At 44.2% G+C, this 72089-nt stretch overlaps 1 protein-coding gene across 1 annotated transcript; it reads right to left on the bottom strand.

Annotated features, from left to right (window-relative positions):
• Nucleotides 1–15937: 15937 nt before the first annotated feature.
• Nucleotides 15938–52382, bottom strand: LOC144148693 (uncharacterized). The gene is made up of 10 exons (XM_077680212.1): nt 52270–52382; nt 51592–51650; nt 47610–47807; nt 44751–44816; nt 38577–38845; nt 36822–36931; nt 30335–30428; nt 22153–22323; nt 17634–17753; nt 15938–17211 (listed from the first exon to the last, which is right to left on the bottom strand). Exons 1-10 carry the CDS (start codon nt 52275–52277, stop codon nt 16021–16023), a joined length of 2286 nt encoding a protein of 761 aa, XP_077536338.1. The 5' UTR covers nt 52278–52382; the 3' UTR covers nt 15938–16020.
• Between the last annotated feature and the right edge of the window lie 19707 nt (nt 52383–72089).

Below are 72089 nucleotides of genomic sequence, written 5' to 3' on the forward strand. Positions count from 1 at the left end.
ACTTCTACACTGATACATTGTAGTTAGGACTGTTTGTTTTTCGTCATTTCGTGGAGCAGGTTTTACAGACTGGGAGAGTGGCCACAGTTTACACGGGTGGTTTAGCACAGTAAGAGCTCTCCTCCGCGTTCACTTGTTAAACGCGCAGCCATGTGCGACTGCAACGAAGCCCACATAGGATACTTCTTTTCCTATCCGAACGGGGTGTTAAGGGGCTACTGACACCAATTTTCGGTGTTAATAGTATTTCGAAGATCGATCCTTTTAACTTCAGAAATACCCTTATACAGAAATGTGAGCGGCCTGAAGACGTAAGCAACATACATTACTTCGATATCTTTTATGGCGCCGACGAAACAGCACGCGTAGCTCCCAGGCAGCAAATGGACATCGGTGCGACATCACTCCACGGTAGGGAAAATAAGCGTCCTAGCCGCGCCCATCCGAAGCTCGTGAAGTCACTTCACACGCGCGGTACAGCGAGTGGAGACTGCACAATGGCGCGGTCACCAATGGATGCACGTAGCCAAAGCTACAGACTTAACGGCTGCTGAGAAATGCACTCATGCAAAACATGAATGTGAACGCATTTGGAAACTATCGGATAATATAGCGGAGAATTGCACTAGAAGTCGCCAACAAGGAAGTGTTTAGGATCTATCGTCATATTTCGGCCGTATTTAGGGGCCTAACACATACAGGCAGCTTAGCCGTTCAGCTGCGGTTGCAAGGTGGTACAAACAACGCCTGGACCCATTTCCGCATATTCTCACGTGCCAAGAAAACAACGAAGTCATACCGTCGTTATGTCATACGCACCCTCCGTGCTCGAAGAGCGGGAAGCTTCAACAGACAATTTTAAGGCCGTTAAATATACTTAAGTATCGTTCGCTAAGATACTTAAAGCGCTGTTTAGGGTTCGTTAGAAGGATAAGAACCGATTACAGAAATAAAAATCACCATGAAACTTTGGCGCCAGCACTTGTTTAAGCGCCGGGGTACCGCTTTTGGGTAAGGCTATGACGTCCCGCGTTCATATCCCACGCGAACTAAATTCATTTTATTGTCATATCTTCTGCCATTTTCGAACAATTCGTGCTGACGCCGACTACAGCCAGTGCGCTATCTTTTCGTGGTTGAAAAGACACCTGGGTTTTAATAAAGAACTCCAACCCCTCATATCCAGAATTTAAAAAAAAGGGCATGGCATTCCCATGTATTCGTTTGTTTTGGTCGGAAGCATGCTTGATTTTTGTTAGTTCGAATTTTTTTATGTACACGGTACACCTCTTCATCTTGAATATCGCGTCTCGTCTGTCATCCTTATGGTGGCGTCTACGTTTGAGGGTTCGTAAATTTCCGAGTATGTAGGACGTGCCTAGGCTTGCTGCATGAAGGACCCGTGCCCTGTTCTCATGCGTGAGCAGGTTCCTCCAACCCGAATTCAGACCATCTGCTGAGATTCAATGAGCTTGGGGAACGGCTAATCACACAGCTACAGGTACGTTTTTAATGTTATTCACAATTGGGTGACAACATTCGTTCGCCGGTCATCCTGCAGCACATAGAAGTGTTGAAAATGTCATTCGTGCGAAATAATGCGGGACTTGCAATATTTGCTCCGTTCAATGCACCCGTGATAATTTCACGCCACACCGCTTCCTGGTAAGCTCAGTGTTAAAGATCAACTACTCTAAATATTTCCACCTCTTGAAAACACTATTTCTGTATAGTTTGTTAGAAAAGAAAGCGAAATGCAAACTACAACAGCTGAAATACACGCGTGACATCCGGAAGCGGTCATCAGAAATCTGCGATTTTGAAACCAAAATAGAGAAGAACGCGGCAATGAACAAGACGTTCCAGCCAACCAGCGAGCGGCCGGACGGTCAGTAGCTTAGCAGGCCTGCGGGCAAGCCCTACGCGCGCACGGGGCAGCAAATGGGGGAAGCTTTCGCAGCAGAGCTCGACCGGTTCTCCATCTGCGTGGCTGGGCAGAGGAAGAAGACCCGGAAGGCTGGAGCGTCACAGTCACGCCATGGATGTTTACGCTGTCCGCCGGCAGGTGCAGCTTGGCCTGCCGCGGAGCTTTTTTAAACTCTTCTGAATTAATAACGTGGCCTTTCACGTCACAGCGACTCGCGTCCGAGCTGATTTGTGGTACTACAACACATTAAATATGAATTTGGTCTGGGTGCAATTTGAGTGCAGTTGGCCTTTAATGTCATTGCGTGGTTGCAAGCTTGTTGATATAGTTTTATATGTCATGCTCTTTAAAAGTACTCTACAAAACATCGCGAAATTGTTCACCTTTATGGCGACATCCGCAAAATCGAATCAATTTCTGTCTAACACCAAAAGGAATTGCTTTCTATTTTTCTTCAATTTACTATGTTAAAATATTTGCGTAAAATGACATAAGACAAATAACAAAGTTTTATGAGGCTGTTTTTACAGTCCGATTATTTTATATATTGGTTTAAATTATTTGTAAATTAGACGGCAATGTGGAAGCACTGGTTCAGCTGATGAATCATAATTTATTTTATTTTCTTTGCAGGAAAACACTTTCTCGCATTTGGACTTGTTTCTTCTTCAAAATAAACTAGTACGAAAGTGTTAGTACAAATATACGTTTATATACAAGGTGTTGTCCTGGTTGCTTGTCGTCGATACAAGCAACGGAAGTGTTTGGCTAGACTTTTTACTTTCAAATTTTTCCTGCTTCCCTGACCAAACATAATGTTATGCTTTAAATACAGCAGTTAAGTAATCAATAAAAAATTTTCCGCGTGCGCGTTTCCTTAAACAGTTTTTCGCCACTCCATCTCGTTCGTGGCAAATTTCAGGCAAAGATATGCCTGAACGGGGTGCGCTCGAATGTCCCGCTGTAAATTTGTTACAATCTCAATGGTGCCGTGACATTGCTGTATTGACCATTACACATTTACGTTTTATTGGTACTACACATTGCCTTTAATTTGGGTACGCCACTATTGAAGAGTTTCCACGAAGGAAAGCGAGGGAACGCCGCTGTATGAAAGGCTGCGGAAGTGACCACACCATTGCTTGGAAGTTGCTAAAAAAAACTAACGCTATACCACGCAGTGCGCAGCCCAAAGACGTAATAACTATGAGGGCACAGAAGGTCATTTAAAAAACTTGGGATGAAGGCAGAGACGAACAATGTAAGGCCAATTTTCGTGCAACAGCCTGCTGTTTATTGCTAAAGCGATTACAATAACTATAAGGCCATCTTACTGAGCTTATAATAACACATGTTTAATACATTCACTGTTATAACGACAAATGTCTTGCAATTTTTTTACATTTTGAGCTTAAAATTAGTTTTACTTTGTAAAACGTTAGCAAACTTAGTTACTACTCCCGTGTAGTAATAAGCATTCAATAAATATAATGCCCATTTTTCTACTCTTCTGAATTGTGGTTAAAAAATATATTGTACATAAACGCATTTAGTAACTACACAGGGCATCAGTTGATATTTACGACACCAGACCTGTTCGTGCTGTAACATTCATTGCATAATTAGAACGGCTGTTTATAAAATATCAATATGTGTAGTATAGTGAGTACTGTTTCCATACAAGTCCATCCGGATAAATGCAGCAAAATCTTACACGAAAAATGCTAACTTCTGTGTGCAAGCACGCAGAAAATATTACACGTGCACGTGAAGCGGTAAGCGCGCAAATCGTCGTGAAAGACGCGGAAAAACCAACCGCGCTCTCTTTAATTCTCCTCATTATACACCCCTGGCATGGCCTCTGCGACGTCATTCTGGCCATGGCTGTCCTGGCTGTCCTATTGGCTGTCGCTGGTCAACTTCGCGGCTAAATTCTGGCATTTCCTGTGACGATCAGCCATCGTCGTCGCTGTTTATGAACCTCTTCTGTGTCTGAACCTGTCCGCGTGCTTTTGGTGTTTCTTTGTTTTGAGTGCGCGCTGAGTTTGAGTGACGAACTAAACTTCACGGACACACAAAGACCAGAATCCTGGGACGCTCGCCGCCGAGTCTGTACACAAAGCCGCCGTGTCGGCGGAATGCCTCGAAATGCGTCATCCCTATTTCATATTTGCCGCGCTTTCGAGGCGCTTTTTCAAAGAAAGTGCTACGAGTTGTGCCGCGCCTCCGCAAGATGGCGCCACGGGTCCGGCGACCGAGAGAAGACGCAGTGAAACATCCCCCTCGCGAGTGGCACGATCAAATGCAGAGCATTTCCGGGGGCGCACGACGTTAAGTAGCTTGCGTTACGTTAATGTTGTTGCACTTGTGGCAACTGCTGACGAGAGAGCGTTCGTCAGCAGTAATTTGAATGAGTCAACGATATAAGGCGCGTTCGTAGCATTCCATTCTGCGTCGGCTTTGTGGCGCAGTGGGTAGAGCACCATGTACATTGCGTTCCGCCCGCAGGGTCGAGGGATCGAAACCGGGCGCCGGATAGTATTTTTTTTATATAGTAGGGAGGGGTGCGGTGCGGACTACGTACGTCAACGCGGTTGACATCGTGAGTTACTGAAATGCTCTGCATTTAATATTACTGGGATCTCCCCACTGAACCCTCCCCTCGGCTCCCCGGGGTTTATTGGAACCCTTTGAAAGGCAGTTATGTCTTCGTTTAAAAATAGTTCTTCTAGTAAAGGTAGAGTCACTGACTGTAAATTTGGTAACGTGATCATTCTCGAGCTGATCAAAACACGATAACACGGCCGTTTCCTCCGCTTTGGGAAACCTAGTTCAGGCGGAAGAGTTGTGATTACATGTTGCTGATCGCCTTGATGTGAATATTTAAATATCTGTTCAAGTACGGAAAATTGTAGGGTAACACTTTATAATTACCCTTCACCCCAAGTAGTCCGAGTGGCACGGGCTACAACCCCTAAGTACCTTAAAATAAATACCCAAGAAAATTTCAGTGGCAGGCCATGATTTACTGCGGAACGAAACCCTGATTACGAGAGTCTGTATAAGTTTAAGCCCAGGCAGCACAGGTCTGTTCGGCCTAAATTAAGCAGGTGTACTTTGGACGGTGACTTTCTGTCCGTGCTTTTTCCGTACTCGGCCGTATTCCCATGGCTGTCCAACGGCCAGTGTCCTTCGGCCAGTCGACCGGCTTAAGTTCATACGGCCACATTCCAGCCATACGGGTTCCTGCCATTCTGACGCCACCAGTGAACCGCCGAAGTACGGCCACCGGGGGATAGCCGAGATTCGGTCGTCGTACTCCAGCAGGACTAAAGCTGCCGTAAATACGGCCGTGCTACGGGAATTGGAGTTCAGCAAAAGTACGTTAACTGTACTGAGGCCGGTCGCTGGATTTCGCGCAAGCAGATGACTAGTTCAGCCAAAGCACGTTAACTGTACTGAGGTCGGTCACTGCATGTCGCGCAAGCAGATGACTCAGTCGCGCTGTGGAGCGGCACAAACCCAGAATTTTGGTTCCAATGCAGGCACATCAAAGTGAGCCCGCGCGCAACCACCAGCCGTCCAGCCTTCAGTGCAGCCTTGCTTAATAATCACCGTCAGTTTACACCAAAATTCATTTATTAAACAGTGTCCACAAATCATCGACAGTTTATTGCTGTGCCTCTTTTACTGTCGAATACAGAAAATATTCCGTTCTTTGTAGAGCTGGAATAGATGTATTGTCCATGTCCTTATATCATCTGCGGGGCGGCTTAGCTGCAAAAGGAGAAAGGAGGGGGGTACAGAGGCTGTTGAATGTTACGAAGAGTGAAAGTGCAACTTTTAGCCAATTTATATTAGGACAATCTTCCTGAGCACTTTCATGCTCTGACTAAATCAACTATTTTTACAACAGTTGCGTGACCAGGTTTGTTGTATATAAAACCGGCGCGAATGCTCTTACGAAGCGTTTTGGTACTCCGCAAAAACTGACAAGCATACAATATAGTTCCCTTCACACAAAAAGTATGTCCAGTATTTGCCAATTTTTTGCAAAGACTTTTTCTCGATCAACTTCTCTGATGATCTTTCACAGGGCTGATCCTAGGAGAGATCGAAGAAATGCTTTTATTTTCAATGTATTTTATGTTGTTAATTTAGGAACTTAGTTTTAGAACTTAAATTAAGAACTTATTAAGAACCTAATTTTCCTCTAATATCGTACTACGGTAAAAAAATTCCAGACGCGTTGCGAATGACGCCTTGATTCAGGTGGCGGCAGTTGTATCCCTGTGTGTTCACACAAGGAAAGGAGTAAAACTAGAGCTTTATAATTGGTTTAAGAGCAATAACATAGAATGGTAGTATTCATACAGCCAACCTTGCATACTGCAACGAATAGAACAATAAGTATTTCATTGGTCAAGTTTGAATGCGTAAGGTTCTCAATCCATCGGAGGCAAACTTGCGGCTCCGGAAGTTTATTTATTTATTTATTTATTTATTTATTTTATGCCTTGTTGCTTTGCATGCATTACAGCGAGGAGATACATAGCACTAAGCATCAAATATGAGACCAAATAACAAAATATTTCAACAAAGCGCGGTGAAAACCGTCATTATAAAGAGTTACTATAATCAAGCGTGGAAGATAATTACACTGGTATTTATCTAAAATAAAATGAATCGCGCAAGGCGTCACGCTTAAAGGAAAGTTAATATTTTACTTTGAGCTAGCGGTCCCACTTTGGGATATGTAGAATGGCGCTTGGAAATACTTCTCCCCTTCTATTCCAGTTTTCGAACGATAGATATTGCGAAAAAATTTCAACCTGAGCTTGCGTCTCTGATCTTTCCAGTCTTACCATTTAGTTTACTTTTACGTTCCCTCATGTAAAGTTGACAGTGTCAATTACCTAATACGAATCGCACTGCCCTATTCTCTATTTTTTCGAGCGTATCAACCAGCTGTTTTGGTGTAGGGATCCCAGAAAACACATGCGCCCTCGAACATTGCGCGCACATGAGTAAAATAAGGCTGTTCTTTTAAAGTAGATGCAGGTTCGCTGAAATTTTATGTCAGAAAGTCAAATACACGTGCATCCGTAACTTTTGTGTTGTGAACGCGCCTATTTAAGCTCTTACACCTATCTGTAAACAAACTCCTAGTCATGTATAGTCCCCGGCAGTTCTTAAAGCAGTGTAATTTACGGTATACGTATTTAACTGGAATAAAGATTTTGTTATAAAAGTGACGTTAACACACTTTTTAACACTCAACTACTTTTCTGGGTCAGCACAACGGGATATTAATAAATTAGAATCATGCTGCTGGTAATCGGCATCAGGTTCATTCGCTATAGTCCTGTAAACTACACAGTCATTCGCGAACATTTTGATCGAAGATTTGAGGCCAATAGTAATAACAATTATATATAACAGAAAAAAGAGGGCCAGCACCTGAACCTTGGGGAATTCCTGAGGTCACGACAACATATCCAGACGAACAACCATTGAGAGTGAGCGACTGCTATCTTAGAGAGATATACTTGGCTATCCAAGCAATAACCGATTCATTCAGTTTATATCCCGCAATGTATTAACAAGAAGCTGATATGGAACACCTCCAAATGCTTTTTTGCACTACAAGGAAATACAGCCAACTACTTTAAGCTTATGTATTGCTAGAGCAAAATCGTGCGTGAACTCAACAACCTGCCGGATTCGTGATTCACAAGGCTTCCTTGTTATGGCAGATTTCAAGTAACACGTGTTTCTAAATAAACAATCATTAAATCCCATGAAGCAGGGCACAAAGTTGAGCCTACAATGGCGCGAGCTTAGTCTCTTCAACGTTCATCACCAACAAAATAGTGCAGCATTGTTTTCCGCAGTATTGTTGTAAGAAGAATAGCCGCAAGCTTGCGCTTGTGCACGCCCTTGCCTTTCTTTGGTGGGGAGTCCTCGACATGGCGCCGGTTGAGCCCCTGCGTGGCGGCCGCTTGCTCGACGCCCTTTAAACCCGCTTATTTTGGTGAACCACCGCCACCTCACCTCGGGTCGAACTTCTCTGCCGGGTTGATGTCTCCAATGGTCTCCATTTCTTGAGGGGACGAATAGTCTCGAGCTGATGCGTCGACGAAGCTGGCGGGCGAGGTGTGGTAGCGTCTATGACTGGCAAGGCTTAGCTCACCCGTCGGTGTAGCACAGTCTTCTTGTGGCAATAAATGGCATTCCGATTGCCTCAAAGGCTCCCTGCTAATGTCCACTGAGTCCTTGCACCTTGCCCGTTCACCTAGACCACTCATTACTGTTTGACAAACGAAAGTTCGTTCATTTAAAACGTAGAAACACCGAATGAATGAAAAACGTGTCTATGTCATTGGCCTCCATAACAAATCTTTCTTCACACAGGGAAAAGCTGGTCCTACACCGGCGCATCCACTTCCATACACGTCTGTGGGCGAATTCTCGGCGCCCATACCCGTGCCGTTGTTCGGCTGTAAGCCGCTTACCGCAAGAATGACGTATAAGCTTAGACCTTACGCAGGCTGGTCTCCTTTTGAACACCGGTTGCCAAAAATTCTGCGACCATTCGCTTGCCGTAATTCGGCCGAGGAACGCTACCCGAATGAAAATTGTACATCCCGGGGCCGTGCGTCGGCCGGTCTCCTGGATAACACCGGTTGCCCGAAGAAAACAAATATTCTGCCGCCGGACGCGCGGTTCACCGTTGCAAGAGCGAATGGAAGGCCGCCGCGCTCCGGCCTGTCTCCTTTCGAGCATGGACGGCCACAAGAATACGGATATTCTGTGGCCGGTCGTTTTCTGTGCTTCTGCTGAACACCGCTTCCCGAATGAAAAAACGGATGCCTTAAAGCCGTACTTTGGCCGTTCTCTTTCCCAACATCGGCAACCGAATGTGAACTGAATATGTGGCAGCCGGGTAGCTGCCGTTTTGCGTCTGAACATGGGCGGCCGCAGAAATACCGAAGCGCTGGTAGCCGAATGTTGGCCGCTCATAGTATGATCAGTGGCTGCCAGAACCTGGATGCTGCGCGGACATGCCAGAAAGCGGCCATAGACGGGCCGGTCTTCGGACACACTTTCTGTGCCACCAGGGAATGCGCTTACTTGTAATTCAGTGTTTGCAGTATGAATGTGAAAGTTACAGAAAACCCTCTATATTTGTCTCCCTTTTGTGTTATAAAAGTGCATAATAAATGTCGAGCACTTTCGAAGCCCCGCAGGTCATTTGTCTCGTGTCGTTGGGCGCCAGGCCAGTGGAATTACACATGCTCATTTAGGGGGATTGACAAAGACTGTTTTCGTCGCAAAAATATAGGAAAGACACATTAGGGGAGATAAGAGAGAGACAGACACATAACCTTTATTCACATAAAAGAAGTGATGTCCTGTAAGGCAAACAGAGAGAAAATAGAAAGAGGAGTGGGAAAACAAAATACTACTAGCCCGGCAGATAAGCCACCTTTGCCACTACTGAGTGGACGCGTGACACACATCCCTATTGCAGTAGCCCACAATTTTTGTGTCCCTGAAAGAAAACGCAGTGTAAGATCTAATGACATTCCTAGGCGTCGCAGGTATGTATCTGCAAGTGTTCGCCGATGATTCCGGTTGTTCCTCGCTTCGCGGCGCATGCCCATGTGGAGACATTGCCAGAAATCGGGTAATCTGAAGGGATGTTGCACTCGAGCAAATTAAAACAGATAAACAAAATCCAACACTAAAGCGATAATGTAATCAGAAAAAACGAACTGCCAAACACGCGAAGAAAAGACAGAAAGGGGGAAACCAAGGAAAAAAGTAAAATACAAATATTCAAAAGATAATCACAAGGTGCCTACAATAATAGCACAATGGAAACAATGAGAAATAGTAAAGAGAAACCCGCCCTTCTGATCGATTTCCCGTCGAGTGTGACGGCATGCCTTTTCATGTTAGTTTGTATTATTCTGCATCAAAGTACAGTACAGGAAGAGTACTATGCCGCTAAATCAAGGCACCTGCGGGAGCATTGGCGAAGTCAGGATGCCTTGCATAACACAACGAAAACAACTCATGGAAACCTTGGAATTTGAAGTTGCCGTTGCTCTTGGCCCGCGCATAGGCACGGGTCACGGAACATTTCATTGCTATATACCGGGAAGAACGTTACTTTTTAATATGTTTATGCCATAATCTTGTTGAATGTATCAGTAACAGGAACGATAGGGTGGGGCTGGGGTTCGGGGCTTCTGATTTCGATCTTCTTGTTTCGATCCAACAAACATTATGAATAATGTACTTGTTCGAGCATTGCAGTGCAAGCAGCTTCCTCTGAAAGACGCCACCATTTCACCAACGTATGCGGCATCATTAATATTGTCACGAATGACACTTGTTACTTCCAACTATGAAGGCATAAATAAGATTTAGTGGGTCTAAACCCAAAGCTGCAGCCCCGAGCCCGTTTGGACATGCACTTGCCCGAGCGTTGTCGTCTTGCTTTCTCCCTCGCTGATGGTGATAGTCACGGGATCTCTTCTCTGACTTGCTGATGATGATAATGTCGGAATTACCCCACCCTCCCACCCTGAAAGGGCATCGACTCGATGCTAGGCACAACTAAAGAACATTGTTGAACGCGAACAAACTGCTGCAAGATGGAACACTGACAATTCGATACGTGGGTGCGTAGTCCGTGCCTCAACGGTCGTAGTAAGGCTTGAGACGCACGAAATGTACCACTTCGGTTGTTCGCCTTCGACAGGAGGCTGTGCACAATGTATCTTCATAATTGAGGTCGCCAATACGGGGGAGTATTATATAGGCGGCCGAAGTACCGCTTCAGAAGCTTCTCGCTCAGACAACGGCGCTGTACGGGTGTCCAAACCAAAACTCGGTCACCAAGGGTGAAATGTATATCTCGTCGACGGGGGTTGTAGCGGTTAGCATCGACGGATTGTTCATTTTGAATCCTGATTCTTGCGAGTTGTCCTGCTTCCTCAGCGCGCTGTGAAACTACTTCAGATTCTTCGCGGGTATGGTCGCGGGGCAAGTGGGGCCGCATTACGTCGAGCATGGTATATACTTGTGTGCTGTGCGCCAAATAAAATAGAGAAAATGCAGTCATTTCTTGGATCGCGGTGTTGTACGCAAAGGTCACAAATGGGAGCACTTCTTCTCTTATTCGGTGCTTGAGGTATGCGTCCATGGCGATCATATCTGTCTTTGCCTTATTGGGGCGCTCTGTAAGTGCATTCGTTTGGGGGTGGTATGGTGTTGTTAGACGGTGGCTGGTATACTCAAGCATAGTATGTCCTGCGTCAGTTTGAACGTGAACGCAAAGCCGCGGTCTCTGAAAAACTCTTTGCGAGCCCCATGCCGCAAAAAAATTTGACTCAATGAAAACTTCCGTATTTTAGAGCTTCTTCCAGGCGAAAGAGCATTAGACTCTGCGTAGCTTGTTGAAAATCCATCGCTATGACAATCCCCCGATTTTCTGAGTTTGACATGGGGGATTGGCTCAAATGATCAATGACAATTTGTTCGAAAGCTGTTAGCGGGGGCTGGATAGAATATAGAAATCCGGCCGGCTTTGTTGGCGACTTCTTCTGCCTCTGGCCTTCTCGCCATGTTTGCGTGCAGTGACGGACTGATTTCGCAAGACGCGGCCAGTAGTATTTTCCTCGTATCAGTGCTAGTGTGCGGCTATTTCCAAGATATCCGGTGGTGGGGTGGTCGTAAGAAGCTCCGATAATTTCGTCGCGAAGGCTGCCTGGGACGACGAGAAGCCACAACCTCCAATTTGAGTCGAAGCTCTTTTTGTAGAGCATGCCCTGTCGAAGACGGAAGGAGGAAATGTTACGGGAGAAATCTTTGGGAAGGTCAACTTGTTGGCCTTGAAATTATGCCATACGTTTTTGCAGCTCAAGGTACTGTCGTTGCAGTGCTGCAATATTCGAGCCGTACAGTGTTCCCAGAAAGGCGTCGTCATCATCGACCTCCGTCTTAGCGACTTCCACGTGGGCCCGAGACGGCCGGGCAGTCCGCACCACTGTGTTTGTGGCCAGCCTTGTAAATAATAGAAAAATCAAATTCTTGAAGGTGGAGCCCCCCCCGGCAAGTCGTCCGGAGGGATCCCTCAGGTTGGCAAGCCTACACAATGAATGATGATCTGTGACTACACAGAATGGACGACCATACAGGTAGACACGAAACTTTGTAACTGCCCAAATGGCTGCAAGGCACTCCGTTTCGTTAATTGCATAGTTTTGTTCCGCTTTGGCTACCCTACGGCTCGCGTAAGCGATAACTCGCTCAGGGCCATCCAGCATTCGTAAGAGCACAGCACCAAGTCCCGCGCTAGTTGCATCAGTATGGACTTGTTTCTGCCTCGTGGTCACAATGGCCTATGACAGGCGTCGTTTGCAGAATGTTTTCAGTTCCTCGAATGCGCGATATTGATCTTCCTTCCACTCGAACGGGACCCGTTCTTTTGTAAGGTAAGTCAGTGGGTGAGCTATCTGAGAGAAGTGCGTCATGTAGAGGCGATAGTAAGCTCACAGACCCAGGAACCTTCTCACTGCCGACTTGTCAGATGGTGTTGGGAAGGTGGGAACCGCGGCAGTTTTCGCTGGGTCAGCACGTACACCTGCGCTGCTAACAATGTGGCCTAGGTACTTCTGCTCATTGTACGCGAACCGGTATTTTTTGGATTGAGCGTAAGGCCGGCGGTTTCGAGATACTTCAGTACTTCTGTAAGTCGTTGTAAGTGTTCATCGAACGTAGTTGCAAAGATGACGACGTCATCGAGATAAATGAGGCAAGTCTGCCATTTAAGGTCGGCGAGAGCGGTGTCGAGTACACGCTGCAAAGTCGCTGGGGCTGTATATAGCCTGAAAGGCATTACTTTTAGCTCAAGGAGCCCATCTGGGGTAGTACAGCCCGTCTTTTCTTGATCCCGCTCGTCGACCTCAATCTGCCAGTACCCAATCTTTGGGTATATTGACAAGAAGAAGCGGGCTTGGCGGAGCCGATCGAGAGTGTCATCAATGTGTGGAAGCGGGTACGGTTCCTTCTTTGTTGTTTTGTTTTGCCGCCGATAATCTACGCGAAACCGCAGTGTGCCATCCTTTTTGATCAAACGCATCATTGGTGCAGCCCAGGGACTGTTAGATGGTTGGACCAAATCGTTCTTCAGCATGCATTTCACCTGGGTTTGTATTACTTCTCGTTGTTTGGGTGAAACTCCGTACGGAGGTTGGCGAGTTGGATGCGTGACGTCATCAGTCAAAATCCGGTGCTTAGCAATGGTGGTTCCGCCGACTCCGGACGGGGTAGCAAAACTGTGACGAAATTTGTCGAGCAGTGAAAGCAACTCACTTCTTTGTTGACCCGAAAGTTTTGAGTTCACGTCGAGTTCCAGAATTGCTGGCGTTTCCGGCCGGTACGATGTACCGGCGTCGGGCACTACGTCAACAGCTGAGATTTCGGCGATGCATTCCACCTTGGCTACTAACAAGCTCTTGGTCAGGTGCTGCGACTCGTTTTGAAAATTGGTCACGACAGCATCTGCACATCGATTTTGAAGCCACAGTAGGCGTCTGGTGACCCCGATTCATTTCTCCAGAAGAAGCTGGATACTTCCTTCTAAGGGTGATTCTCCGTCAGAGAACGTGTCCACATGCACCAGTAAGAAATCACTGTCCCTCGGTGCCACCTTCACATGCTACTGTAATACCCTAGCCGAGGCAAAACTTGGGACGGAGTGGCTCCGTGATGCGTCCGACATCCGCAGCGCGAGGCTGTTAGAGCCCAGATCAATGCCGGCACCATACTCGTAGTGGAAGTTTATACCTAAAATGATGTCTCGGGAGCATTTCTGCAGAAGGACAAACTTCACAGGGCATAGCTCTCCGTGGTTCTTGACGCGGGCAGTGCACAGTCCAACAGGCATCACCAGGAGTATTCCGGTGGTACGTATATCCGGGATATCCCACTTTACGTAGCTGACGGGAAAGCCTACATCTCAGAAATGAGTTATCAGCACCAGTGTCAATGAGCGCCGTAGTGCCGAAGCCGTCTATAGTGACCGAGAGGTTGTTTAATGGCGCAGCAGTACGGATGAAAGGGTTGCTGGAGTCGGAGTGAGAGCTTTGCAACATTTGTGTAGGTTCTTGATGGCTTTCGTCGTCGGCAACGCCACCTCCAGGTATTGCCGTACTTAGTTTCCCCGACGAGGCACGGGTGAAAGGCTTTAGCGGCGAGACAAGTGAATAGACGAAGGTGGGCTATGGAGCGACGGTGAACGAGGTCCTCGAGGAGAGGCTGGGGGCGCCCGCGTTGAGCGTCGAAGCTATACTTCGATTTCTCGGGGTCTCTGACCGTTACGTGTGCACGGGTCGCTTGGACGGAACCTGGGAAGTCCAAGCTCGCGGTAGCGGCAGCGGCAGCGGTGACAGGTATGGTCTGGGTCCCAACAGAGGAAACAGTCTTCGGTTATCCCGTGTTTACCACGCATCCGTTTTTCGCGGGCGACGCTGCTGTGGCCCCGGTGGTGAAATATTCGGCGACTCACCAAGCCACCCGCTGTGGTGCCAGGTTTGAGTAAGGATCGGCGACTGACGGAGCGGCGTGGAAAACCGGCGTGACGTACGTCACAGAGAGACGTTGGTGGCTAACATCCACCAGAATTCTGTGTGCAAAGGTTCACTGCACTTTTCTTACAGCTTCCGCAACCAATACTGAAGCAGGTCACTCGCGCGTTGGATACAGCTTTTGTAGCTCCTCTTGGAGCACACCGCCGCGGATGATCTCGCGAAGACAACTATCATTGGTGCTGCTCAGGTCGAGGCGAGTAGTAATGCAAGCAGCAATTGTGGGGCAAGCCAGTAACCTGTGGTAATGGTTGCTCCTCCCTGCTAGAACCTGGTCAATGTTTGTGGCTTCTGTCGCAACTCATCAACGGTCGTCGGCGGCTTGTGAACGAGTCCTCCAAAAATGTCGCTCCTCACGCCTCTCACAAGGGCCCGCACCTTGGTTTCTTCAGCGGCCAGCGGAACCGCTCGTGTGCTCAACTGCAGAACGTCTTCCACGAAGCTTATCACGTTTACGGTAGGCCCTTGGGCCCGGTTCCATAAGATTTTTTCGGCCCTTTGACGTCGAAAGCGGCTAGGGAAGAAACGAATGATTGGAAATCACTGGGGGTGCTCCTGTACATTAATGACAAGTAGGCATTGACTGCGGGTCCCCTCAATGACCGTCCGTTAGTGTGCATGGCTTAGAATGAGTTGACCCTGACTCAATCCGCATTCATTGTCACTGTGAGGAAAATTTTGAGCGATACATTACTCGTTGGTTTAGCGGTGTGGTGGATTTTTGTTTGTAGTGTACCTCTCAAGTGAATGTCGCGACGATTCAAATATATCATTAAAAGCCATTTTGAGTTTGTGTATTATTGCTCAAAATGCCTAGGAGCAGCCTCTGAAATGCACCTTTTTAAATGTTTTATTAAAAACCTTGATGTATTCGACGTGGCAAAGGTTGGAATAGTCAGTGCCGTGTGTTTGCTTGCGGCTTTTACGTGCCGTTATGTGCCTCAACTCTTCATGTGGTACAGATTAAATTGTTCGACGAATGGAATTGATCTGTAGGCAAGTAGGGCTGGAAAAGCAACGATCAAATTGGCATACTTATATTGGTTGAATATAAACACCTTTTTTCTGCAACTCTCGGCAATCGAATTTCTTGCAGTTAACCAATAGCTACGGGCAGAGAACGCCCTAATTTAGGTGTCAACCTGTATATGAATAAATGCGAAGGGATTTCTACCTTCGTCTGCACGGTTCCAGTCATCGGTTCCAGGCCATTTGAACCCGCTGCATTTAGGTTTTATTCCTACTATGTTGTCCTAGCACAGTACGCGAATGGTACTTACCATTTTTTCTTACTTACGTGAACCTTTTGCCATCAGACATCAGTTCGCAGAAAATGTGTAGGTTCTCCTTGAAGCGAGTTCTTCGTATTTATGCAAATTTAAAGATACAGTGAAGCTCAAAACCACAAAGCAATCCAAGAATTTGAGGTTTTTATAACTTACATTCTGGGCGATTGACAAGATTGGGCCAGTTACACACCTGCCATGTATTGTCGAACACTGTCTTTGGAGGGCAACTCTTGAGATGTGGGATAGAATTAGCGCACTGGTAAAATTTGCGGCAATCAGTTTCGTGTGGTACAAGCACGTGACCGTAAGCAACTTTGCAAGTGTTTTGCACACTTTGTAAAGTCGTAGTTTCGTAATCGATCGTCGATGTTCTGGACGTAGACGGCTTTCTACTCACACTGTGCATCAAAATATTTTGAGTAGTTGAAAGAGAAATGCCTTCGGGCGTGATTGGTTTTTCTGATTCCAGTATTTCTGGGGAATGTGATCTCCCATGTATTAGGGAACTGCTTGCTGTAATAGTTTCTTTAGGAGCGATTGTTTCTGTTGTTGATGTTGTCCTTGACTTTTCGGTTGAAGAAGTAGCAACTTCAGCAATGGGAGGACCTCTAGAATAGTGAGATTCAGGTGTGGAGGTATGTCCTGCCCGTAAATCTTCTATAAATGGTGCCGTGGTTTCCACTTTTGCATTACAGACACTAGTTTTAGCTCTCTGCTGGTCTTTTGACATTGCTGTTGTAAATGTCGAAATATAACTCGGTGTAGCAGGTGACGTTTGATTCTCGTTGAAATGCACCGCAGGTGTATCCCCGGGCAGTCTTGAACTTTTTTTGTGTGGTTCCGGCCAAGATATATTTGACTCGGGTTCTTTGTGCGTAGCGTCTAAAGTCGGAGTAGTTTTAGAAACCGGCGGTTTCGTGGTCATTGTTGGCTTTGCAGTGGACAAAGGAAGATTAGTAGAGCTAGACGTTAGCGCATAAAATCCAGGAAGAAACGGCTTCGAACGTTGCGGCACGCCAGGTCCCTCGAACACACGCGTGGTGGGTGGAATAGCCGTAGTAGAGTGACTGTTCTTTGATACTGAAGCGGCGTACGTCATAGCTGGCTGCGTGAAGGAACCCGTTGGCTCACTGGCATATCCATCGTTGGTTTTGTTTGACCACGTTGTGTTCCGAGGATTGTAGTGGAAGTGAACGTAGTACGTCCTCTCATCTAGCTGCTCCCGAAGTGCTTTCAGGAGGTAAGACTTTCTGGTGCAAGTACCGGTGATATCGTCAACGTCCACAGTCCGCACAGCGGCTCCGCGGTATTGCATTCCCATAACCATTCTTGCCTGAAAAAAAAGGTTTGAAATTTATTGATACAGACAAGCCAAACTTGCCCTACGTACTACGAACAATATATGTGTCTGCAGCGTAAAAGTACCGCTCCTTGTACATCTTGAATGGTCGACAAAAGACACTTCGAAGCCTCATCAAGTCGCAGATGTTACCAGCAGCACTTTTTCGAGGACGCATAGGAAAGAAAAGGTTTTAATAGGTTTCCTGCAACCTAGCAAATAAAGCTCGCGAACACATACAACTGCATAATACAGAAGTATAACTACACTCACGCCTACAAGCCAAAAACGCCGATACACACCGCTAAAACCAGCGCAGAAAAAGGTATGTCGGTTGATCATTAAACCGTTCTGCAGGCATAGCTACAGCACAAATATTTGTCGCGGAGTAAAACCAATAACATTTGGAGTCTTACCTTCCGCTGAATGCTCCGTTCATCTTCATATGCCACATACTCGTTCCCGAGGTTCAGAAAAGAACAAGCCTCTTCGCCATAGCGTTCCCATTTCCACCCAGATTTAATATGGTCGCACACCTGTACCAAACAGGTACGAAAGTGATTCACAAAAGCGTTATTTTGTACAGGGTTTTACAAAAAAGATCCAAATTCAAAATTATAGGTTGCGCGTGGTAATTGCTGAGATTACCACGCGCAGACTTACTTTTCATAAACAGGACAACAATTTTCTACAACATAAATCAATGGCATGAGAGACACCCACATGTTTTTGTAATGCCTGTTGGGGGAGAATATCTGTGATTTTAAATAATTATGTGAGAAATCACGCCTAGCCCTATAACCACCGGCGGTTTTCTTATCTGGATACCGACATCTCCTTCCTGCCAAAGTTTGTATTTCTCGGGTTGTAACCAAACTGGGGAAAGGTAGAGGGTACATAAATATTACACAATGATGACTACTGCACTCAATAATGCGAGGATTGAGCGCAACGCGAACTGCAGTCATTATGTCACGGAGCACAGCTTCTATGTCTAAGCAAATAACCGCGTCATCAGCGAACGCATGACGACACACACTCTACTCTGGCGTTACCGCAGAACGCGTTGCCGCCCTCCAAATTGTTGTAAATCGGGTTTGACCCTGTCGTGCAAATGTCGCGTGGTTCGAATGAGCTATGCAACGCATAGCACGAGGAAGGGCCAATGTACGTGTAGCACGAAGCGCGTGCTGAGCTCGTGCACGTTTTTGCACTTGAAAGACCAGACTCTTGCGGTAATGAATGATAGGTTTTCCGTCTCACTTCTTGGGCGCACTAGCGTTAAAGCGCTCTTTTCCCACACGTCTCGCAGGGCGTCGGCATATTGCCCTACCCCTCGCACTTTCGCCGTACTTTCCTCCCCGCTTTCTTGCTCGCGCTATCTCGTCTACTTTCCGTCTCCCCTTCGTTCGCTAGGTGACAGCCAGGGAAGGAAGAGAAACGAGCCGGGCCTGAGGGCTTGCGCCCTAAAAAGAGAACGCTGTGTTGCACTGGACACCTCAATGTCGTATGAAATTGATTAGCTAGGCACAAGCAGTATTTACCCATTGCCAGATAGTCTGCGGGATACGTGCAATAATTGGCAATAGATTACTTCGCCAGAACTCGTCCAAGACGGAATTATCTTTAAGGTAAGAGCCAGGTGGGGGCAAACATTTTGAAGAGTGACAACGTTGGGGGGGGGGGGGGTAGTATTTGGAGGCTACCACGGTAATGAGGATAATTTTCAGGTATTGTTCAGTTGCCTGGGAAGAGAGTGCTTTGAACTAATCATCACTTAACCTTTCCGTGGTTCTGGAGGCGTTTACCATGATCCACGAAAATTCAAGGTTCCGGATGGGGGCGAGTAGACTAATTTGCATCCAGGTCGTACAGGCCACTTATTTCCAGGTTAGCATTCAGATGTATTTTGGGAGCAACCCCTTGTGGATGTTGCTTGCGTTTCGCAAGTGGGGACGGTGAAAACCAATTATTTAGTGGAGCCGGCCGGCTTGGTACTCATTTTTATACTAAAGGCTATATTCGCGATGCCTTAATGTTACGAACTGGTACATTGTTTGGCTGTACATCTAGATACGATTACGGATAGTTTTAACAAGACCTTCTGATTGGATTCCAAAAATTTGTCCTGCGAATAACCATTGCACAGACTTTCTGTAAGCAGCCACTGAAACAAGTATTGCTAGTACTATGCCGACATGTATGGTAAAAATGCCGTCCGTTCTTGGTTTGCTGTGATGAGAGAAAACACATCGCCGCAGAAAATGGCAGAGGTTGTCGACCCCCTACATTAAGCATACTGGATCGTGGCTTTTCACTCTACGGGCTATCGCTCACTTGCTCACATTCTTAAGAGTTCAACGATAATGGGTACATTTTACTAGCGCAAAAGACGGACTAAACGAGTAAGAAAAACTCAGGAGGAACGCTAGACGCCAAGGTTGATGCCTAACGTTCGCCCTGTGTGTATCTTACGCGTGTGGACCGTCTTTTGCGCTAGTAAAATGTATCAATTATCGTCTAACCAACTATCCCATTTTTCTATCCCTAATTGTGAGTTCAGTTACGCCAAATATATTAAATCTGTTTGGTGCAAGCAAGTTTCACAAAAAAATGTGTCGGGAAGTGCTTTGTTTTCAGCTTGGTCTCATTTATTTTTAAATGCGAAGCATTTCTTAGGCTCGCCTAGTCCTGCGTCGTTGATGATGGCGCCGTCCATACGCTCACTGCGCATGCGCAACTCTCCTCCTTACACCCACAGCTCCGCCATGCTACAATATAAAAAAAGAAATAGTTAGCGGCACCCGGTTTCGACCCCGCGACTCTCTGGCCGCAACGGGAGGTACGCGGTGCTCTTCCCACTACGCTACAAATCCGGGACAGGAGCAAGTGCTACGAACGCGCCTTATGTCCTTGACTCATTCAAATTTCGTCAAGAAGCTACTGATACAACAAAGGCACGCGAAGCTGAACGTCAACGGAAACGATGAACTGAAAACTTTAGAGGGGGACGCTGAATTTCCCGTGGGAAAGCTGTGGCGGGAAGCGCCAAGCGCCTTGCAGCTCAACCAGCCCCGTCCGCAGCGCCTCTGATGCTGATTGTGGCAGGATGCCCCTAGGGATCGGCCAAACAAAGAATCCATCACGAGATAGCTTCGCGTTCAACCACCGTCGTCATCTTCCCGTATGGGAACCGCCGAAGAAGAATAAGAACGAGAAGAAAAGGCTGCCAAGAGGAGGGCGTGTACATTGCTCTCAGCCGGTGCACCAATGTCAACAACCTTTACATTACCAAAGCTGACGGAGACTACCGATACTACCACACAGACAACATCGACAAGAACATGATGGACGAGTTTCCGCGCCTCCAGAACCACCGCCTACTCACCGTAGCACAACAGCACTTGCGTGCCTTTGCCACCGGTGTGGACCCGGGCGCGGAATTCCCTCCGGCGCTAGTAAAAACCAGATCACTCAACATAACGGCAACACATTGAAACTACACGTAACCGCCACTATGCTTCGCATCCTCTTCAGGGTCTTTTTTGTAATTTTTTTTATATGTTATGTGTTCAGTTTTCCTTGTTACTTTATTACGTTTCTTTTTTCGCTTAAAGAGACGGACAACCGATTTTTGTCCCGCATTTGCCCTCTACTTCATATGAAAGCCAGAGTTTTGTATAACCCGCTAACCACAAGCATTTTCTAAACAAAGTGGCGGAAATAATTTTAATTCGGCAAGAATCTTCCTGACATCGGAAGGATGGCGTTTCGTAGTGTCGAAACTTGCCACTGAAATACGGGTCCCTGTCACGTGACCTGCAAATCTAGCAGCTACTGTAACTGCTGAAGTGTTTATTTTACGTATTGAAAACCTTTTAACACAAGTATTTGTACAAGGTAAATTGTATATGTATTTTTGAAAATTATTTTAAAAATTTTCAATACACGCTGCCATACGTCGCTGGGTTGCTCTCAGTGTGCTAACTCATGCCTCCATACCCAGAATCAACGGCATCGTTCAGTAAACAGACCCAGTGAAGGAGTCAGGGGCGTTTGTTCTGCCAAAATATTTGATTTCATTTTGCACTTACGCCAACGGAAGGTTAAAAAAAAAACGTCGCACCCCGGGACGATCGAACTTCCCACCACTACAACGTGCCGCTAGATTATACCTATTGTCTATCCCAAAAATTGGCGCATTCGTGCAAAATAGACCGTTGCATTAAAAAAAAACATAAAGAAGCAGAGAATCCTGCGATTCTAAGTTTTATGGGTGGGGACAAGTTTTTAAATATAGTTTTTCATTCGCATACAGACAAAAGTATGTTGCCGAGCTCCTGTATGCCATGGTTGGCACCATTATTTTTGGGAGGGACACATACGGCTAGTAGACCTAAAAATTTCGATTTAAAAAGTTCTAGGGCGTTATCAGCAATACCTTTTCTCGTCAAGGTGCTTTAAGTGATGCCCTTTCATCTGGGGTAGAGAATATATATTCTAAAAAAATCGGTGGTCTGTGCCTTTAAAAGATTAAACGGTCTTCGTAACATGGATCAGGAAAACTAAGGAAGGCCAGATCTTTAAGATTATTGGAAGGGAATGTTAGTTTTGCTTTTAAAGTTCTCGCGTATAGTAGAGGTGTCGGTGCGAATATTCCATAAATAATTATTTTACTATTTCATTTTTTTGCTTAACGGATTCGCTATAGCAACTCTTTGTACAGGCCTCGAATGATAGAACAGCGTCTATAACATCGGAACTTTTTGGCATTGTCACTTTCAAAATACCAGCATGGTTCACGTAGGTTGCAAGAAAGCATAGAGATAAAAATGTTAGCTGAGGCTACAGAACTTTTGTTCTTTCTGCACTGGCACTCAAAATAACTGTGGCTGGTACTTTTTCATCGGAATGAATTGTGATATGTCGTCTTACCTCGTAAAAGGCCATGGAACCTTGTGTTTTTGTGTGAGGGCCTGAGCGCCCCTTAAACACTGAAGTCAAGTCTGAATTCGTTGTTGTATAAGTTTGACCGCTGAATGGAATATCCAGCACAATGCTCTGACGCAGAGCTCCTTTTTCGACAAGAAATTCAGCCCGTTCAATCTGAAACAACAAAAAAGAAATTCATGAAAACACAGGAACCAATCCATAGAAATTTAGGCAGTTGCTATAAGCTGCTATGCGAAAAATTGGGGTATACTAGAATATTACACTGGCTTTCTGGAGCGGGTACTTCACGTCGTCGGCAATGTGAATTTGTGAATCTGGCGTAAGAACCTGACGGCAGATGTCACCGTCACTGCCACATTTTGCATAGTGTGTGCGTTAGAATTGTGTTCGTTCTGTTTACCTCGCAGATCAACATGCCTCGGGCAATTCTTGACCGCCACATTCTGATGACAGTTGTCCTAATTGGCCTATCTCGGTAGAAATGGTGTGTGACATTTCTGGGTGAGAATATCGAGGTCGCACACAATTGGTAAATTGTCCCAAGCTTCCTACGGCAGCGGTCGTCGTCCCTGTTCGATCCACCCGGGTGGATTGGTTGGTTATTGCTGGTGAGTCTTCACATGTCTTACTGTAGACAGCAACGACGTGGAGACCAGCCTCAAAGATGTTTTCACTCTGATATTCTGTACTGGTTCTGCAGTGGAAGGTGACAATAAATTGTTTACGTTCACCTTCAGTGAGCTAGAGGCAACGAGCTGTAGTGGCGCCGGAAAGGCATGGTACACTGGCGGCATGAGCCTCAGAGTTGCATTGCCATCCAGCTACGCATTTCAACTTTCTTTTCAACTCCATTAGGCTTATTACCTATACTCTCCCAGCCTTGTTGTTTGGCATAGACAGCGATGCCGGAAATCGCTTTTTCTATTTAATTCTGGTGCACGTCGCTTCCTCTGCCATGCGTGCAAGTCTCCTTTATTGCTGGGTGCACCGGCTAGCCCTACGGCGAGGCTCACGACGACTTCGGCATCACCCCGGCAGCAGCGGCCCCTTCGTCGAACCTTACCCCGGCTGATATCGTGGCCGCACCCGCTGACCTGGGGGAGGACAATGAGCGGCTGCGCCGGGACAAAACAGCGGAGGCCACTTGAGGCGTACGCCGATGGTCTCAGGACACTGCGTGGCAATGTGAGTGTACTGCGCACTGAATTGACTGGGTTGCGGGGGTCGCCTTGGCTAGCTGAGTTCCCACCACTCCCCGCCCTGTCAGCAAAAAAACCTCCTACCAAGCGGACGATAGCTCTTCACTTCCTGGCCGCCCTCGTTGCCTCCACAAGCCTGAAGGGGGTGTCTTCCGCATCTCAGATAGTGCGGAGATGTCTCCCCCACCCGACGACGTGCTTGGGATTTGACGCGCTCACAACCGCGTTCGCTGGTTGTAGGCGCCTGTGACGAAACTTGGCTGCTGGTGGTCGACTGTCCCAATCGCCAAAAAAGCAGCGTTTGTGACGAAGTTGCCCGACGACCACCTCGGCCTATGTTTCTGGACACCTGTCTACAGGAAGGGGGGGGGGGGGGGAGAAGGGTGCCGCTTTTGTGCAAACGAATAAACACGCGACATGACTTCTTTGCTTCCTTTTATGTTGCCGTCGGTGACATTTGTTTCGAGCGAATGAGAGACCCTCCACTGTGGCCAAGGAGCTGTTTCTTCAAGCCTTTCGTGGAGAACTGCATGGTAAAATTTTCCATCTAGATAAGCGCCCGAATGACAGGTAATTAAGGCTTCGATTTTTTTAACCGTAATGTCCGTGGCCTTCGATCTAAATCACCTGAGGTTTTTTTTCTAATGTTCTTTCATCGTGTTTTCTTGTTACCATTTTGAAAGAGACTTGGTTGTGCCCTGAGATTAGTTCGACTTCCTTTTTTACTCCAAATTGTCACGTTTTCTGTCGTCACCATGATATTTCGCACAGCTACCAAAACAGTGGAGGTGTGCTTTGCGCCCTTTATAGTTCGATAAAGTGGAAACACCGCATTGACCTTCAAGAATATCCTGAGTTCATCTGGAAAGAGGTGCTATCTTCTCGAGGTGAATGCCTTTTGCCGTGTACTAATTACATATTACCCTCGGTGAAAATTATTAACTTGAAGAATACTTAAGGTTTTATTGAAAACATTGCAAGATCTCACAGTAATCGCGAAACCCTAATCACTGGGGACTTCAAGGTTTTTGGGATTTCATGGAACACTAACATAATTAATCAGATATACTGTGCCACACTTCATAAGTGTGACATTTAAATATATTTTTCCCGTTACCTCATTACTGCAGTGTAACTCCATTAGGAATTCATGTCGGAATGTTTAAGAAGGGTGTTGCACCAACTTAGAAGCCGCAGAATTTTCGCACAGTTTTATTGAACTGGTGAAGCCTGACAAGTTTCATCCCCCTTTACTCATTTCTGCGGGTAACGTATCTCTCCTCCACCGCAGTCCTGCTCGCACATCAGGAAGCAGTGGTTAAAAGTTTGCTCGTAAGGGGCAGGCTGGTTTAGTTCACTTTCTTAATGGCACTGACTGGCCGCCAATAGACAACCTCAGTGACGCTGGTACGCAAACTGATTTTTTTTCATTGATGTTATCCAGGACGGCTTCACCAGATTTGTACCTAAAGTAACAGAAAAGAAAGCAATTTTTCGTAATTGTTTTCCGCTGAAGTAAAAAGGGTCCTGGGAAGAAAAGATCGACCTACCAGACAGGTTAGGAAAACGGGGAACAAAAGCTAGTCTCATTCCCCGTTAGCTCCAGTCCAGTTACAGTTACTTCAGCGAAATTGAAGCTAATTCAACACGTTATGCTAAAGCTTCCTGGGGCCACGTACGCTCACAAGCATCTAGAAATCGGTAGGGAAACATTAAAATCGTCGATAATAAGGAAGACAGCTAATGTGACTTTTCTAATTACTTTGTTGAACCATTATATTCCGATTAACGCAACAGAAGTGCACTTTTCCCTAAGAACTCCCTCTGGGGATCCATAAATGCTCACAAATGTTGTGCTGAGCAAATCTTGTCTTGAAGGATCCAAAGCGCATGAAGGCGTCATTTTTGTGCGGCCCTGAAGGAATTCCCTAAGCAGCACCTAATGGTTTTGGTGATCTTCATCTACTTGTCTTGACAAGTATATTTCTAATTTCCCTCAAGACTAGCCCATTCTTTGCTCGGAGCAAGACTGCGCGAGTTGTTCCTGTTTTTAACTCAGGCTCAAAAGTGGACCCCACGAAATACAGGCCAGTCTCTATTTTATGCGCTGCTTCCAAGCTCTTTGAGACAGTATTGGATATGCTACTCCCGTTCAGTGGAGAGCACCTAAAAATTCATGAGCAGCATAGCTTTTATACTTAGTGATCGACTACCTCCAATGTTGTCAAGTTCATGATGCACGCCTCGGAAACGGCGGAGGGGAGAGAACAGACTTGATGTCGGTAATTTTGATTTAAGTAAGCCTTTCGATGTCTTCTGCCATGATATGTTATTTAACAATCTGTCTCAACTCGATATACACGCATACCTAACTTGCCTCTAAGGCAATTATTTATGTGAATGGTCATGTTTTGTGAGTTTAAAGGAACAGACCTCCCTTTGCCATGAGGCCACCAGTAGTGCCATCAGCACCCTGTACTCGGGTTACTTCTCTTTTCAATCTTTATAAACGATTTTTCGCCAGTGTTTAAGGATTGCAATTTTCTCTCATATGCTGACGACGTCAAATATATTTAAAGTAATTTCGAACGCTGCAAGCTATTCTGCTCTCAAGACAGTAATGTCGTCCTTTTCGCACAGGTATGCTGGCAACAAACTTATCAATACGTATAAAACTAAGATAAGGACATACAAAATGAAAAACTGATATCTTGTACCCTATGACAGTAATGGTGAAGTGCTACCTCGTACGTTAGAGGTTTACGATCTTGTTGTCAATTTGGAGAGCAAGCTGAGCTTCTAGTCGTCTATCTAGTTAATTCCTCGTAAGGCTCTTAGATCCCTTGGCGTTGTGTGCTGAATATCGAAGTGGTTCAAAGATACGAATTCTCGTCTCAAGCTGTGCTGTACTATTTGTCGCCCGCAGCTTAAGTATGCTTGTATTATTTGGAATAGCATGCGTGACACAAAGTGTATGCTGACTGAGAGGGTCCAAAAAGCCTATATCTGCATTTAACTATTGCTTCGCCGGTAATAATAACTTAGGATTGTCTTCTGCATTGACGTTATCAGGAACTATCTCCAGGCGGAGTAAGGTGGATCTTCTTTATCTATTCCAAATTATTCATGGCTAGTGCCTTGTTAAGTACTGCTACAACATATCCTGTTCTATGTGCCGCAGAAGTGGACACGGCAACATGTTGCTCTTCATAATCCGAAATGTCAGCGTGGCTTGTGCCCTCCGTACCGAATGACTGTTTGTACAGCCATTACTCTGAACACTTGGATATAAAAATATTTGTCCCGCTGTCTTTCGCAAGCATCTCCGTGAGCTTTTCATGCCATACCTTTCCGCTGTTTCATTTTTGTCTTCTTGATCTACAACTGACTCATATGCGGTCATTTCGTCTTGAAGCACGAGCAACACACGCCGTTTTCTGCCTTTCGTTTTTCTTGTTGCTTTTTTATCTTCTCGTATGTTTCCATGTAACCCTCTTTTTTATGCTGTTTATCTCAAGTGAAAGCCATCTTAGATCAGTATGTTTTTTTTCTGATTACTTTATTCAATCTGCATAATTCTTTTGAGAGTATGTGTGCATGCCAGAAACCACTCCGGTGTATTGCCCTTGTGCTATAGGCACTAAATTTCAATATAAGTACAAGGTGATCAAAGTTAGGTCGGCAGGTTTTAGAAAAATGAGGCGCTTAGATTTACGTGAAGATCACCTAAACTGTGAAGTTATGCGCCCTTGGGTACACAGAACGAGGTGGTAATTAGTGATGTCACTTGCCTAATAAACTAAAATTAAATGAAAAACTATTTAGTGGCTGCAGTAAGGACATCTGTTTGTATCCAAAAGTTACACGACATCGTGTTTCTAAGTCATTTCATCTCGCAAAATTCTTTTATCGCATCAGTACTTCGAGATATCGAAGTGCGAAGTTTAATTGCCGTTCGCATGATTCCGCATGGAAGACAGTGAGGTCCGGCGCAACGCTCCTCACTTCAGCGACGTGCGCGCTATTTACTGTGTTTAGTTCGACAGTGGGGTGGAGGCTTAGGCAAAAGAGATAACTGGCACCCCTACAGTGTTGGCTGACGTTATGGCAATGTGCAGTACTGGGAACCGCTATCGAAACACAGAACAAAGAGGAGGAGATTTGCGACGGCCTTACTGTTTAGGATGCGTAATCATTCGAACGGCAATGAAACTTCACAGTTCGACATTTCGGAGTACGAATGCTCTAGAACAATTCTTACAAATGAAACTGTAAAGAAACACGACTGCGTGTAACTTTTGAACACAGACATGCCTGCTTACTGCCGTTAATAAAAAAGATAATTATTCAATTTTAGGTTATTAAACCACCGATATCAATAATTACCCTATACTTTTTGTCCCCCCTAGGCGCGTCACCTCACTGTAGAAGTTGTGTTCATATAAAGAAAAGCTCCTAAATAAAAAAAGCATCTGGACTTATTTTGATCAGCCTGTATAAAGGTATGTTTATGTACGTGTGTGCGTGTGAAAGCGTGTGATTTTCGTTCAGTGTAACCAATGGTATTTTACTTTGTAAGTGTGGGAGACGTGCACGTCTTGCGCAGACTGTTTTCTTTTATTTTTGTTTTTCTCGTGCGCCAGCACAAATATCCTGCGGCTGTTACTGGGCACACTAATAAACGTTGATTGATTGATTGATTGATTGATTGATTGATTGGTTGATTGATTGATTGATTGATTGATTGATTGATTGATTGATTGATTGATTGATTGATTGATTGATTGATAAACTGTACCGGCCTGAAGAGGACGAGCCAAAAGAGAAATCTTTATAGTTATGGGTTCTCTTACAAACTTGTACATTACATGGAAGAGTGCAGTCAATAAGTTAAAGAAAGAGTAAATTAAAGATTAAATTAAAGAAAACCCAAACAAAGGCACGCAATAATCTTTTCCGACAACAAGAATTTCACCAAAATGACCAAGCCGGACCTAGCTGTTTGCAAACTATTTGCAGTTGTGTGTGTGACATTTTTCTGAAAAGCATTCTTGACTTGTTTGGTTCTTTGAGTAGACAACTAGGTTCTTGGTCGCCTTTAGTTACGTCGCGTCAGATGGAATGTTCCTACACGGGGGCCAGCACGTGCGTCCTAACGGCGTCGTCATAGTCCTTGCGGACTTGGTACTTGAAGGTGCCGCAGTTGTAGATTTGGAAGTGTATATAATCTGTAATGGGCACAATATAGTAAACCTGATTTATTATCCCGAAGATAGCTGTGGCCTACGGTTTGAAGCCCCAAGGGTTTTCCAACGACTGTGTTCGCGACAGTGAGTGTGTTTCAAAGTGTGGTGCATATATTCGTGCTGGATGCGGCGAATGGAAATGATAAACGTGGTGTCGACCAAAGACCTTTGGTGTTTATCCTTTCAAGCCACGCTGCCCCTACGCGCACTGGGCCCCGCGCGTTGTGATCACCGTGAAGTGAGCGCGCGTCGGACACAGATAGTCACTTAAGCACTGATATATAATGTTCCCTGTGCTTGTGTGTGTAGTGCGCATCAAACCCTGAACCTGCGTATAACCATCCAAATATAGAGTCATTCAACCTCTTCTCTTTCAAAAGTGCTGGCACTCCTTATTTTGGTAATTGACATAGACGCACAGATTTCTTTCTTCCTACTCCTAACACTTCTAAAAAATTTAAGTGCCTAGTGAAAGTACAGCCTCTCGGAAAGATATAGAAGCTAAGCAAAGAAGGCGTTAAGAAAGTGTGATTTTTTTTGTTTTCAATAATATTACGTATAAGATAAATGATCCGGGTGCCACCTCAGCGGCGCCAAAGGTGCCGGAAAGCCTATTTACAAAAACAGATTTTCGCACGCGTCTTCCGTCACATTCCAAAAAGCAAAAGATTTTCAAAATTCTTACTGCAATATGCTTTGTTCGAGCCTTCTTTTCAATCAATGAGAATTTACCGATTACGGCATCTGCGTGAACTCTTTTAGTCATAAATTCCTAATAATTGTGATGATGTTTTTGTGAACCAAAAAAATACAAACCCCTTTTAGTACAACGTTTAAAAAAAGTACAGAACTACCGATATTCCGGATAAGTTTCCACCGAATAAATTTCAAGATCTATTTTCTGAAAGTGAAAACACGAATCTTAGAAGTTGGCGACGTAACTTCTGTTTTTTGTGCATTCTGTTGAATGAAGAGCTATTTACAAGCGTTTCGAATGAACATTTTAGCGCGCATTGCCTTAAGGGTACAGGGGTTTTGCGGCGGCTGCGATGCGCGTAACCGAGCGAGCGAATGAGGCACCCCAGGCACAAGAAAACGGAGTTGCAGCGTCTGGTGAGGGGAGGGCAGAACGCGCGAACGTGGCGTCATCTCCCAGCGTGCCTCTGCGTCTCAGAATGTTGAATGCATACTCATCCCACTTTCGCAATGCTTCACCGCAGAGGCGCACCTTCCTCCTCACAATTTCGCCGTGCTTCTGCTACGTTTGTGGCCGGTCGATCAGCGTGAGATTTGCGCGTAAAAATCAAAAGCAGCTCACAACAACATCCTGTGCGGCAGCGAAGGGCTCGAGATAACGTCAGAGGGGATCGCGCAATCCCTTGTTGACACGCAGCAGATAAGCGCAGTGATCGAAAAGACTGCCTTTTGTGCTGCGCAGAATTTTTGTTTTAGCGATTATAGTAATCGCTATGTATTTTTTTTTCTTAAACCTTGCGTGTAATAAAATGTATAGCAACACTGTATTTCAAAGGCGTTGGGATCTCGTGAATATGAACGTAATCAATTAAAACTACTGCACTTCATCAAGCAAGTTTAATGGGCAGAAGGTAAAGTTGGGAAATGGACGTAGGAGCCAGTTCAATGTCGACCTACCGAATGAACGCTAAGAAGCGGAATAGCGAATTTCTACTTGATGAGCCGAAGTGGTGTGGTACTTACATCCGTCATGTCTATTTTTCTCGTGACATTCAACCCTGGAGCTTTTGGAACCTCCGCGCAATCACTTGTTTTCAGAATAAAGAAGTTCACCACCCTGAAAATAGCAATGAAAAAGAAGCGGATGGTCTAAATTTTATTACTCTAAAATTTTAATTATCGCCACAGTTAACCCGACTTTGTGTGACACAATTCTAATTATTATGATTTTCAAATAATTAAAAAAAATATGTAAAAACATAAAACTTGTAAGTTGGGATGTAACACCGTTACCATAAAGATCCCATTCTTGGCGTAGAATAATGAAAGCAGAGCGCAATAATGACCCGTCGCCCAGAAATACCACGACGTTTTAATTTTGCCAGAAGTGTCATACCATGCATTACAGGAGGGGTGTGAGGCACCCTGAAGTGACCACTTCTAAATCAACCCAGTGCAACACACGTCACTTTTATATATTTTCGACATATGTGAAGAAAAGATGCGGAATAACAGTGCCGCGGCCGACCTCAAAGAAGAACAATATTTATATCATTTACAATGCACGCGAGCCTGTCGAAGCTACCCAAATTACACAAATCACACAAAATTGACTTAAGATCGCTTTTAAACAGTGTTGAATTAAAAAAAATGAACTGCAAGCTTTGAAAGGTATTTTATACCTAGTAGGGAACTTTGAACGAGGTTCACTCCTAATAGCATACATCAGTCGGTGGCACAATCGGAGCCGCATTGCTGCTTGGAAAATAAAGCTTACACCAAACGCAGCAAGGAAACAACGCGCCTGCTTCGAAGATGTGCGCTGGATTATTAAGTGATAATTATTATATTCTTCAACAGTTACCAAAAAGAAAGAAATGGAAAACGACAAAGGGAATTGAATTAAACCCAAACAAATTCAAACAATCATACTCAACCCGTACAGATACGTCCTATTACTATAAAGCGTATACCCCTATGGTACAGTGAAGCCATTACTACTCAGAACAATAAGTGTATAGTGCAATAAAATTCCGGTGAGAGCGTACAGTTCCCGTGTCTAGTATTCTTTGGTGATCTTTTATTTTGGTATTCCTTGCGACTAACCAATTATTATTTTTGGTTTGCCAAAATTGTTTGGTAAGATTTCCTTACTCTTCACTCGACGATTCCCCGAGTAGGGTCCTTTGTGTAGTTTCCTCCCGTAGTGTTTGTCTTTTTGATTACATGCACTCAAGCTGCTGCAGTGCTCACTCTAACCCTGTTGTGCGGCGGCACTACCTTTTTAGCTACCTTGTTGCTGTATTAACTTTTACAATCTCGGGCTCCATCGGTTGTTTTGTTATTTTTTTCCGCTGTTGTACTAGTTTTCTCATTTTTTATGTGCTAGTTACCACTTGCCGTCTAACAGCTGCTGGGTTCAATATTGACTTGGTCTTCCCTAAAGCTACTTACCCCTTCTTGACATTTGTCATGTTTTTGTAATGGGTGTTCCATGTATTTTTTGCCGTTCAGTTTTTTTGTCTAATCAGTATATGTAGGTAGTCATGGGTTTTCCTTTCCACCATTTCTGCATTATTTTGTTATTGTGTTGTCGCGTTTTTTTTTTTCAGATAAAATAGGTATTTGAAACTAGACGTTCTCGCGCCGCCTCCAACCTAGGTAATGGCTGTGATCGCGCCTTTAGCGAATATAAATTATGATAATGACGATGATAAATAACTACTCCGAATTTTTATCTACACCTTTCTAAGATGATTGATACGGGAATCGAAAGAGGAATAGCCGGTTTGCCTGACGCTACAAACACCACAAAAGTATGTGTGCATTTTGTTTTGTAAAAAAAAATAGTTTCAGCATAGGCGGAAAGCTTTCCGCAAAGCGGGCATCCTAGGTCATTATTTCCGCCGACCGCTGCCTGGGCCAAGACAGCTGATTTAATTCAACCGTCCTGCGTTTAATACAGTTTCTGTCCAGGGATCTCACCACCTCAAAGTACCGCAAAGGGCAAAAACGATCCGATACTGCGAAACGATTGTAAAGTTTTAATGCCCTTTCTGAAAGGAAAGCTTAGCGCACTTGGTTCCGTATGGGTTGGCGCATCAAAGCCGGTCAAGTATTGCACTAGGCCTTCGTATCTGCCGCACACGTTGTTGTCAATACCCTGGAATATCTCACAATGTATGTATATTACATAGGTAATCAAACCGAAATTCCTGTTTTGGTTTTGCGCCATTGAAGGGAGTACGATAGTGGTGCCGCGGTGAATAAGCGTGATAGGATGATATATCTGTGTTGCTGGCTTTCTTACCTGCATACAAATGACGTCGGCCGCGTAGCCCCTTTTCAGATGAGAAAAAATACTGCAAAAGTCAGTGTATTCATATTTCGGCGCAGGTTTAGGTTCACAGTTGGGGAAAAGTATTCCGGTGCCGTCCACAACGGCAGGTTTCCCATCGCAGGATTAGCTTGGGCGTGTACAACCGATAAAAACCGGTATTTATTGTTAGTGTTTGGAGTTTTTAAAATTTTCAGCGTAAACTCGGCTGTTGTACCTAAGGAAATCAAAATGTATTAAGAATTATAACGTGCGCCAAATTCCGGCTATTGTCGTTTTCTCCAACCGATGCCACCGCTCCTATGCGCGCTCTAGTCTGGCAATTATTTATCTCACTGTGTGTTACCTCTGTCTTCCAGTTGTGTTTGTCATAACAATAAAGCAATCGCAATTCTTATTTTTAATGTCGACGCGACAATTTCATTGTGAACCTCAATTCTTCTCCTTTGATGTTAAGGCAACTAGACACCATTAAAGCACCTTCTTGAGAGATTGTAGGAAGTGACTCTAACGCCTTCGCTCCAATGTTTTCGAGAAATGGGGTGCCAAATTGTAAACCCCTGCTGTATTTGTGTTCCGCGGCAATATAAGGCAGTTTCATGAGTTAGTGAATCCGCGTGTTTAATAGTTGGTGTTTGTAATACTAATGAATTTTTCGGTTTAAAAGTGTTTAGCCTTTGATGAAAAGCCTTCTCAGCAGAAAATACACCAAAGTGTAATTTTATACACGAACTAAGTCGTTACACCCTCTATTATAATCCACTAATCCACTCTCTAACATATCGAATTTCGAAGGGATGTGACTATTACTGTCAATGGTTTGAAATGCTTTATATTGTATTCCCTTCCTAACCCCATCAGCGTTCTGAGAACTTCCGGGTTTGTAGGACTTCCTAGTCTGGTGCCGTACTCCTCCCCACCAGCATGATCATCGCGCAAAGTGAAAGGAGCGGTAGGGTTTGCCAGGAGTATGAAAATACATTAAACGTTTGTCAGGAGGACGGGGACCAGAAAGAGAACTTGAAGAATTATTTCAAAGCAAGGCTGCAGAGGGTGGCGACCTGGATGGAACGCGCATATTTGGAACAGTATGAAAGAATCGAACAGTGGTTGGAGAAGGGGAACGGGAATGATGGAAGAGGCAATTCCATTCTCTGAACATCTGCCAAATAACACATTCAAAACGACAGCAGAAGACTTGCACCAATCGGAATCGTCACTTGAAGTTCATAGATATCACCGACACTATATAGGTAAGTGAAAAGCTTTCTGCAGCAGAAAACGTGCACCAATCAGAATCGTCACCAGACGGGCACAGGTATCACCACAACTACACAGGGAAGGGAAGAGCTTTCTGTAAAACTTCCTTGCCGCAAAACAGCGGTTTATAGCAGCCAAACATAACTTAAACCTGATGAATGCTAGAGCCTTTCGTTCGTAAAATGGCAGGCATTTTGTTCTGGTAGTAATATTCCTGCGAATGTAAGTTTTAACACGGGCCTCCAACCACCTGTAACCACTAACGGTTAAGTACTGCCTTTTCTTGTAATGTTTGCGGGAAAATGCTAATAAAATAGACATCCTTGATTGCAATAAAAGTTACTTGCAAAAAACTTCTTCATCACAAAACTAATGCAAAACTAGATCTTTTATTTGATTTGCATATATTTACAGAATCCCGAGCACAATTGTTTCGAGCATGAAGACTGCAGATTGGTAGTGTGGCTGCTTCACGCCTCACACACGCATCGCGCATTCTCCTTTGAAAACTACACCACCATATCCCGCAGCGGCAGCGGAAAATTTGTCACTCATGAGAATATTTATTGGAGTCAAAAGGCAGTTTATGTGCCTTTTACGGTCGTCCGCAAAATTTTGCAGGATGTGGGTTGCATGGTGGAGCGGTGCAAAACTGCATTGCTGCGCCAACTCTGGCCGCAGACTGCCGAATAGAGTCTCCCGAAACGTGCATGCCAGGCGCGCATTGCGCGTGATAATCCTTCCTGTGTTATCAGCCATCTGTGGTCACTCGGTTCCCCGTGACATGCTTTCAATATCCGCTAGAGCCCCTGTGGTAACACGTGAGCATCGCCGCGGGTTTGCCTTACTGGTGCAGCACAATTCGAAGATCGCACCGGTCTTTTAGGCGGGGATCCATGTTGCCAGAATATATATGGCATCTCCCAAACGATGGGCTGGTCGAACATTGAAGTTACAGAGCTTTTATAAGCACTGTTCTTGGGGTAACTGCGTTCGTGGAGGTGTGCAGATAAAAGTGGCGTCGAGAAACTTCAATATTGCGGCAAAAGCAACTTTCTGGTGAATGCTATGTTGCTAAAAATTCTAATGTATATATGTTGGGAAAACTTCATATTAAAATTGGCCGTTAGGACGACAATTTGAAAGGAATTACGGCCTCATCACGACCACCCACTTCTACCAGCCTCCGAGTAATCGAAGGAAAACTGGGAACTCTTACATGAATAGCAGATATACCAGTTGGTACGCAAGGCTTTTCCTGGAGTAACGAGAATGTGAACCAGTTGTAAATGGAGCAACACACACTTGAGCTTAGTTGAAAATAAATATATAAAATCAATGCTCCTCCTAAATAAAATCAATGCTCCTCCTAGTACACCTAGGTGGAGCCAAAGGACTGCACAAAGAAAAAAATTCGTTTTTTTACCTAGCCATTGAGCATATTTCTTCGATAATTCGCTTTCTTAAACACTAACGGACTATACTTTTATCCGACCTGACAAATGTGTGTCTTTCGGTTTCCCTAGAATATAGTTCGATTTATTACAGCAGACGGGAATGTCAGGACATTTGCGGCTACACCCTGACCTGCGGAAATAAAAATTCAAGGAAACCCTTGCGTAGTGTGATAGTCTCTTTACGGTAAGTGAGAGCTGCGTAACTTTAAAATATTTATAGTAAAAGTTTGAATGATCTCTAACTTTTTGTTGTAAACGTGATATATTTTTTTGCTTATTAAGAATATTGTGATCTCTCCGTTCGCTTTTTCTAACCCTACTCTCTTCGTAGGCCGTTACGTATTGACAGAAGATGGGGCTCCGTAACGTCTACATCTTCAGTTTGAACCAACGGGTTTCTGTGGATAAATGTGATAAACTGTTTTTGCGCACTTGGGACAAACCGAGGGTTGCAGCCTTTTTATGTAGCCAAACACCCTGCTCAGAGTGCCACGTATTACAGCCGATGGGGTTCGCTAACTTCTACATCTTGATTGTGTACTAACGGATTATGACAAGTAGTTCCTACTTGACGTGACAACAGAGTTGTCCTGCCGGCCGCTTTTACTATGCCTTTTTTGCAAGGCATCTACGTAAGAGTTTCAGCCGCAGAGCATTCACTAGAAAGTTGGCTTTGCCGCAAAAGGGCATTTTCTCGACGCGACTGTTCCTCCACCCCCCGCCCCACACAGAGTTCTCGCCAGAAGGTAGCTTGTGCGATCTCTATAATTTTGATACTCGACCAACATTTGACTTGATAGATACCATATATTTTGACAACGTTGATCCCCGGTGTGAGCTACGCAATGGGTTCCACCAGTAAGGCAGACCTTCGTAGATAGCATACATTTTGACAACGTTGGTGGCCGCGTAAAAGGCTTGAAAAAGCTACGCGATGGTTTGCACCAGCAAGGCAGACCTTGGTAGAAAGTATACATTTTGACAGCACTGTTTCCCACGAAAAATGCTGGGGCGAGCTATGCAATGTGCTGCACGAGTAAGGCAGACCCTCGGCGATGGTCACGCGCTGCCAAGCTGCTGTCGCGGCTATTGAAAGCATGTCACAGATAAGCCAGTTACCAAAGGTTCCTGATAAGAAAGGCAGGACAAACAAGCGACAAGCGCACTGACTGAGCAAGTTTCGTGAGCCTTGCTCCAGCCGTCTGCGGCGGATAACGGCGCAGCAATACAGTTTTGTGCGACTCCACCACACACTCCATATCCCGCAATATTTTTCTGCCGAATGTACTAGTTTTTTTGTTCTTCGCAAAATATCGGAATATTTTGCTTTAAAGCGGTCTCTCAAACAGTTATAAGTTGGGATAAGGTTAGAGGTTGTTTTGAAATTCTGGTTTATTACTGATAAAACTTTTTTTATGAGATGTCGACTGGAAAAGAGGACGTGATGAACACTTACTCATTTAGCCGCTTGATGTCGAAGAGATGGTGGGTTGTACGGTCAAAAACGGGTATTGTCAATGCAATCCGCCAATTCTGAGGGTAATCCAAAAATTTTCTGCTGATTTCCTGCAGTCAATGTAACAGACGAAATACCACTGTATTTAAAAATATGACAGCTCTGTTCTTTATATAGCTTTCTTAAATGTGTCATAAGAACAGGGAGTTTTGGGCGCGGTTCTTGTTCATCAGCAACAGTGTGAAAGTTGCAAATATTTTAAAGATAACTTTCTCTATTGTTGCGTATTGGTGCTCGCAGCGAATTTTCGAGTGCTATTCAACATTTGAAACAAACCGGTGCCAAACAGAAATGACACACAACGTTTGAAGCAATGAATGTGGTGAGTGCATTCTGGAAATTCTGGGTAATTGATCACTTTAAGACTAACAGTGACCTAATTTAGAAATCAGGGTGGTGTAATCATTTTTTGACGCAATGGATATACAGGCACCACACGAAGGAAAAACTGTTTACAATGAATACAGCACCTACGCGACCGCAGTATTGTGAGAAAAGAAAACAAAGAACGATTGCAGAGCGCTTCCGAAAACCGTCTGTCTAGATGTAGTTCCAGAGTGATTCAGTGCAGCAGGAATAAAAATCAAGAACGCAAAATATTCGCCAACGAGCGGAAACCATTCCTTAAGAGCGGTCTACAGCCGGCCCAGAGCTGTCATCTGCAAACATTGCCTTGCTAAGAACAGCGAGTTCAGACTCCTAGAGGCTTTGTTGTAATCAGTCAGTGTGGACAACATCTGCCAGGAATGCTTCGTGAAATGCTCAGTAAAAGCTTAATAGTACGCTTAAGGACTAACCTAAAGAAATTCAAATACATGCTACGGCCATCTCAGCGGAGGCTCATGGGCATCTTGGGCGAAGAAATTTTTGGCGATGTGCCTGTACGTAGCTGTATGGTACCGCCGATGTTTTGGGTCCAAGTCCCATGACTGATGTATATCCTGTAATTAGTATCCCCGGAGAGCATTTATAAAGCATTCTCTTGTACTGCACAATAGGCTACCTCTCACTTAAATTAACGGGGTAGCTCTTATTCGCATCCACAGAGACGACCCATGTGTCCGAAATGCAGTGCCCTACAAAACACCCCTAAGAAAATATTTGTTTAGACCTAGCCATGAAAGACAGGTGATAGGAGCGACACTAAAGAATAAAAAAGCGCTCCTTGAAGTACGCACAGCAATCAGGTGGAAGTACACATCGTAGCTGAAATTCCGTGAAACAAGTTTACATATGCGGAGTATTTAAAAATCAGGGCTTAGAACAGTGGATCATATGGTTAGAGAATGGTAACCAATACAGAGGAAGTGATGTAGGTGACTCAAATTAGGCAGGTGCATGACGGAATTTAGAAAATTGGTGCACGCGACCAATTCGGTAATCGCTGCACCACGAGCGGTAAGAAGTTGATTTGGTCAAGCTTTTGCCATGTCGTTGGCAAGAGTAATGTTTTAACCATTAGGATGGTTAAAACAATATAATTCGCTCGAAAGTTACCTAATATAAACAATTGGTTTACAACCAATTATATGCTTTTTTAGCACCATACGTTTAGTTTTGGTATTGACTTACTTAACTAGGCTCGGTACGCCTAACATCAAAAGTTTAAATGGATGCTTTCTTCTCTTGCAATATCCGGGAGTTCTTCCCTCTCAAAAAACTATTTTCACGGGGACTCAAGATTAACTTTCTTACCCTGATAAAAGGAAGGATGAGCTTCGCTTGGTCCCAAGTCCTTGAAGAGTCGTTTATTATTGTTGATCCTGAAAAGAAATCAAATACTACGCCATCGAACTCGTACGTTCTCAGCCACTGAGCCAGGCTCGCTGCGGTGTCCCTCCAGAGGTGAATTTCAGGAGAATATTTCCAGTACTTCTCGGAGGGATCTTTCGGGCCACCAATGGCGAGAAATATCTTGAGCTTGGGGTTTCGGTGCTTCAGCTGTTTCATTTGGGAAAACACTCCTTCAAAGCCGAACAGAAAAGAACGGAGGGGGAGAAACGATATTAGTAACCTTATATAAGATTTGCGTTACTTTTATTTGGCGCATCAGAGCAATATATTTTCGAATAGAGATAACTCCTATTACCGATAGAATTGAAACCAGTATTGAATTTGAGCTTCAACAATACCGCAAAGTTCCGGCTCTCCTCTGTAAGAGCAATTTCAAACAACTGCCATACCGCACGCTAAAGTACCAATCTGCGGAATTTTTAACAGTAGTAATACACGAGACCAGAAATAACACACTGCTGTTTGGTGTATTGTTGGTTGGCGCTGGTATATATACCGTAAATATTAACCAACAAGCCAATGTTCGAGCTCTACTGCAATTTCGCCTTCTCTATATGTAGGATGTAGCAACTATTGTCAGTTCACAAGAACTTGGTGCCAGATGAAAGGAAGAAGAATGCCGCTACAGCGTTTTTTTATTTTTCAGTGCGTTTATTCAGCGCATTATTAAACGGTCGGCGGATTGTGTCAGGCAACCTTCTGTTCTTTTTCACGAAGGAGAGATTTCACATCTGGGAATAGGTTGAAATGTAATAACTATAACCTGTACTGACGGTGTCAGCAGCTAGGGTGTTTCTTTCTCTCTCTTTTCTTTTCGCACATGCTCTGTGATGTGAGGATCCAAACATGTGAGGATGTGAGGATATATATATATATATATATATATATATATATATATATATATATATATTTTTTTTTTTTTTTTTTTTTGAAAAAAGTTGGTTGAAAGTCAGCACTTGTTCGGCCCTACCCCTATCGTATTTTTATCCAGTTTCGCACAGTTATCGGTCATGAAACACCGTATTGAGAAAAATTGAAACGGCGTTGAGAAAAATTAATCCGCAAAATCCATCTGAAGTGCTATCATTGTGATTCGCCCTGATAACCATTAACAAATGTGCTTGGTAAGAATTGGGATAAATAGCCGCAGTGCGTCCAAGGTAAGTGCTCTTGAGTTCCGAATTATAGCTACATTAAACTTTTCATGTAATCACCTTTCATCATTAGCTCATCCCCCCACGTATATATGCCTTGTGGCAAAATAAACGTTCATAAAAAAAACTGCCACGATTCACAAATTAGTGGCGGGAGCATTAGGGCTGCAATACAAAAACAAAATCTCAACCGTTGTGTAAGCAAATAAACTCCGGCTATTTCTTCTTTTTTTCTTGATTCGCGTTCGCACAGAGGCCCAGGACCCAGCTCATGCGGTCTCCGCCGCGTAAAGATAATACGCTGGGTGTTCAGAGAACAAGGTTACGGTATGTGCCCCCGGGCTACTTTTTATTTTTCTCTCTTAGTAGGCCACTTGCCCCTCAGCGGAAGAATTCTAATCCCAAAACTTCTCGAGCGCGCTAATCTCCTGACGTGTGTTTAAAAGCCCACTCGGCAAGTACATTCAGATGCGCGCTCGCACACCGGCCCAGGACCCAGCTCATGTAGACTTCGCCGCGTGAAGATATTACGCTGCGTGTTCAGAGAACAAGATTATTTATTGTGCCCCGGGACACTTTTTTATTTTTCTCCCTCTTAGTAGGCAACTTGCCCCTCAGCGAAGGAATTCTAATCCCGAAACTTCTCAAGCGCGCTAATCCCCTGACGTGTGTATATATGCCAACTCAGCAGGTACGTGCGCCTTCGCGTTCGCACAGAGGCTCAGGACCCAGCCCAAACAGTCTCCGCCGCATGAAGATAATACGCTGAGTGTTAAAAGAACTAGGTACGGTATGTGCGCCCGGGCTACTTTTCATTTTTCTCTCTCTTAGTAGGCCACTTGCCTCTCAGCAAAGGAATTCTAATCCGAAAACTTTTCGAGCGCGCTAATCCCGTGACGTGTTTAAAAGCCAACTCAGCAGGCACGTAGCATTTGTGTTCGCACAGACTCCCGGGACCCAGCTCAGTCTCCGCCGGTGGAAGAAAATAAGCTGTGTGGTTGTTACGATATGTGCCCCCGGCAACTTTTGATTTTCCGCCTTGCGTGTAGAAAGACCGTGATTCGAATCCCGGTGCCGGACAATCCCCCCCCCCCAAAAAAAAAAACCCTTGCAATTGTGGAATTGCAGTTGGGGCTTGGGGTGCGGCCTGACCCCGGCGACCATTGCCGGTAACGCCCTCCCTCACAAGGGCAGGATTGGCCACCCTGGTGTAGTAACGGCCACAACCTCCCTTGAATACGCCAATTACCCACGGCCTCCAGTCTCCACTGGCTGCGAAACAACTGACCACGGCGGTGGTCAGACCTGTGACGCAGCATGGGGTGCTAAGAATCCCTGGACCCGGACAGGCCGCCTTTGGAACATGAACCTGGCAACGTTTAAAACGAGAACATTATCCAGTGAAGCGAGTCTAGAGGCGTTTGAGGAATTAAAGGGCATCCAATGGGATGTCATAGGGCTTAGTGAGGTTAGGAGAACAGGTGAAGCCTTTACGTTGCTTAAAAATGGACACGTTCTATGTTACCGTGGTCTAGAAGGCAGAAGAGAACTGGGCGTAGGATTTCTAGTCAATAAAAGCATACCTGGCAACATATCGAATACTATAGCATTAACGAAAGGGCACCAGGTCTTGCAATTATGCTCAATAAGAAGTACAAGCTCAAGCTGGTACAGGGCTATTCCCCCACATCCAGCCATGACGACCAGGTAGTGGAACGCTTCTATGAAGATGTGGAATCGGCAATGGCTAAAGTAAAAAAATACAGTATACCGTAGTTATGGGAGATTTCAATGCTAAAGTAGGCAAGCATCAGGCTGGAGTCGAGGCAGTTGGAAACTACTGTATTAGGTGTAAAAATAGCAGGGGGATCTCCTAGTTGAGTTGGCAGAACAGAATAACCTACGCATAATGAATACCTTCTTCTGTAAACTGGAGAGCCGGAGGTGGACGTGGAGGAGCCCGATTGGGGACCATAGAAATGAAATAGACTTCATATTATGCGATAACCCTGGCGTTGTGAAGGATGTGGAAGTGCTCGGAAGGGTAAGGTGTAGTCACACCGTATGGTAAGATCTCGAATTAAGCTAGATTTGAGCAGGGACCGTAACAAGCTAGTACAAAGAAGCCGAATAATGAGCTAACAGTAAGGCATAAAGTAGAAGAATTCAGGATCGCGCTGCATAACTGATACTCAGCTCTTACCGAGGAAGCCGAGCTTACGACACAGGAAGACAGCGACAACATTACACGCATTATCACGGAGTGTGCAGGAGAAGTCCGGGGCACGATGGCTAGACAGGATACTGGTAAACGTTCCCAGGAGACGAAATATCTAGTTAGGAAATCGCAAACCATGACAATCTCCCCCCCAGCCGACAGAATAGAACCTATGGAGCTTTTTAAGTTAATCAATCAGTCTAAGACAGCTTGCATACAGAGGTATAATATGGAGATGGTCGAATACGCTGTAAAGAACGGAGGTAGCCTGAAAGCAATAAAGAGCCGTCTTGGCATGGGGAAAATAAGCTGTATGCACTTAAAGACAGGCAAGGCAATGCCATCACAAATAGGGATAACATAGTCCCAGTGGCCGAGGAGTTCTATAGGGATCTGTACAGTAGCCAGGACATCCAGGATAATGCCGAAAGAAAGAATAGTTCAGAGGAGATAGACATCCCACCAGTAACAACCGAAGTAGTAAGGAAGGCTTTAAAAGAAATGAAAGGGGGCAAAGCACCTAGGTGAGGATCAGATAACAGCAGACCTCTTGAAGGATGGAGGAGAAATTGTACTTGAAAAACTGGCAAACCTGCATACGCAATGCCTAATTACCGCAAGCGTAGCGGAATCTTGGAAGAACGCGAACATCATCCTAATCCATAATAAGGTGATATGAAGGATCTGAAAAATTACAGGCCGATAAGCAGACTGTCAGTCGTCTACGAGGTTCTTACCAAGGTAATCGCTAACCGAATTTCTGCAACCTTAGATTTCAGTCAACCTAAAAAACAAGAAGGACTCAGTAAAGGTTATTCAACAACAGACCATATTCACACGATCATACAGGTGATAGAGAAGTGCGCTGAGTATTCTAAACCCCTATATATATCCTTCATAGATTATGAGAAAGCATTCGACTCGGTCGAAACCATAGAACTTATTCAGGCATTACGGAACCAGCGAGTAGATGAGCATTATGTGAAAATACTAGAGAATATCTGCAATGGGTCCACAGCTACCATCATCCTCCACAAGGAGAGCCCTAAAATACCTATAAGGAAGGGCGTCAGACAAGGAGACACGATGTCTCCAATGTTATTCACAGCAATGTTTACAAGAACTATTCAGAACGTTGGATTGGGAACACGTGGGAGTAAGGGTTAATGGAGAATACCTGAGTAACCTTAGATTTGCTGATGACGTTGCCTTGCTAAGTAACCCGATGGACGAATTCCAAAGCCTGCTTTCCGCACTAGATGAACGGAGTAGAACCGTGGGCCGGAAAATAATATGCAGAAAACTAAAGTAATGATCAATAACCTCGGGACAGCACAACAGTTTGGTATAGGGGGCGAAGTAGTGGAAGTGGTAAAAGAATATATCTACTTAGGTCAAGTTGTGACCCCGAATCCCAACCATGAGGCAGAGATAATTAGAAGTATCAGAATGGGGTGGAGTGCATGCGGCAGACATTCTCAGATAATGAATAGCAGCTGACCAATGTCCCTGAAGAAGAAAGTGTTTAACAGCTGCGTCTTACCGGTACTCACCTACGGGACAGAAACTTGGAGGCTCACTAAGAGGGTTCAACTTAAATTGAGAACGACTCAGAGGGCAATGGAGCGGAAAATGATAGGTGCAACATTAAGGGACAGGAAGAGAGTGGAGTGGGTCAGGGAACAAACGCGTGTTAAGGACATACTGGTGGAAATTAAGAAGAAGAAATGGACGTGGGAAGGGCATGTAATACGCAGGCAAGATAACCATTGGTCATTAAGGGTAACAAAGTGGATCCCTAGAGAAGGCAAGCGTAGCAGGGGGCGGCAGAAAGTTAGATGGGCGGATGAGATCAAGAAGTTAGCATGAACAATTGGCCACAGTTGGCACAGGACCGGGGTAATTGGAGAATAATGGGAGAGGCCTTTGCCCTGCAGTGGGCGTAGATAGGCCGGTGATGATTATGATGATGATGATGATGATTTCTTGTTGAACCTAGAAGTCACCTTTGCTTTTATTTCTCGACAACATTAATAAACTAAAAGTTGCCACGCTGTTTTGAGCTGACACATGCCGAACGAGGCTGCTTTGTAATTATCAATACAGACGTCTTTCCCATAAAGCCACACGAAGGGAAGCTTGGCGTTTCACGGCTAAAAATAAATATACTATTACTATAATAACTACCCGTGGCACTAACGCTTACAAATATTTAAAAAGCACCCACTTCAAGCGCTTCCCTAATGCGTATCTCATTTTGACTCCTGCCTCTGTGAAGCAGCCTTATACTGGCCTAATGATATTTGCGCAATTAAATCTGCTTGCATATATTTGGCACCCAATATCTAAAACCAGCCAACTTCAAAAAAAAAAACATAGTTTTTGTGATGTCTTTTCAAATTGCATAATTAGGGATGGCGAGATAAAGTTTTACAAATAAAGAATTTGAATTTTGCATCAGCACATGTAACAATATTGGCAAGTTTGAACTTTTGGTTGGTATGTGGAAACGTTTTTCTACCCCGATAATAGAAATACTATGGGGAAAATAGATTTTTTTGTCACGAAAGAGTGCCTGGGCTGGCGATGTGCTGCGTTTCCCGCCGAGCGGTTCATCTCTTTTTGTTTTTCTCGCCTTAATGCTAAAGAGACTCACCAGAAATAAAAATAGCTGTATTTTTTCCTAATACGTTTTGTACTTACGGTGCGGTGGAAGAAGCCATATCCAATTGTAGAAAGGTGAACTCCCCTTAGCTCTTGCATCAGGGTCTGAAAAGATTATTATAGCGGTTGCAAAAAACGTCTGTAAAAACCACACACGATTCTTGGATGTTTTCGTCAACACAACTTATAGCTGTTTGGCTGGTCTTGTGACTATTACAAAACTCTTGGCCCATACGAGGTCCACAAATTATGTCAGGCCGAGTCACAGCTTTGACCCCAGCAAAACACAGTTTGGCCACATGGAACTGCGCGATTTGAATGTCGCTACGCGTGCGTCAACAAATTATATAATGCTGAAAATGTATGCATCATCTTCAGCGCTTGAATGAAAAGATCATCATCATCAGTTTCGTATTTAAGTGAGCGGCTCTAAGTAGAGCTGCTTCGCCTTCCTCATATCATATTATTATAAATACTTCACCGCCGTATCACTTGGACGTTGCTGCTTTTGGTCTCTGACATGAATAAATTTGTGCCGAAAAGCCCGGGAAGAAGGCCCCCTCACTGTCAGGATAATCAGAGCATTCGTGTATGAGAAGGAGGACTCCTCGGTGCCGGGGACGGACCGTTGTAATGAACGGCGCCACAGTCGTGCTAACGAAACACAACCGACATTGTGGGCAGACGAGACAACAATGCATCCTAACCTCTAACGCTGTCCCGATCGCTCATTGCCCAGTTTTGTAAACGATTAGGCGCACGCTATAGGTCATCTGTCTGCGAAAGAAGCAAAACCCGAACAGAATACTTGTGTGTCTATGACCCGCCTCCAAGAACTGTACATGAAAAGGAAAAAAATGCGGTCAATCGCATCAAAACTGCGCCGACACGCGAAGACAAGTATGCATTTTACGATCCGACTGTACTGCCGATTGAAAGAAAAAAAAAAACGTGCAACCATCGAACTGTACCAAATCATTGACATATGCATTCAACGACAAAGTTTCAATTGGTTTTGACATCGACAGAGCAAAGCTACTACCTATCTCATTTTATAACCTATTTTAATAAAGGCCTTTTAGTAGAAATGTCACCTCTGTCAGATTTCCTACCGCAACGACAACGTGAGAATATCTCACCTTCGTTGGCTTCAAATAAACTCCCAGCTCAAGATGCCTTATATTCGTGTGAATTTAAATTTTCTCCTATCTGACCCAGAGAAACGTACGCTGCTCATCAACTCACATGATGTACACTTGCCTAAATTTTTATCAATATCACGGGACCGTCGGCCGTTCTGCTGATCCGCGCCGTGTGATGGAGCGACCCAGCAAAATGGGCGAAAGTGCGCGCATGTTCCCTAAGCGCTTGTCTTGGCGATCGCTCTCTGCTAGGATGTTTCCTGACCAGTATGTGCAACTCTCCTTTTACGGGCGAAGCCACTTAGGTATTGGGGCTGTTTTGTCCCCCCATCATCGTCGCCGGTGTGACCGTCGTTTTATGTAGTCACGGAACAAAACACCGGTAAATTCGTTTGCGCCTCGCGCTAGGTTGTTACGAATTCTAAAACACCGTGAAACTCGCTCACGTCTCGCACCCGAGAGCTTCGTAGCTTGTTTAAAAAGAAAAAAAACACGTGCACACGTGTTCGCGCGTCGCACTAGAAAGCTTCGTTCTTAAAGACGCTCAACATCTACAGCAAAGCTGTATACCTGTACCCCCCAATAATTTCACGTCCGTTAGCAAAAACGCCAACGGGCGAAGAATACAATTATACACTACGTGCTTCGCTACTCCACAGGTTTCAAGTTAGTTCAGATGGCCCAAGACTTTTTCTTCGCTTATCGCACTGCCTGACGAACTGCTGCTGACGGTGGAAGGAGGGCATGTGGAATCTGCAGCATCTTAAGCATTCCACGAGAAAATCTCTAAATGGGTGTTTCGAGCAATTGACGAAGTATTACCGCAACGGGTATTTTATAAAAAGCAGTGTTATAAACGAACAAAGCGATTGGGGCTGCACTCAGCTCGTTGAAGAGCCTAGCAGACGACGGCAAGCACATCCAGTTCTTGTTGCGCATGTTGGAGCTCGCCTCATGTTTGAAGTGGCTGCATCATACGGTGCTGACAAACTTAGCAGTCGACGCTCCAGTGATATTGACAAAAATTTGGGTGGGTGTACGTCGGACCCTTTGCAGAGCGGATGTCTCGAGCATGTGACTATAAATTTTTGTTGTTGAAGGGACAATTTAAGACGCACATCAAATCAACCTACAGGTAAGTTATGCCCAATCCCGGGAAAAGTGATAAGACGTTTATTGAAGACAGGGATGAAAGATTGGAGCTGTTGGTACCCTACAGCACGCTCTAGTGCAAAGATTACGATGCAGTGCCAGTAAGAATAACAAGATAACGAGAATAGAATTACGACCGGGCGGACTCTAAAAACAGGACAGGGGAATTAAGACACTGTTTTGAGGCCGCTGAGAGAAAACCTGAGAAACTTGAGTCAGCGTACCAGAATAGCAGCTATGTGCTTCGTATGTTAGCCTGGCTACTTTGTCTGTGCCAATATTCTGGGAGCATGTTGAAAGACGGCACCTGTGGCAGTTTACCCCGCTGGCTACCTCACCGTTAAGGAAGTAACGAACTTAACGTAGTTACTGGACCCGGACTTACCACGGTTTCTTTGCCGCACTGGAAGATTTTGAGAATTATTCATAATCATCAACACATCACTAATTACATCATCATCATTGGTGCCCGTATTCGTTAGCAGCTCTAGCTCGAGGGGCCTTGTCTTCTTTATTTCGCCATATTTTGCAAAGTACAGCACCACATCACTCGGATGTGGCTGCCCTTTGGTTCGAGGTAATGCAAAGAACGTAGGAAAATTACCGAGCTTCAGCTCTTGGCTTGTTAACTTGATGCGGCCAGTTTTATGGTCGATGGTAACATGCGAGTAAATGACGGCGTCACATAGCTCGGCGGGAATGTCACTGACTTTGAAGTTGTAAGGTGCCGGTCTCCATTCAGACAACCTATCCCAGAAACAAAACGTGTAGTACGTTGGCGTCTTCTCATCCTTGACAGTTCCTGCATTAAATGAAACCAACGTGCAGTAAATGCATTAAAAATTTTCAGGTATACTCAAGGTTTTAGAAGAAAAAAACGAGAAGGTTTCATTCCGGCAAATTATCCGTAAGACGAACATTGCTGCTCTAAAGCATTGTCATTTACACCACAGAGGAATGTCTCACTGCATAATATTCAAAACTTTGCTAGTACAAGCAGCCGTTGTGGGCATCATAGAATTTATTGTATGTCCGGAATCAGGTTATGAAACATTAAGTCAAGCCGCACCGCGTGATGTGAAAACTAATATAATGGCAGCTTTGAGCTGTTACCCTTCACTCGGTTGAAATTCGCCGTATGCGCAATGAATTTATAAGCAGCCAAAAAACGTCAGGCTTCTCGAAGTGTGCTTCCCAACACATGCGTTAGAAAAGCTGTTGTAGAGATCAATACAAAGTGTAAATTGTTGATTTGAAATACTGCTCTTACTGTGTTCTTCAAATTGTATTGTATTGTATTGTGCCACATCGTATCATATTGAATTCGAAAAATTGTTCCGAAAATAAACATCTGCAATGATGGTAAGATAGCTGAGATACTCCTTGGAATACCATCATTGCCACTAAATACGAGCGTAGACTGGCAGGAGGACGACAAATATTTTATTTTTCTGACGGCTATTACAGGAAAAAAACGATATTTGAGATACTGCTCACGTTGTCTCCCAAAAAAATGTATTGTATTGTATCATATTGTATTCGAAAAATTGTACCCAACTAAACGTTTGCAATGATTGCAAGATAGCTGAGAGACTTTTAGTAATAGCATCCGTGCTTCGAAATATGCACGTAGAAAGGCAGTAGGACGCTTAATATTTTACTATTCAGACAGCCATGACAGCGAAAAACAAGCCATTCTACCCCACCTTTAAGTCATATGAAAAGAGCACACGACCCAATCATCGTGAACGACGTTCAATAGAGTCCATACTAAAGTCATTGTTACTTACATAGGTGGCTACACCCTGTACGTTACTTTAGGACTGAATAACAGTGTAATAAAAAGGAAACAATTTTGCCATTATGGTACATAGGAGTTTGAAAAGGACGTTTCGACTGGCTGAAACTTCATAATAGCAGAGTTTCTAAAGATTTAATATTTTAGTTCTGCATAATAGGCTAGCTGTATATGTTTTCTCGTAGTAGGATGTGTAGCCTAAAATAGATTGTTGTGCAGCCTAACTAAATTCTTAGAAAAAAAAACAATCAATTTGTTTTTAATTGAAAGCATTTCACGGGGGTGCCACAATATATCTATTTATAGTGTTCCTACTTTCAACGTTGAGCTAGGCCTTGTTATCATATCTTGAATTTCATTTCATAATTTTTGTACTTTCAGAAATTCGGCATGCGGTCCAGAAGTTCTCATACGTAAAATTACGAAAATGTTCTATGTGTAAGCATTTTTGGAGGTTCTCCAGATCGACAAAGCGTTTGTTTTGACGTGAACAATCATCCGACTTTTAAGCACGGCTTCTGAAATCGAAATCTTCCAACCATTGTACGTGGCTGCCATCTAAACAAAAGCACCACCGTACTCAAAATAAAACGAAGCAAGCAATAAAGAACACTGTGCAAAACTATAGTGAAAAAAAGTCATTGACTCAATGTTAACCAATTTGCTGAAGCAGGCAGCCTTTGTTAGTTATAGAAAGTTGGAAAGAGAGGCAGTTTAAAACTACATTTAACATTGAAACACATTTGTTGTCTGTACAACCCGACAATCACAATTTACTCGGCCGAATCAAGTGTATATTCACGGTGTTTCGAGGTTACACACAAGGCGGCAATGTCATTTCTTTTCTGCTGCTGAGATAAGGAATTGGCGCGTAAAAAAAAAAGAAAAAAAACTTCATGACATTACATAATGTACGTCATAATTGGCAGAATTGCGAAGAATGTACTCAAAGATATTTAACCGCCATCATGGAGCACGTGCTTCTTATTTCCAATTTCACTACGAGTCGCGGGGTGGGAAATACAAGTTCTGTTTACAAGGACCCTCAATAACTGCCATCCACTCTTTTTTGGCGTCTTGAGGAATGGCGCTGAAGAGGCCGTTCGTTCTTTTTTTCTGTGCGTATGAATAATGCCCTAAAATATTTATTAACAATTTTGCCAAAAACTGTAGATCAGAATAAGGCTGACGTTATACAGTTTACTGGAAAAACGTAGGTGATTAAGACCTGTGCAGATATGCTGTTGGAATAACTCCCCAAAGCAAGCCCGTCAAAGAGCAATGGTACCCTTTGCTGCTGGAAGATCATTCAGTATAGAGCAGGCGCACTACAGAATATATTCCAATAAAGACATCATAAAACAGCGCTCACGATAGGAAGCTTTCGAAAAGCGTATTTTAAGCTACTTGGCTGTGAGCCCGCTAAGCTTATTTAATATTGCCGACAGAAAAGAGGTTAATGGGTACTTCTAAGCGTAACACCACCGTACGTTAGAACTCCGCATCCCAACGTTTTTCTGAAAACATTTTAGCTGCCAAGTTTTCTCAAGTGGTAGTGAGGAATGTTAGAGTCTTCTTCAAACATAAATTTTAGTGAAATATAAACCTAGAGAAATCATGTTCAGCATGCACTGGAAGGAACCCTTCCTTTACTGCTGAAACCAATTTCATATTTCTGTTTGATCCTATATAAGGAAAAATGCTTCAGAAAAAACAAGTCAGAGCTTCACGCAGGTTGGTGAGTTTAGACCACCGCCGTTCCAAAGTATATTGCGTTAAACGACATGTTTTATGAGCTATAGGGGACTTGCCCTTCGCACAACTGAACAAAGTGCCTCTTTGGAAGTATGGTTAAAAATGGGATCTATGTTATTTCACACAAAAGCAGAGACGAGCTTTTTGACGGCTATTAGAAAGTGATTTTTCCACAATGTAGGTAAGACTACGGTTTCTCTAGTGCATTTGTCTTAAATTCCTTTAAACTACAAACCGCTTTAAAAACCGCGCATTTCCTTTATTGTAATACAGTGCTTCTTTACGGGGAACCGTTTTGTGAGTGGCTATTTCTTACTACTTCTGAAATGACCATGAGGACCATTTCACTGTTTTGGCACCCACTGTTTGGGCTGTTTTGGCACCCACTCTTCTGGCTTATTGACGCCGTTACGCGCAAGTTTTCCGACAATACTTCTGTTTGTAATTGAAGAAACATTGCTTTTTAATTCACCGCTTTGGCAACGCTTTTTCATGCCCGTACAAAACCCGATACTCCTAGAGGGTTGCACTTGATTTGCAACAATCTTTTATATATTCCGAAAAATTTTTTTTTGCTCTCTGGACCATGCACGCCGCAGTGACGTCATGGGTATTGCGCTCGGTAATCAAGGGACACACGGAGTGACAGCAGATAAACGAAACAATGCGTCACTTCAAGTCGTATCAGTTCCAAAGCACTTCTTATCTAGTCGGTCTTGTCAGCCACATTGTGATGTCACCTAGTTGCACAACGTTATTTTCTGTCCTCCTATTATCGATAGAAAGAGCTTCTTCAGTTACGGTATGTACGACACCCATTTTAATAGCTCATTTTTTATTCCGAAACGTTCTAATTTAATAAACGCGTACATTTTTACGTAAGAATACGTGCTATACATTATTCATGGTGCATTTTCAATAATGCAACATGATGAACGAAGCGTCAAATTAAGACGTGAATAAAAAAATGGTGTCGCGTTAGACAGGAAACAATGTTTTAGAGCAGGAAAGCAGTAGGTTTTTTCGAACTTACCACACATAGAAACGTCAAGAAACGTAGCAAAGATTACGGCGACAAAGGCGGCCGGTAGGCTGAAATAGAGGATTGGCATTGTTGCAATTGCTGTGTACTTTAAAAGAATTTCTGGGTATCATTTCTCAAAGTTCTGTGTTCCGTCAAGGGAGGTGTACGGATCACTTTTTCAATAAAGTGTAACAGAAAAACTTCTGGAGCTGAAAAAGCCTCAGGTGTAGTTCCGCTCCAACCGCAGTGGCCTTCGGAAGGTATAATTCACACATGCCTGGAACAGCATGCAACTGCTTCACTTTCAGCAATACCGGACAAGTGACTAAGGGTGTGTGCAGCAGAACTTAGAAACGAAGGTTCAAGTCAGCCACTTTTCAGATAGGAGCGCAAAGCGAAAACGCCGGTTTGGCGATATTTCCGCGAAACGTAAAGACCCCCGCGTTGTCTCCAATATTGTAGAACCGTCCACAATGGAGTGCCGCATTGGCCTCGTGCAGCATGAGCGCGTGAAACGCTGATAATTGAGAACCGTGTTTTACCCTGTGCACAATATTAGGCGATAGTTTAACTTAAATTTAGGAAACATTCGGTAGATTCAAATACATTTTTCAATGGTACATTGTTTGCTCTTGTTGTTTAAACTTAAGGCAGCATAGCTAGCAAAATGGATAAAGGAAAGCTCACCACATCATCACGGACTGAAGGCTGCTTCCTGTATGCAAGTGTGCGGTCTTGTGTAGGTGTGTGCGAGAAACGACTGACACATTCGGAGAGCTGATTGGGCAGAGATAAATCCCACAGTGCAAAAGCATACGTAAAGCTCCAGCGACTATAACACACCTCGAGCACACGATATGATGCTCAGCGACGGAATTCGGGAATGTTGTCTTTATCAGGTCGCCAATTGTCCTACAGAAGTTGGTACCCTTTACTTGAAGACCGACTGTAGAACTTCTTCGGAAATTTTTATTGATATCATAGGAGAACGACCGTTGAGTATGTCAGAGCCTTATCATTACGTCCAGCGGTGAAATAGGCGAGAGTACGCGGAGGCGCAAAAGTCGCTTTTTGGTGACAGCATTGTCTGTGACTCGGCGTCTTTGACAGCTCTATCCCGTCAACCGTACTAACTCCCCTACTTTTTTAAGGAGAAACGGCTGTCATCTGCTCCATCTGTGGAACTGCAATTCACGTTCGATACTTAAAGCAAAAACATAGCCGGAGAGATTTCGTCCTGTAAAAATCAATAAATAGCAACAAAGCGTATCTCTTCCTCAGCTACAAGTTAACCTAAATGTTGTTGAACACCTAGGTGCTCCTTATGCCAAAGCATACTCTCAACATTCGCTAATCGAACACAATATTTTAACATTCAAAACCCAACTCGTTATACTCGCATTCGCCAGCGCTTCATTTCACCAGCCAGCGAAGAAAGATTTTGTTACCTACCGTGCTCGAGGCTACATTCCACAGCCGATGCAATACAAGAGTTGACAACACAGCGCCTTCAACAGAGAAATTGCCACGTAAGCCTCATTTCTGCTAAGTGTGGCGAAAGAAATCAAATTTCTCAAGGATGCCAAAGTACAACCACAGTGCTGTATGTGGGATGGGTCACTTACTGCACACACGCGATCATTAACGCAATTTCGAAATAAATTGATACCAGTTCCATATGCACAACCATTATCTAAGATTTATGGATTACAATGTGTGAGCAAAGAACAAATATCCATGTTATTTTTCCAGGGAAATATGTGTAAAAGAAGGGCATGGTACTTCACTTCATCTTTATATGAAATCTTTTCTCAAGTATTTCGGCGATCTAATAATGACTCACGGGGCACAAAAACGCCGTCAATTTTCTGACCCCTGAAAAAGTCACAATTTTGTAGTTACCATATTAAATGGAGGCAAATAAAGTCTGGTTGGTAATATTGGTGTTCGTTTCTGAAAGGCGACAACCCCCTCGCTCTTAGTTACTCGGTGGCGATGGCGATAAAGTAAATAGTACGGCGACCTTGACGGGTATAAATGAGCAAAATGAATACGAACGCAAAGGCGTAAATGAACGCTTGTGGCGGGCAATCGGCTATGTCCTTTACGCCACAAGTAGACAATATCAGCGATCAAAGCGTGCGTACCCACGCTATAGACAGCACAAAGTCACGATATAAATTCACGAAGGCTCGCATAAAGGTTAGGTAAACTAAGTCCAGCCATGTCTGCTGCTGGTCATAGTGCGCGGAATGTAAATACTTCGCCCCCATTGTTGGTAGCGCAGCGGATCGCAATTCTGAGCAGATACGCTTGGTGCCAATAAAGAGCCAAACGCTGCGTCACCGATTTCCTGGCGTTCCGGTCCTGTCCTACATTTCGCAGTATAGGAGAGAGACACACACCGGTGACCGATGTGTCCCACGGACCTGAAAGGTTTCAGTCGCCGCTGGGCCCTCCTAACTTCTACTTTTAGTAAACCTTTTTAATCAAAACGGTTTGTTATCCTTCTGTGGGTTCGTCATCCCAACTTCTCTTAGAGAGAAGCCATAATGCACGAAATGCCGTTGGGGAACTGCTGCAAAGAGGCAGGGGGTGACAATGTACAACCATTTACGCGTTACCACTGAGCGGAGGCACGTCTTTAAAATCGCATCTCCCACAACGCCGGTACGGTCCTCTTAAAAGACGTCAGCATCCATACAGGAACGAGATGCCATTGCTAAAAAAACTATGAAGAAAACTCCCACAAAGAAAAATACCCACAAGCACGGGCGAACCACGAGGGAATTTTAGTGGGAAGAGAAAGGATTGAAGCACGAACCTACGTAATCTCATAGCAGTGCCAGAAGAAACGGTGAAGCGAAAGCAGAACCCATAAACTAGGTAAAAAACAAAGTGAATATCTGTCAATGCCTGGGAAAAAAAGTGAATGCCAATGCCCGATTATTGCATATTTTACCGAATAGAGAGTTTCTGTTTCGTTTCCAGATGCATGTTTCCGCAAACTTTGGATAACATTTATTCTTACCGCACAGTGTGCGACAAGATTAAGTTAATGTGCGCGTAGAATAAGCCTGCTCTCCAAGGCGTTTTTTTTTTGACGCATCGGCCTGTTGGTTCTATGACACCGGATTGCACGAAAGTGGGATACTATGAAAGTGGGATACTGTGTCATCAACAGATTTTACGTATTGTTTTGCGTGGTTCTTCCCGAAATTGGAATTTGGCACAATTTGTTGTTGACCTTGACACACAGGGTGGTCAATTTGTTCGGGAAAAAACCATTATCACGCCTGCCTCGTCTCTATTCTTGAGGGTGTGCGAAATGGCGATCACGTAGGTGATGACCTTCAGGCAACCCTCTGCCTCCTCACCTAACGTTGTGTCCTTGTCCGAACGCAGTCTTCTTACCAGTGATTCCGTGGATCTGTGCTTTGCTGGAACTACGTGTCCTTCCGAGTGTGTGTCATTGTGTGAAAACGTGACCTTGAGACCGGGTTCGTTCTGACCGGTAAAGGTATATTTCGTAGCATCACATTTGCATGGACCTAGTTTAGGAGCTGGAGACCTTTGCGTGACTGCGGTGTGGATACCCAGCACACGTGACGCGCGAAAATCAATTCAAGGTCGAAGAACCAAACTGTCCTTCCATCCCTCTTTGGTTACTCTGAAATATGTTGGACTGACCAGAATGCCTTCGAACTACTGTATTCTTGGCTTGTGAAATAGCCGCCTCCCTGCCGGCCTTGAAGAGTACCACGAAATCGTCCACATATAGAAATGTCTTCACAACTACTAGGCCGTAAACAACGGTTCACAGACGGAGGTCGTAGACCGCAAGAACACGGTCGCTAGCACATACCCTATAAAACATCCTGTGTACAACCCTTCCCCTTGCAGGCATGGCGCATTGTTTTGCATTGAGAAAGTTGACCGAAAATAGAATATCAAGCCCTTTAGGAAGGCCCTCGTGTCGATACAACATTCTTTTTCGTATCGATATAACAAATGTGCTTTCACACACACTTATGGCCCACTCAGTCATTAGAAAGGGAGTGGTACACGTCTTTGATGTGTGTAGAAGCGTCTATCAGAGGCGCTGCGAGCTGTGCTTCGAACAACTTTTAGACCACTCTGGGATCCCTCACGAAGAAGTCTTCAATCGGTAGTGTGGACAGAGTGTGCTGGAGGAAACATCCAAAGCAATTTGGCCAACTTCCGCTATTTGTGACGATCATTTGCACAATTCTTTGTGTGTCTTGGCACTGAGGAAACACTTCAAATGTCGACACTTGCCTTTTTGATGGAGGAGCCAAACGTGTTCGAATGTTTGGTTTCAAAAAATACATTTCATCGGTCTTCGCCTTTTCAGGTTTCACCCCGGTCAGTACTGCAAAGTTCTTCTCGATTGCGTCTTCAAGAAGAGCACTTGAGTTGCTTTGGTAATTCTGTGGGTGCTAGAGTTAATTGACCCTATTTGTCTTAGCGGAAAAGCTTCAATTCGGCTTGCTGCGTGGATTTAGGCACTTCACGCTTGCTGCTACTTGGACGAGTTGGTTGTCGTGGCAGACTGCGCACTCCTTCTAAAATGCATTGTTTTCACTCTTCAGTATTTCCCTTTTCGACTGTGCCCAGTACATGGTAAAACTGCTCCAGATTGCCCAGCTGCTCTCTACGGAAAAGGTTGCTCCGAAATCCAGTGTTTTTTTTCCATTTCCATGTGCAGGGCATTGATCTCCCCATGGCCCCTATTCCGTTTCGGCTTTCTCCTAGGTTGTTTTGTTGGAAAGCGTGGCAGCATAACTTTCCAGATGACCTCAGTAACTGTTTTTTAGTCGGTTACTGGTTATTCGCGCTTAACAAATTCGACACTGTTTGCCATGGTGAATAAAGGGAAGCCACCCAAAATCCAATTGCTGGAAAAACAACGCAAAACAATCGGTAAAATGTGTGGACTACATTGATATTATATGTTACAATGTTTGGAACTACTTCTGTATCATGACTGAGCCCATCCTGGACGGAGTAAAGAAAAATAAACAAGAACAAATAAGTAAACAACAGTGCACACGGAATTGTGGCTCACACTCAAATTTACTACCCAATTTTTCAGTCTCTAATGTACTTGAGTGCGAGCATGTAGACCTACCTGTCTGAAAGCGTGTCTGCAAGCGCATTTTTGCCAATATTTCTACCTGTGTGTCAGCGTAATGCGCAAATTTTGTTGCGCGTTATGCATCTGGCAGCGCCTTCTATCTCCCCGTTCAGGCATAGAGGCTGGCCACTGGTTATGGGGGCCTGCCTGGACGAAAAACACACGCGCAAATATTAACTCGAGGTAACTTTCCAAACAAAACCGTCAAGAAAACTCGACAAGCCGGGCGCCCTTTTTGCACGTCGTTCGAATAAATTTTTTTCGCAACTCGCCAGAAATTTTCTGCCAATATTGAAGAATATTCATTTTGAGGTAAATGCACGCAAGAACGCTCTCCCGGTCTCGCAAATAATACACAGCGCTGTCCGCCAAACAAACCTACTGTAATAAATTACGGCTCGTCCTTATGCTTTTATGTCACTTTTCTGTGTGATCTGTTACCAACCTTGAATCGTTGCAACGTTTTTCGTGCTGTCGAAGCTGTTGTGGATGACTTTTTACAAAGCCTTGAGCGGCACGCAGATCTGGCTACCTGCGTCACACACTTGCATTTTCAGTGTGCACGGGCTTCCCCACGCCTCAACCGAATGTTTATATCTTGTAATTTACACGAAGGCAACCAGGCAACAACGCATGTGTAATTACGCGGTTGACGGTACGCATAACACAAACACCAGTAATGGCTTCACTACAACAAATGGCCGAGCTCCCCTGTTGTGAACCGATAACATATTTTTTCGGTTGAGCTTGCTTTCCGGTGTCGCGTAGAAAACTAAACGTGGATCATTTTAAAGGGGCGTTTCACATTTCTTGGTTTTAAGTTGGTTCAACCGTAAGGGGTGAAACATACTTCCGTGTGGTTTAAAACATTTTGAAACTACATAGCCAAGTTTTGTGTTGCAATACGTTTGAAAATTAGGAAGTTGTTATTTTTTCGGTTTTAGTTTTTTAGTAGCATTCCAAAACGTGTTTGCACAAACAAGCAGAATGAGTATGATCTGAATAAACGTTAAAATCGGTGACAGGTAGTTTCAGTATATGGCGGGAATCAAGAAAATAGAAGAAAGAACAAAACATGATTCTAAAGTCATTGAGGTTAGGAGAAACACAACGCTTTTAGGCTTTGTACTTGCGGTTGGTTCTTCGTGTTAACGTAGCACGATAGTGATCAAATGGCTACCTGCGAGTAAATATATCTCACTGCCTAATATATTTGACAATTGAGAAGCTGTACCGGTCTTTATAAGTAACTACGCCCGGCAGTTTGACTTTCACAAATAATGATCTCAAAGATTTATGAAAAGTGGTGGCTGAATTTGGATAGCTGCTGCAATTACATCTGATGATTATAGTGTTTAGTGTGATTCTCTGATCCTACCTAAGTCTTACTTTTGAAATCTGTGAGTAGTAGCTGAATCGATTGTACTAGAGGACGGATTTATAAATCAGCCTTTGCTGCTAAGTGCAAGACATTGTTACAGCGCTCATAACAAACACCCATGTACGAAAACACACATTGATTCACCAATACCCAAAGTCGTAGCTCTGAAAAGTATTCCCGTTTTGGCAAATATTTCCTTTTTTTTATCCAGTGTGCTTGACCAGATCTTGAACAATTCCCTGATTATTTTCATGCATTACAAAAGCCAAGTGTAAAGAATGAGAAAACATTTTGAAACATTGAATTTTCGTGCATGCCGAAGCAATCGAGCTACAATGACATACTGAAAACTGGCCAGGTGTGCGGTAAGATCCTACGAAAATATTCACTTTGTTTGTCGGGCAGGTCAGACATAAAAACAAGTTAAAAAGTAAAAATGGGCGCGGCGGTACACGGCTTATGCATAATTACGCATCGAGCTTTCGTTCTTTCTTACCATAAAATAATACTACCTGAATTGTTGTAACCGGAACAATGAAAAAAACAGCCTACAAACAAAACAGGTCCATGAACACGCACAGGTAGACAGAAACTGGGCTTTTGCTTGGCTACAGAAGGGCTGCACATAAGCGTACAGAAGCGGTAGAAGTTATGCGCACGTCGAGCTAATATAATGAAGGGGACACTACACGGGGACACCAAGCTGCTGGTCTCTTTTTTGCACCGCGAGAAAACAGACAAGGGAACGTAACAAGGTACAACAAGGTACCTGGGCAAGCCAGTTAGGGAACCTGAAACTATTGGACATGGTGTCTTTTTAGGGGCTCCCAGATTAAATAAGGAAACCATGCCTAAGCGAGAAACTCAGGTAGGACAAGCTGTGTTGTGTTGCCAAAACGAAGTATTCAAATGTTTCTTGAATATAATAACTACGCAAATAAGCAATTCTTGTTTCTGTGGGGTGCCTTAGCGAAATGCTCTAGAATGGCAAACATGCAGTTTGTTCAGATTTTGAAACAAATCTATTGTTGAACTCTAGAGTTCACGTTGTTTTGTTCGTGAGAACTCATTATTGGTTCTATGAAGGTCGTATAGCTAAAAAGGACATCTTTTGCTTGTTTATGTCGCCCACCAAATGTGCAAACCAACTTCCCAACCGTAATGACAGAATACATGGCCTAATGATGTGTTTATTTTTATTTAAAACTTGATTGATTCATTGGACACACTCCATTAATTGTTTTCTTTGTGTTTGGGTGTAACATTGCCAAAACACTGACACCACCACCTCCCACTCTTTGGACAGAACTCACGAAGAAAAAAAAAATACTGCAGTTCTATAAAAACGCACAGAAAGCGTTGAAATGTGTCGTTAGCTTTTGAATCATCGTTAATTTTTAACTGTTTTTCCTTTTTGCTGAATTTGCCTACATTTATGGATGAATATTCGATATGTTTGTAAATTTTTTACACCATTGTACTTTAGCTCGGCCAGATATATCCCAAACAAAACTGTGCAGGCTTCAGAGGGCTTTTCTTCTCTTTCCATAATAAAGCAGTCACTCCAAGTGCCGGACTTGAAACCGCGGTTGACAGGCAGCAGCCTAGGACATCGCTGCCGGACACCGTGAGATGTCATGGTTGGAGTTGCAGATCAAATGCAGACAGCATGACAAACATGTACGAGTATAATGTAAATGCAGTTAAACATGGATATACCGAAGTTGACAAAAGTTCACAATTTTTCGTTACATGCAGATTTTCGTTGCAGGCAGGTTTTGAGTTAAGCCTCGCGTGAGGGAAGCAGAAGCGTAACCAAAATGTTAGACATCAGTTACTCTAAACTTAATATTAAAGAATTTATAAAACAGTGAAAACAGCGGGACGTCCACCAGCAGCTTTCTCACAGGCACCACACGGCCCTCCAAAAAATGAAAGTTACTTACCATAGTGTTCACAAACGCAACATAAATGTCCCTTCGGCCTTTTGACCCTTCTTGCCCAAATGCATTTTGAAACGACGCCATTTTGTTAACCTGAATAAACGGAAAGTGAGAAACTTTAATCGCAGTTGAATAGAGAATATTTGTAAACTTGATTGATTTTTTTGCACTCAAAATTGGTATGAGGTTGCTAGCTGCGCTACTGTACCGGGCAGTGACGTTCTTCTTTTTCGCCAACTGAAACGGCTGCTAAATTTGTGAGCTCGTCCTGAAAAGACAATTTTTTTAGCTTTCTGCATGCAGAACTGATCACCGACGAGCCGACACCAGAAAATAGCAGTGGAGACGTGTGACTACATTCCGACAAGCTTAAGACCTGATAAATACATAAATGTCAGACGATACTTGCGTGTTTTGAATGACTGAAAACCAAAAATTTAGGACATTTTAAGAGCTATTTTTGATATTATCAGGTTCCACCAAGGATGTGAATTCCATGAAATCTAAAATCATGCTTGATTTTTGCTGTACCTAATTATTGTAGTGTTGAAGGGTAAGGTGTTCACATTGTACACCCGGTGTAATGAAGTCGACCAGAATGATATGCTGATGATTCGGGTATGATGAGCAAACGTATTCTACAGATGTATTAAGCTTTTTAAACGAATATATAGGGACATCAGGTGGAATGTTAAACTCCCCTAGTAAAAGCTTCTCACCGCAAGTCAGACGAATGTCCAGCCAGAGAGTCTCGTGGTCGCCTTCAAGTTCATGACGCCGCATAGATTGAAAAGCGCTCTCGACCGCAACTAACACCCCCCTCCCTTTTGTTTCACCCTAGAAAAGTCCCTATTTTTGCGGAAAACGTGGTAAGTTTTTGCAAGTTCTTGCAAATCAGGATTTATAAATAACAAGATTCACAAAATTTTAAGAAATCGCATTTAAAAAGAATTCACTCGCTTTGGTTCGAAGGTCACGCATTCTGATAATAGATGTCCGACCTTTCGAATTTTTTAGTTGAAATTTTGAACATCAGTGGGACATAACCTGTAGGCATGCAGCTTGCGACGGAAGCGTTCGTAGAGACAGCCCTTGGGCCACAAGAAAGGATCACCCAGACGCTGGAATGAGACCTCGTCGACAGTCACACAGAAAGAGGAGTACGATGTATACTTAGTTTTCAGCCGCTGGAAAGACAGGGGTACGACGTGCACCGTCGACAGGTGCTCCGTCAGTAGCGCTGAGGTGGTGCAAGGGGACAGTTTTGACACAAAGATGTGCCTAGGACGTTTCGAACGCTGAACCACGGGGATGTGACACGAATCAGGCGCACCCACACACTCCGCACGCCGCTCCCGTTGTTTGTGAGGGCCGACTCGTGGCCATGTTCGTGGCGGTACACAGCAGAGGTTGCCGGGGCTGGGGTCAGCTGCTCCGGCGTTAAAGGTTTTCCGCCGGTTTTCGCCACAGGAGTGGCGAAAGATGCATGGAGCCCACGCTGCGGGGTGGGTGGCGGCGGTGTCCCATCAAGCTCATGTGTCGGAGAGGATGCAGGCGGCAGGCGCAGGGGAGGCCTTGCGGGATAATAATAATATTGATAATTATATTAATCAATCAATCAATCTCTTTATTATAGGGCCCAGGTACAGCCGTAGCCTTTGTTCTGGCGCACTTAAGAAAAACACAGACGACGACACAAATACATCCACGCGTGAGAAGAACAAAATACAAACCAAAAAAACACTAGAATGAAGAATAAAGGTCATTTAACAAAATCAATGATTTCGGCACACTAAAGTTGGAACAATCACGAAACGATAATACACAGTGTCATAAAAATTTGACAATACAAACGGGCAGGTATATATGAGTAGGAACCGTAGCAAAGGTGAGCAACATAGGCGGAAATAGGGCAATGAAAATAGAAATAAAACTGGTCAAAACCAAGTCAGGGAGAGACAGAAGTCACAAGGTCGCACATGTAAGACCGAAGGGCTGTATAAAACAGGTCAATATTATGGGAGTAGAGATTGTATGTTTCTTGAAGGCGGTACAATGTGCAGTGTTTATTGCATGTCTTACGGGTACGAAGTATAGGAGACTTACAAGTAAGTTTCGACTGTACTCTAAGATTTACATTTCCAAGCAACTCCAAACAAAAAATAATCCCGTGTACATGTTTAAAAATAAAATTAGGTCAGCATTGGTTCGCCTTGACTTCTAACTTTGGAGAGGATTAGAAGTAAAATAGACTGAACCATTTCCACTGTGGAGGGAGAAACGATGTTTGTGGATAGATATGAACTTATTTTGCACTTTGTCAAGTATATTACTGTTCGACTGGCACGTGCCGTTCCAAACAACAGAGGCATATTCTAAAATAGGGCGGACAACAGACAAATGAAGCTTTAGTAATGAGACAGGGTTGCTGAATTCTCTTGATATTCGACAGAAAAACCCCAAGCGGTGAAGGGCGTGCTTAGAAATAGAATCCACATGAGCAGAAAAGTTTAGCGCACTGTCAACTACCACTCCAAGGTTAGATATTTTTAAAACACGTGGTAGTGGTACACTTTCCACAACGTACGGATAAAGTAAAGGGTTTGTTTTACGACTGTAGGACATAACCTTCGTTTTAGTGCCACTAAGAGAAAGTTTGTTCCCGGAGCACCCGTTGCTAAAAGCATCCACATCAGATTGAAGAGCTATGCAATCTTCAGCGCTAGTAACATCTTTAAATATTTTTATGTCATGAGCATACAACAGAAAACAAGATTTGTGGAATAAGAGGAGCAAGGGCCGAGACGTCCCGGTGATTCGATGGTGCTTCTATTTACAAAGATGGCGACTGATGAAGACGAAGCAGCTCGAGCGAGAGCTGCTCACGCGACTATGGGCACCGATGATGGTGATCACATCGGTGCAGCAATGAAGACACCTATAAAGTTTCTACATCTTCCCCGCCCACAACGAACCGTGGTCAGTCCGCTTCCATAAACTAACACAAGTTCGTTCCGATCCGATCCGGTAGGCAGTCATAAGGGGAAACTGCTGCAGGTGCCGTCTTTTGAATGAATCCTCGCTGGGAATATCGGCGCAGTCGACGCAGCCAGGTAGAAATTCGCAAGCCGTCTTCAACGCGTTTGTACTCAGATGTTAGTTCTTCAAATGCACATTTCGAGATCCGAAAAAAGTTTCCCTGGGACTTCTGCTTCTTTCTGGGGCTCTGTACACTGACAATTCTGTTGCAGTTATCAGATGTTTCCTTTTTCTTTAAATCATGCTTTCCGCGAACTTTCTTTCTTACGCCGGGTTGTCTGGTAAGTTCGGCAGCACTCCTCTTGGGATATTTCTCGAAAATGGCAGCATCCCGCTCCTCAGTGTCGTGCATCGCTTTTCCTTTTCGTGTCTTGTCTTGCCCTTGATGTGCTGCAGGTAGTACATTCGTTGTCTCCAGCTCGATACGTCCGTCATACGTAGCCTGTGCTGGTGGTAAGGAATTTAATGAGCAAACTGTCTCGCTCGAAGTAGTGTCGACGAATTCTTGAAAAACAGACGAGAGTACGGCATCTTCAGTTTGAAAATCAAGCGCAGCCAATGAGGGAGTCGCATTCTCCTGTTCTGCTTGCGGTACGAAATCTGATGGCAGTGATGTTGCTGTCAAGACAGTTTCTTCATCAGAAGTTTCGAGATCACGTGGGTCGTAGCATTCCTCTGTAGCCGTAAAAAACTCTCCGAAACTTTTAGATGAATTCAATTTCTCGAGGATCTTGCAATGTCCTGTGGTGTCGTAGTTTTGGGTTTTCAATCGATAGTATATGCGGATCATAACGTGAGTAACATCGTCATCGTACTCTGCGTTGGTTGCGAATTCCTCATCCAAGTGGTCGATGTCAATAAGCGGTTCAATGTCCTCATTCAACCGTCTAAGTTCAACTTCAATTTTCCGAAGCTGGCGCAGAAAGCTCGTCAACAGCTCGCAAACATCGCTCGTCATTAGAGTCAGCCCTAATGCGGCTTCTGCGTTTCTGCGTAGTTCAAGAGCAATTGACCGCGTCCTTTCTCTGGTCATCTTCCGTTCGTGCAGGCGCATCTTAGATTGAGGAACACCCTGTTCGTGCATCAGAGGTACTAGTCTGTTTTTCATTGCGCGATGAGCTGCGGCACTCCCCTCACCTTTTGCGGAATCGCTTTCTAGACCCACCGAAGAAAATCCTCGGAGGGGAGGATGCCTCGTCGTCTTGCCTGCCCATCGCGTCGGTCAGCCATGGGTAGCACCATCGTCGATATGTCCATCAAATGGTCCGTCGTCGGCGTCGAGGGGTCCTCCTTCTCGTAGGCCAAAGTTCGGATGACTCCGAATCGCGCTGGGCCTTCTTCCCGGGTTTATCGGCACCAAAATGTGGAATAAGAGGAGCAAGGGCCGAGACGTCCCGGTGATTCGATGGTGCTTCTATTTACAAAGATGGCGACTGATGAAGACGAAGCAGCTCGAGCGAGAGCTGCTCACGCGACTATGGGCACTGATGATGGTGATCACATCGGTGCAGCAATGAAGACACCTGTAAAGTTTTTACAAGATTGATTTATAGAGGCTGAGACGTCTTTAACAAACAGAGAAAACAAAAGGGGCCCCAAAACAGATCCCTGAGGCACACCATTCAAAGCATAGTAGGCAGCAGATTCTTTATCATTACTGACACAAAACATGACCTATTATTAAGATAACTGCTGAGTAACTCAACGAAGCGAACGGGATTGTTATAAATAGACATTTTATGCAGAAGCAAGCAATGGACAATGACGTCACACGCTTTGCTGAGGTCACAGTACACGGTATCGAGCTGACCCCGTCCATGTACAGCTTCCGAGGCAAACGACATAAAAGACACAAGGTTTGTAGTAGTTGAACGGCCAGATAAAAAAACGTGCTGTTCTGGAAGAAGGATGTTTTTTACACTACTGGACAAAATTACGTGCAAAATTGATTCGAACTGTTTGCTTGCCGAGCAGATGATAGAAATTGGCCTGTAATTTTCTACCTTTGTTTTCACACCAGGCCTAAACAAGGAACAATACGCGCGACTTTCTAAAGGCGCGGAAAGGTAGATGATTTTATACCGTTGTTAAATACTGAAGCGAGAATCGGAGCTAGTATGACCCCGTAAGCTTTTAGTCGTGCGGAGGAAATTCCATCCAGACCAGAGGAAAGAAATGGCTTTAGCTCTTTGAGTGCCTTGAGAACGTCTTCTTCGCGTATAAGGGTGATACAGAAATTCTAAGAAGACAGTTCGCGGGCGCGGGAGAGGGTATTGGGTCTAAATACTGAACTGAAGTGCTCAGCAAATGCATCGGCAACAGAAGCGATATCATTTCCGTTTTTATCGAGAAGGCTGATGTGTTCTCGGCTCTTCGTGCCGGAGCGAAAACGGACGTACTGCCAGAAGCATTTGGAACTCTGCGTAGCATCATTTTCAACAGCAGAGATGTACAGTAACCGATCCCGCTTATAGAGCACTTTGCACAAAGACCTGTGGTAGACAAATTGCTGTTGCCATGACTCACTATTTGTGCGCCGTGCCTTCCGATGGGCACGCTTCTTATGTTTCAAAGCCACGCGGAGCTCCCCTGAAAACCAAGCGGAGAGTTTAGAGTTCCTGGGCCGCTTACGCGGGATGAATCTGCGCATACCTCCCTGCATAATAGAAGAAAATGGCTCGACTTACTTTGCTTGTTCTCAAAACTTGTGGCAATGCGTGGAGATGGTAAGATTGGGAAATAAGGCATTCCAGTATTATTCAACGTTATTCACCAGCATTTTCCTAACCCGGCGATTTATATCTACCGCTTGTACTTATACCAAATCCGCATGCCCCTCCAGCATGTCTCTTCATATAAGTACCTCGGTGTTTACATTACCATAATCTATCTTGGCACACACACATCACCTACATCTAGAAAATTGCTGAATCAAACATTGCACTACTTGCAGCGCAACTTTACTCATGCTCCACTTTCCCTACTACATCGGTTCTACTATACCGGTCACTAATTAGCGCAAAACGTGAGTACAGGGGGGTTAAAAGACATACGAATAACGAAGCACACAGCCTCTGACGCGTGCAGCACCGTCTGGCTGCAGAGTCGGTGAACGGCGCGCAGTCGTAGCACTTTCAGAGCGTTTGAGAGTGTGGCCTACGTTTAGGAAAAATGCTTGATAAAGAAGCGACACCGGTAATTTATTTTGCAGCGCCTTTTTATGGTACGTCCTCACTCAGCATCCCGTTATCTACTAATTTCGGACGTAAATGGAGCAGCAGGCTGATTGCAGCTAGCAGCATGCCCTTCAGCGATCATGCTGCACGTGGTGACACCGCTTAAAACGTCGCCACAAAATAAACGGCCGGCATTGCTTCTTGATCCAGCATGTCCCGTAATTGTTAGGCACACGCTCAAACACTTTAGAAGAAGTGCGCATGCACGTAGTTCACTGATATCGCAGCTAGATTGTGCAGCAAGCGTCGGAGGCTGTGCGCTCCGTTCGCATTTCTTTTAAACCCTCCTGTACGCTTCTGCAAATGAAATCCCAAATGAAATCTAACGTTGAACAAGGAGATTTAACTGTCCTGAGAAAGTTGTTCCGACTTCAGCTTTTTCATGAGATCTTCTTTCACAACTCATCAATGAGGCGAGACCTTATTTTAGAACCATCATATACCGCTCATCCCGCATTGATGATCACCATAAGGTTGCCATTGCTTTTTGCCGTAAAGTAATATTTTCAGCTGCCTTTTTTTCCCAGAACCTGTGCTGAATGGAACCATCCTACTCTATTTTATCGTTACCATTCAAGACCCTTCATTGTTTAAAAATGCCATTACTCAGCACGTTTTGTGACAATTATGCAGTGTCCGTTTTCTGTTTTGTTTGGTTTGCTTGTTTGCTTTTTACATATCCCTTCTTTTTTGGTTTATTTCAGTTTTGTTCTTTTTGCTTCTTCTTCTTTTCTTTTTTTCTTGTCTTTTATTCTCCTTTTTTTCTTTGCGTGCTATGCATTTCTGTTACCCACCTCCTCTGTAACACCCTACGGGCCTTGAGAGTATTCAAATAAATAAATAACTAAATAAATTGATTATTAGATAATTAGAAAATAAATAAAAAATAAATAAACGAATTGTCGACTTTACGTTAAGAGTGTCAACTTACTCGACCATGTGGTCTACATGAGAAGAGCCTCGGGGACCAGAAAACACTTTCTCCCTGCTTTTGCGTTTATTAGTACAGTAATACCTCGTTAACTCGAACTCGCATATCTCGAAAAATCGGCTAAGTCGAAATTTTCCGCGGCACCGAACATTTTCCTATAACCCCATATATATTTTTCCCTTTATCTCGAAGTATTTTTGGGTCGGATTGCGGATAACTCGAAATCTTGACTGGGAGTGGAACGAAAATTCCGCCGCCGGACCATTTCACAAGATTCGCGCGATGCTGCCACGCCTGAAGTCCGTCGATTTTTTTTCTTATTTAGCCGCGCCTGCCATACGTCGATGCTTTCCGCGAACGCGAAGTGCGCGAAGTCTCAGCCCAGCGACATATCAACTTTGTCAAGCAACCCTGTGGCACGTCATGTGACACATGAGCTGAGCAGGGAGGCCCTCTGCCCACGCTTGGCGTAGTTTGCCTCGTTCGCTTCGAAATAAGGTCGAGTGCAGCGGCGGGGAAGATCGACTGATGCGATGCGTCAAGCAGCTGTGGGACGCCTTCCTAGGCCCGAGTACGACCGCAAAGCAGACGAGCATTAGGCAGTTTTTCTCTGCTAAATAAAATGGCAGTGCGGCAAAACCCAGCCGGTTAAAGTCTCTTGTATGTTGTTTTTTTCTCTTTTAAACCTGCACGAGAAGAAAGATTAGAAACTGCAGCTGAAGAGCCGGTATGTAGTTGTAATTTTTCTGAAGAGCACTCAGTTTCCCCGGCGATTAGAGCAACTTTGCTTATCTCGAAAATCCGTTTATCTCGAAATTTTCCCTGGTTTTTACGACTTCGAGTTAACGAGGTATTACTGTAGTTTGTATTCATTATTTAAACAATGTACCAAGCTAATCGCCAACAAAAACAATGTTTGGGCGAAGGGCGTTAATATTAATATCCCCAACCATACATATGTTGTCTGCACGAGCAAGGACTCCATCGTACAATGTAGCTACTTCAAAAAAAACAACCCTGAAAAGAAGGTGGGCGGTGATCATATATTAAAACCAAAGATAGCTCAGCAGCGCTCCGGCGTATGGCAACGACGTCAGCGTTAAAAACGCAAAACTGCATTCCCATACCGATTGGCTATGTTTTGTAACTACTGCAGCTCGCTCCACCTCTAATAAATGGGGTGGGAAAGTATGAGTGGAAACCGATCATGATATACTGGGGTCGAACAGACGAAGGTACATTTATATCTGTAACGGCGAAAACTTTCACACGTGAATAAAATGGGGATGTTGCAGCGAAAAAATGGTCTCAAGGCTTGTGAGACTGCAGATATTGACGTGCGCTAGCTGGAAACCTCAACTGCTTTCGACTGAAAAACGTTGTGAGCTTCCTGAAAAGATGAAGACTAGTCGGCGTCGACGAGGTCCATACTGAGACAATCATTTCAAAGTTAGATAGCCTTTTGATACGAAGAAGTGGCAACCGGCAGTGACAGGCAACGAATACAAGACCTTGGGCGAAGTATCCTGGCCCTATATTCGGAGCAGCGCGGCGGAACGAAGCATACCAGAAATGTGTGAAGAAAATTATGATTTTGTTGCGCCCGAACTTTATTGAAGTAATATTGCACAGAAAACAGCCAACGTGTAAGAAACGCTGCAATCGTACCGCCCAACCGGAATTTGATCACTCTCTTTGGTCAGTGGGCGCAGATCACATATTTTGCAGCTATTCAATTTTATGCAGTTCTTTTTATCAACCCATTGTTCCCTTATCACGCCCCCCCTGCATATTCACGTGTAAGCACCTTTTTGAATAAACATAGGAACCTTTTATCTCAAGCCCCGGCTGGAGTAATGTTGTTTAGCAAGAAATGATTAGCTTTGACGTCAAAGATATCCCAAAGGAGAGCCTGAAAGGCCCTATGCTGTCGTTCTTTGGTTCACTCTTTATCTGCTAGAGAGGTTCGCAAACAAGGGCGTTGCAGGGTTCCTCCAAGGACGCCTCTCCTTCCTAATCGCTTTCCTCGCGCCTTTTTGAGGGTTATCACATAAACCCCTCGAATGCTACTACTCTCAAGTTTCTCGCCTAACCAACGTCATGAAAATAAATGCTGGTTTGCCTGTTTGTTCAGAAAGCACAATTTACCGGAAGTTGGGAAATGGGAAGGCAGAAAGAAAGTTGTGAAATTTACCAAGGCAATTTACAGAAATATAATATATTCGTTTGTAATCGGGAGTTCGGCTGCGCTGGTGTTTTGCCACGTCGGTGAAGGGAGCTATAAATCGACCAGATTTGGGGAAAATCCCCAAAGTGGAGTAAGGATCTGCAAAGGAAAGTCTGACATCCACCTGAATGCGGCCGTACAGCTACAAAGCAAAGCAACACAGCTTCCTCAAAAACTTTGCATTTGAGGAAAAAGTCCTCGTTGTCCGGGGTCCTTTGCAGGCGCTAGAAAGAAAAACTTAAGCGGAATTGTCAGCACGTCCATAATGTTCGTTAACAAACATGAGGTCGGCATTTAAAATTAAATTACTGAAATCAAAATTTTGGAGAAGAAACAGGAAGTCGACATACAGCAAATATCTGGGACATCAATAAGGTACGTGGTGTGACAGCCGCCAATAGCGCATGGTGTTTTGTTTTGCTCACTCGCCCATTTAAGAATAACTGAATGCTTCAATCCAACAAAATGATAACAGCGGAAAATACATTCATTAGGCTGCATATTGCAGCAACGCGAAGACGTCCTCTTAGGTCTTTACAGTGTTGCTTTTTAAATGCAGTGCATTTCTTTATCTCACGATGTCACGCGAGTTATCGGCGTGCCTCGGCGTCCGCAACAGCAGTTCCAGATGCGCCTTCTCCCCACTCCTCCTCTCCCGCATCACCCTAACCTCCTTGCTCTCAACAACAGGTCCGCACCCCTCCCCCTACACTATATAAAAAAATAATACTTTCCGGCGACTGGTTTCGATCCAACGACCCTGCGGGCGGAACGCAGTGTACATGGAGCTCTACCCACTGCGCCACAAAGCCGACGCAGAAAGGAAGCCTACGAACGCGCCTTATATCCTTGACTCATTCAAACTACGTCAAGAAGCTGCTGATACAACGCATTCACTACCACCAACTCCCCAAACACTAAACGTTAACGCAATACACCCACCCCCTATGCGACGTATTTACTCGAGTCCCCATCACGGGGAGATGGGCCCTTTAATTACCTGGAGTACGCACATATAACTGAGTCTCCAGATATTGAAGCTATAAATTTATTCGTCACAATCGAGTATTACGACGTGTAGATAACAGTACATATGAATGATTTGCGTGTCGGAGGATATAAAAAGAGGCAACTTACTGCAGGCTGGAATGCTTGGTGACGCGGCGGCGAAAACTGCCAGAACTGTACCCGCTGCCCAAGAGGAACCTTGATAAATGAGGGTATTCTATTTTTATTTAGAAAAAATGAATTTGTCCTTAACAGATATTATGTTGTGCCATCTGAAAGATATATGTATTTTAATATTAAGGTAGTGGAGAGCTCACAATTAGAATCTTAGTCCGAATCGTCATGTTACAAAGCGAAAAACAAAATGGAAAAATTATAGAATGATACCTTTAGCAATAAAAACTAGATTTTAGTTATGTTAATTAAGGAATATAAGTTTGAATGAATCAACTTTATCTATGCCTCTCGTATCTAGTGACGTTTCACGCAATATTTGAAAACTTAAAAACCACAATGTAAACAAATCTCTATTGACGAAACTTTTATTGTCGACTTGCAAAGCAAGTTCCCCTATTTTAGGCGGCCAGCAGATCTCCGCATTTGCACACTTATTAAAACAGTTTTTGGGGAACCAAGAATCGGGGCCACAGAAGCGGAGATACGAATCTCCGATTCTGTGGCGTCTCTGTATGAAAAAAGTCTGTTAGCCATGATGCACATTAACCTAATAGGAAATAGTTATTTGAAGAATATAATATATATATTTTTTTCCTGAACAACTTGAATATGTTTTAAAGCATTCGCAGTTGTCCCACTACCTGTCTTTAAGGCTTCAAAAGCAAACTAGACCATCAGTGTTCCCAAGTAACAATAACTGTGAGTTCTCAAGAAATGACGTCCACAACAACCATTCTTTTATAAGCGCAATGGCAGTTTTACTCGTATTTATTATCACTTGGCGGTCATTCTGGCTCTGGAGGAAGCAAAAACCGCAAAAAAAGATCGCTTTAGTTATTAGGTCATTATGTTATAACAATAATAATGCCTTTGTTTTTATTCCTTAATGATGGGGAATAGGGGAAAACCCTGGAAAAACCAGCTTGACGGGCTCCCTCCACTAAGGCAAATACACAAGTGCAAAAAATCAAGGCCGCCAGAACAGTTTAAACAAACAGTTTATTGGCAAAAAAAATCAAATGCAAAAAGCACTTCTATTACATTTAAACATACATAATCACCCATAAAACGCACCCAGATAATCATAAAACATTGTTAAAAATAAAAAAATACCATCAACTTTAAGACAGTGAACTGGAAACAGCGCCATATTTGGGGGTAGAACTAACGACAATAAAGTGTTACAACGATATGAACAGTTCTGAAAGGAAGTATGTTTATTTTTACTCAACAAAGGATACTAAAGGGCCCAAGGGCTTATTACAAAGCGTTGCCGCAGCTTGCAGCTGCTGAAAGAAACGAAAAAAGGAAAATGCAAGAAAAAGAAGACACTGCAAAAATACCAGTTATAAAAAAATGAAACGGTAAAGTCAAATTACGATCCAAAAAAATTTTTGTACAGTAAAA

This window comes from Haemaphysalis longicornis, unplaced genomic scaffold (assembly GCF_048455015.1).
Source record: "Haemaphysalis longicornis isolate Haplotype H1 unplaced genomic scaffold, Haemaphysalis longicornis Haplotype H1 scaffold_8, whole genome shotgun sequence".
NCBI classification, from domain to species: Eukaryota; Metazoa; Arthropoda; class Arachnida; order Ixodida; family Ixodidae; genus Haemaphysalis; species Haemaphysalis longicornis.

Coding starts and splice junctions, on each gene's coding strand:
- LOC144148693 (XM_077680212.1), bottom strand. Junction 47,808..51,591: donor TCTTGACGTTTCTATGTGTG/GTAAGTTCGAAA, acceptor CATTTAATGCAG/GAACTGTCAAGGATGAGAAG. Junction 44,817..47,609: donor AAGCCAAGAGCTGAAGCTCG/GTAATTTTCCTA, acceptor TAATCTTTTCAG/ACCCTGATGCAAGAGCTAAG.